A 72089-nucleotide genomic window follows, 5' to 3' on the forward strand; every position below is an offset into this window, starting at 1 on the left:
GTCGTTTCCAAATAACTAGCCATGTATGTTTTTCCCCCCTTTACAATTCTTAGCTATTATAGAAAGCTGCTATGAATATTTTGGTATATTTTGGTCCTTTACATCTTTGACCTTCTTTGGGTTGTACGCAAGAGTGGAATTTCTGCATCAAATGATATGAGCAATAAACTTCTGGCATAATTCCATTTGTTTTCAGAATAATTTTATAAACACAGAACTATCAATAGTGCATTAGTGTTTCTGAATTACTACAATTCTTCCAAAAGCAATTATTTTTGTCTTTTGTCATCTTTGCCAGTTTGATGTGAAATGAAATCTTATAATTCTAGCATATATTTTTCTTATTATTATTGATTTGGAGCATTTCTATGTGATTGTTGATAATCTGTACTTCTTTTTTATTCATTAGATCACTTTTCTCTTAAGAAATGACTTCTACTCATGTATTTGCATCAATTCTCTTAATAATTTAGATGTAAGTTAATTAAGATTAATCAATGCTATTTTATCTGTGATAATTAGTGAGATAGTTATTTTATAATAATAATTTTCCTATTATACTTTCTTATCTTATTCTAGTTGCATTAGTTTTATGTAAAAGTTCTTAAATTGATGAAGGTTGTTGATTTTGTCCTTTTTTATTACCTTTATCCCTTGTTTACTGAAAATATCTCCCCAAACTAGAAAAAAAAAGCTAGAAAATATAATTCTTTCTTTTAAACTCATTTTTAAAAAAATATTTTTTGAAGTCAGTTATCCATTTGGTGGTTCTGGTCCAAGTTGACTTTCTGCCAAACAGCTTTTCTCTTTTCCCATATATTATTAAATTGAGAGTTCCATCATTAATAGTTTAGGTTCTAGGGTTGAAAAACATATTTTTTGCCTCTGGTCTTATCTGTCTTACTCTTGTGAAAAGATTGTGAGAATAAGAGAGAAGATAAGACTTGATTTGAAAAGGAAGAAAGAAATTGTGAAACTGATTTGGGAAAGGTTGTAGTTATGTAAAAGGCCAGAGACTGAATTGGAGGGTGGAGAATCTAGGAACATATTTGGAAAAGATCAAGGAAAACAATATGAACTAAAGAATGAAAAGGGCTCAATTTAAAGGCAGAAATGGCTCTAGTAAGGACCAGAGAATAAGAATTTAAGGAGAAATAACAAGTGTGTAGGATTTTTGGGACTAGCACCTTTGGTGTGAAGGTTTGCTTAGACCTTTTCAGTGTTGCTCATCCCTCTTTGCTGTCCACCTACCCCCCCCACCCCCATTCTTATCTGTGGCTGCAAGAAATGATAACATGTAGTGGTCATGCCTTAGTAAAACGCTGGCAGTTTGAGAGAAACCAACAGGCCTCAAAGCTGAGTGTTTAGAGGGATGTCTACTCCAAGCATTTGAAACCCATAGAATGGGTAGATGAGAACAATTTGTTCCAATAGCCATGAGGTTGCAGAAGAAGACACTTAGAGCTTGGCTAGACAAAAAAGACCCCAAGGCTATCTACTGCATCCAAGGCCATCACTGAATAAGTATCTTGCCCCTGGACTTTGATGATACTGAAGACAGAGCAAGGCTGACCATTTATATGCAACTCTGCCTTTACTTAAGTTCATCAAGACATCATCCTGTGATGTCACTTATATTCTGAAAATGAAGGATGAACAATAGTAAGTGAAGATGCAAAGCAGGGGAAGGAAATACAAATGAAACAACAGTAAATAAAGCATATTGGTAATTGTTAAGGGCAGGTCATTCTCTGAGAGCCTCCACAGCTGTGGATCATAAGATCTGAAGGAGTTGCAAGCAGCCTTTGCTTTGTTGTAGACTGGGAATGAGATAAATTGGAGGCAGAAGGAAGAGGAGAGAGGTCAGAGAATGCAACTGCCTCTCAATCTCCTTGTATCATCCTCTCACAAGAGGAGATTCATTCTGCAGGTCTGTGTTGGATCTCCAGCAGCCATTGTCGAGTGGTTCCCGTGTATTCCAGCAGCTCTTCTGTGTATTCTAACATATGGCGTCCAAACATGGGGTATAAGAAGCACAAGAATTTCAAGAAGAACCAGAGCTATTCGTGAGAAGGATCCTTCTAGAGTTAAGGAAGTAGAGCCCCCATTAAGACTTTTTTAGTCGGGATAATTAAATGGGCCAACACATCAAAGGGCCGAGTCAAGAGACTGATGAGAGACTTATATGCCTGTTTTGACTATAGTCCTCTTCTTTCTTTGAAAGTTTGCCTCCATGATAAGATCAACACCTGCTACAACCATGCAGAACTGATAGTGCTGCTTGCATTCTTCAATGTGCAGACCATGCTGTGGGGGGGGAAATAACAGCAAAAACAAAAAATGGGGAATTGTTAAGGGACAGGTCAATTCTTCAAGATCCTCCACAGCTGTGGATCACAGCATCTGAAGGAGTTGCAGGGCGGCGTTTCTGACACAGTTGTTGTGGACTGGGAATTAGATAAATTGGAGGCAGAAGGAAGAGGAGAGAGGTCAGACAATGTAACTGCCTTTCAGTCTCCTTGTATCATCCTCTCACAAGAGGAGATGCATTCTGCAGGTTTGGGTTGGATTTCCAACAACCACTGTCAAGTGGCTCCCATGTATTCCAACGACTCTCCCATGTATTCTAACAGGTAATCAACTAACTTCTAAAACAAGGAGTTGGAGAAGAAAAAGGAATTATATGTGGCTGCCAAATTGCTTATAAGTGCTTAAGAACCATTAGATTTTTAATGGGGTGTTTAGGAGGGAAGGCATAGCAAACAGTTTCAAAATCAAGACTGAGAATCTCAATCTTATGAAGATCAGGGAACTTTTGTAGTGTCATAAACTGAGTATTGTATTGTTTGTATTTATGCCATTGTCAAATTACTGCTTTCTATGTATCAAGATCAAGAAAATCTCTATTCTCATAAGAAGTTGAAAAGAATCAAGAAACATCTCTCCACATTAAAGGTCAATAAAAACAATAAAATGTTCCTAAAATAACTAGAAGAACTCCAATGGTAATAAAGCATTTTTAAAAGTATTTTAAGTCCTTAGAAAAAGGATCTGAAGTAACCAAAGTGAAACAATCCTTGTCAAAAAGTCAAAGTGGAGAAATTTCAGGTAGAACAAGAAAGGTAGGAAATGAGCAACTATATATTTGGGCATTAAACAAAAACAATAAATCTGAAGGGGAAGAATCTGTGTTTCTGAGAAAGAAGCTGCTACTTGTTCAAGGAATGAAATGGCAGAGCTATATAAACTATCAGATGTGCAATAATTTGCTAATAGTTAAAGAACAATGAGAAGATCATTAATAGTAGCCTTTTTTTCTCTGATAAAACCATAAAGAGTTCTATGACCTTCCTCTTGGTGCATGTATCCAAGACATAACAGGGAAGCTCCCAGAACTTGTTAAAACAGGTGACATCTGTCTACATCTAATAATTCACACACTTAGGCTACAGTGATACTACCAGAAGGAATCTATAAAATATTACTAATGATTCTTTCTCAATAAACTGGAGACCATAGAGGCCCACTTGGTGTTTTCCTTATACCTACCCTTTAAAATAAATGGATGAAAAATGAAAAATTGATTTAGCAAGTAAAAACTTGGAGAAAAATTATGACCTAAAGATGGAATTTGTATTTATGAACCACAACTTAAATTAAGATATGACAGATTCCTGGAGAGGGAAGGAACAAAGTATTTGCCTGGTCTCTCACAAATATAATCAAAAGCACTTTAAAATAAAATAAAAAGGAATGGAAGAAATGCTTCTGTACATACCCTATGCTAGATATCATACAACACAACTGCAACTCAGAAAGAAAAATTATAAGTGAGATATCTAGCAGTTTACAGGGACAGAATCTAAGAAAGGAGCCAGTAGCAAAATCCATGACCTCAGATGTTTATACACAAATGCCCAAAGACAAAGCAACATACAAGATAAACTAGATATCGGAACACAAATTGGCAATTTGATTTACAGGTTTTTAAACAAGACTTAGTGTTCATGATTAGAATATGGCTCTTGTTGAATCTATTCTACTTAAAAGAAAACAGATAAAATGGCGATAGAGGCTCAGATCATATTTTAAGAATGTATGCTAATGTGAGGAAATTCAGGAATTGGGTAGAGGAAGTGGTGATATATGTCAGAGTGCATTTAGTTGAGAATTGAGAAAGGGAGAAAAAAAGCAATTTTGTTATTGGCATAATACAAGCTCAAATAGGTATGAAGAAGACAGAGAAGTTCAGGAAATAAATTATACCAGGCATAGAGTTATAATATAGTACTGATGGGAGATTTCAATTATTCAGACATCTGTTAGAGCTCTCTCTATGTAGAGCAGCTAATATATTCTTGACTCTCCTTAATGATAATTTCATCATTTAAAATATGGAGGGACTAATAAGAGGAAATTCTATCCTGAATCTGATTCTCATTAACGGAGAAGAACCTGTTACCAAGATGGATATGATAAGAAATTTTAGAGTAAGTGGCTGTCTATAGGAGTGTATAAAAAAGAAGAAAGCTGGACATAGTCTGAAATACATCACAGATTTGGGGAGTACAGATGTACAAGTTGGTGAAAAAATCATCTGAACTAGTTTTGCCCTAACCTTTCATATAGCTTATGAAGCATATATACTAAGACAAACCAAACTGGATCAAGCATTATCTCAGCATGCCTTAATTTTTATGGTTTTAATTTAACTTCCAAATTCCTCATTCTGTGGCAGAGTTAGAATAAGACTTCATGGTTCCCTTTCTGGTAATCTCATAAACATTCTGTTGTTGACAATCTTCCTATTGATGCCATATCAACTCTTTAACCAACGGCTTTCTCGGAATCAATTTAAACCTTTAAATGCCTCCAGGTTTTAACTAGAGGTCATATTTCACTGTATATCTGAGCAACCAATTATGTGCTTCTTATGTGATCATGAAGCAAAGGGGGCCATGCACCCATACTGATCTCTGATGATCTGTATTCTTTTCATCTCTCTATAAGAAGTAATAAAGTTAAAGACTAGTTAACCACTATTCTTCTGTGGTACTATTATTATTCACCTGATCTATTTCTTCATGTTGTTTTACAAATTGATCCCAGGAGTGAGGTAAAGAGCACCATCACCAGAATGGTCTTTTAAAGAGAAAACTCTTACAAAGGGGATCCAAGATGCCTAGGCCAGATACCAGAAAGATTTAAATTCTAAGAATGTTCAGTGATTGAGGGTTTTTATCCCTCAAATCCCTTAGGATCTTAACAACCAATGTAATAGGGAATTGTTAGTCTGGACAGTTTTCTTTTCTGCATGGCCAGGGGGATCAGAAGGGAAAGGAGTAGCAGTATTTTGCAAATAGAAAAGAAACCCTAGAGAGTAAAGGATTGAGCTCATATAAGAAGTGACTTTAATGGTAGAAAGGCAGGAAGTAGTAGTGATCAATAGCAGGGTCTTCTTTCTGAAACTGTTTCATGGAAGGTCAGCTGGTTGTGACTCTTAGACCATAGATGCCATGAAGTAATATTGATGTGGTCCCCAACTTTATCCTTTGACAGAAATACAGGAATGCTAAAAGACTCCTGTGACAGCTCTGAAAAAAAAAAAAAAAAAAGACATGTTTCAAAAAGTAGTTTGGGTGATTAGGCAAGAAAAGTGGTGCAAGCTGAAAGATTAGCATGATGATGGTCCCAAACAAGGTGGCAGGTTATCTTTAAAAAAGACTGAAGGGGCACTCCCTGGATTAAAGAATCCAATGAGAATGAAGGATAGAGACTCCTTATCTTTATCTCCATCTATTCCTTCCAAAGTAGGAGAACTACTTAGATAACTCTCAGATAACTACCCTTTACTATACATCTCATTCCCTTAAAATCTGGCAAGAATAATTAGGAATGCAGAATGATTCTCAGGCTGACCTTTCCTCTGGAAATGTTTGATGTTTGATGTTTGGTAGAATTCACTTGTGAATCCATCTGGCCCTGGAGATTTTTTCTTAGGGAGTTCTTTAATGACTTTTTCAATTTCTTTCTCTAAAATGGGACAGTTTAAATATTTAATTTTCTCTTCTGTTAACCCAGGCAATTTATATTTTTGTAAACATTCATCCATTCCAGTTAGATTGTCAGACTTGCTGCCATTATAGTTGGACAAAATAGCTCCTAATTATTGCTTTAATTTCTTTTTCATTGGTTGTGAGTTCACCCCTTTCATTTTTGATGCTAGTGATTTGGTTTTTTTCTTTCCTTTTTCTGATGAAATCAACCAAAGATTTATCTATTTTGTTGTTTTCATAAAACCAGTTCTTATTTTTGTTTGTTTGTTAAATGGTTTTCTTAGCTTCTATTTTATTCATCTCTCCTCTGAGTTTCAAAATTGCTAATTGGTATTTAATTGTTTTTAATTTGTTCTTTTTCTAGCTTTTTTAATTGCATGCCTAATTCATTGATCTCTTTCTCTATTTTATTTATATAGCTATTTAGAGAGAAATAAAATTTCCCCTAAGAACTGCTTTGACTGCATCCTATAGGTTTTGGTATGTTGTCTCATTATTGTCGTTTTTTTGGATGAAATTATGAATTGTTTCTGTGATTTATTGTTTGACCCACTCATTCTTTAGAATTAGATGATTTAATTTCCAATTGATTTTTAGTCAATCCTGGCTCTTCATTGAATATTAATATTATTGCATTGCAGTCTGAAAAGGAAGCATTACTATTTCTGCCTTTTTACATTTGATTATGAGGTTTTTCTGCCTTAATACATGGTCAGTTTTTATGTAGGTGTTATGTACTGCCAAGAAAAAGGTATATTCCTTTCTATTTTCAGATTTCAATTTTCTCTAGAGGGCCATCATATCCAGATTTTCCAGGATCCTTCCTTTTTCATTTTGTGGTTAGATTTGTCTGATTCTGAAAGGGGAAGAGTAGTTTTGCTGTCTATTTCTTCCTGTAACTGGCTTAAAATCTTCTCTATGAATTTGCCTGCTCTACCACTTGGTGCATACACATTTATTATTGTTACTACTTCATTATTTATAGTACCCTTTTTCAAAATGTACTTTTCCTCCTTATGTTTATTAATAAAATCTATTTTTACTCTTGTTTTATCTGAGATTAGAATTACTACCCCTGATTTTTTTTTTTTTTTACTTTAGCAGAAGCATAATAAATTCTATTCCAGTCTTTTATATTTATTCTGTATGTCTCTCTATGTCAAATGTGTTTCTTGTAAATAACATATTGTAGGAGTCTGTTTTTTAATCCATTCTGCTATTCACTTCCATTTTATGGGAGAGTTCATCACATTCACATTCACAATTATGATTATCTCTGTATTTCCCTTCATTCTATTTTCTCCACTTTTTTTTTTCCTGAGACAATTGGGGTTAAGTGGCTTGCCCAGGGTCACACAGCTAGGATGTATATAGTGTCTCAGACCAGATTTGACCTCAAATCCTCCTGACTTCAGGGCTGGTGCTCTATCCACTATGCCACCTAGCTGCCTCTCTGCTGTATATACTTTTGTCCTTTCTTTCTATCCTGTCCTCAGTGGTGTTTTTTTTTTTTTACCCCAACCTATCTACTATCTTATCTCCTATCAATCCTCCCCCCTTTTCTTAGTAACGTTTTGTTAACCCATTCCACTTACTATCTAATTTTCCATCAATCCTTCTTCCCTTTTCTTACCTTTCCCCCTAATGTTTTTGCCCTCCCTTCTATTCTGTCCCTCCGTTTTCTTTCCCTATTTCTTTTCCTACTTCTTTATAGTTAAACTTCTATGCCCAATATATATATTTCCTCCTGTTTACCTTTTTATGATTCTCTTGCATGCTATGTTTGTAGATTAAATTTTCTGTTAGTTCTATTTATTTATTTATTTTTTGCTGAGGCAATTGGGGTTAAGTGACTTGCCCAGGGTCACACAGTTAGGAAGTGTTAAGTGTCTAAGACCAGATTTGAACTCAGGTCCTTCTGATTTCAGGGCTGGTGCTCTATCCACTATGCCATCTAGCTGTTCCAGTTCTGTTTTTTTCAGTAGAAATGATTGAAGTCTCTTACTTCATTAAAGCTCCATCTCCTTCCCTGAAAGGTGAAGCTGAGTCTCACTTGATAGTTAATTCTTGGTTGAAAACATATTTCCTTTGCCTTCCAGAATATGATATTCTAGGACCTCTGATCTTTTATTGTAGAAGCTGCCAGATCCTGGGTAATCCTGACTGTTGCTCCTTGATATTTTAATTGTTTTTGTCTGGCACCTTGCTGTCTTTTTTCCTTGAGATGATAATTTGGGAGTTTTGCAACAATGTTACTCAGGGTTTTTCCTTGTGGGATGTCTTTCCAGAGGTGATCAGTGGTTCCTTTCAAAGAGTATTTCCCCCTCTGTTTCTAGAATATTGGGGGCAGTTTTCCTTAATGACCTCATGTAGAATGCTAACCAGGCTCTTATTTTGGTTATGGCCTTCAGGTAGGCCAATAATTTTTAAATTGTCTCTTCTGGATCTATTTTCCAGATCAGCTATTTTGTCCATGAAGTATTTCACATTTTCTTCCATTTTTTTCATTTTTTAAAGTTGTTTGATTAATTCTTGCTGTCTCACAAAGTCATTAGTTTCCATTGCCCTGTTCTAGTTTTTAATGTGTGATTTTCTTCAGTTATCTTTGGTATAGCTTTTTCTATTTGATTTATTCTATTGTTTTCTTCAGACAATTTTTTCCTTCCTTTTCCAACCTGTTGACTCTCAGGCATACCTCTCATTTTTTTTCGTATTTTTTTCTACCTCTCTTATTTGCCTTTTAAAGGCTCTTATGAGCATTTCTAAGAATCCTCTTTGGGCTTGAGACCAATTTATATCACTCTTTGTGATTTCTTCTATGGACATGCTGTCCTTGTCTGAAGTTATGTGTATTGGGAACTAATGTATTCCACATTATTTCTTGACCAGTGTCAAATTGTATTGACAATTAACACTTTGTAATATAATTTGAAATTTGAGACTGAGGATCCAAAATGGCAGAATGGCATCAGAAACTACTCAATATTTCCCAGTTTCCCTTGAAAATCTCATAAAAATAAGGCTCTGAACAGATTCTGATGGAATGAAACCATCTATAGCTCAAGATATATTAGAAGGGCTTAAAAGGTTAATTTTTCTGGGGTAAAAAGTGTGTTCAACCCAGCTCAGAAGATATCTGGGAAAACTAGTGAGAAGGTCATTAATCATAGCAGATCAGCAACTGAAATCTTTGATCCTGGTTCAGGAGCAGAGGTCCTTCAGTCTCACCATAGAAGGCAAATTGCCAGCCCCAGGAAACCAGATTGTTGCTTGGAGAGAGCAGATATAGTACTGTGAGTAAGACATTAGGAGCCCCAGTGCTCAAAGCCAAGGTTCAGAGCTGTATAAGAACCTTGGGTTAGCACCTCCTAAATCTGAGTTGCAGAACCCAATCTTAAAAATCACAAAATAATAAAGAAGAAAGAAAAAAATGAACAAGAAACAGATTATAACCTTAACAATAGAAAGTTGCTATATTTACAAGGAAAACCAAAACACCCAACTCAGAAGAGGACAAAATGCCCACATGAGAAATCACAAAGGGTGACATGAATTGGTCTCAAGTTCAAAGAGACTTTTCATATGCTCATAAAGGATTTTAAAAGGCAGATAATAGAGATAGAAGAAAAATTGGGAAAAGAAAAAATATGAGAGAGTCAATAGCTGGGAAAAGGAAGAACAATAATTGACTGAAGAAAACAATTCATTAAAAAACAAAATTGTCCAAATGCAAAAAATAAAAATCCACTGAAGAATATAACACCTTGAAAAGTAAAACTAATCATGCTGAGTAAAATGAGCAGGACCAAAAATACATTGTACACAGTAATAGCAAGATTGTGGGATGATCAATTATGACAGACTTGGTTCTTTTCAGCAGTTCAATAATCCAAGGCAATACTAATAAACTTTGGATGGAAAATGCTATCTGCATACAGAAAAAGAACTATGAAAACTGGATGTAAATCAACAGAAACTGTGTTCACTTTTTTTTCCTTGTTTTTTTTTCTCCTCTTGTGCTTTTTCCCTTTTGTTCTGATTTTTCTCACCCAACATGATTCATAAGGAAATACGATTTTGAAAAAGTGAATGTACAAGTATAACCCCAAAATGCTGTAACATGTAACTGGAGAAAATAAAAATTTAATTAAAAAGAAAAGAAATCTAAGATTATAAGCTGCATTCCTTCACATTCTTTATTGAGTCTTTTGATATTCTTGATCTTTTGTTCTTCCAGCTAAATTTGGTATTTTTTTTCTTACACTATAAAACAATTCTTTGATAGTTTGATTAGTAAGACAATAAGTATATTAATTTATTTAAATTTGACATTTTTATTAAATCAGTTAAACCTGAGCAATTAATATTTCTCTAGTTGTTTAGATCTTTGTGTAAAGGGTGTTTTGTAATTTTGTTCATATAATCCCTGGGCTTTGTCTTTTCAGGTAAATGCTCAAATTTTTTATTGTCAACAGTTATTTTAAATGGAATTTTGCTTTTTAACTATTCCTACCGTGTTTTATTGGTAATATATAAAACTGTTGTTGATTTATGTGGATTTATTTTATATCCTTTGCTTAAGTTGTTGCTGAATCGTTTTTAGTTGATTGTTTTAAGGTTCTTTAAGTATACCATCATATTATTTGCAAAAAGTTATTTTCTTTCCCATTTTTATTCCTTCAATTTATTTTTTTCTTTTTTTATTGCTATAGCTAGCATTTCTAACACAATATTGGTGTTATCTACCACATATCTACCACAATAGTGATAATAATGGACATCCCGGCTTCACTCCGATCTTACTGAGAAGGCTTTAAGCTTATTCCTATTAGAGATAATGTTTGCTCTTGGTATAGATACTACATATCAGTTTAAGAAAGGCTCCACTATTCCTATGCTTTCTATTGTTTTTAATAGTAATGGGTTTTATAGTTTGTCAAAAAAAATTTCACATCTGTTATAATCATCATGATTTTTGTTGTTTTGTTATTGATAGGGCCAATTAAGCAGATAGTTTTCTTAATATTAAACCATCCCTTCATTCTTGGTATAAATTCCACTCGGTTATAGTGATATATAATACATATATATATATATATATATATATATAATAGATATAATCCATGATACATTCATATTGTCTCTTTTCTATTATTTTATTTAAAATTTTTTATTTTACATGTAATATATTCATTAAAAAAAGATCTATAGTTTTTGTTCTTCTGGTTTAATATCAAAACCATGTTTGTGTCACAAGAGAAATTTGGTAGAATATTTTAAAATAGTTATATAATATTGGAATTGTTCCTTAAATTTTTGGTAGAATTCATTTGTAAATCCATATGATCCTGGGTATTTTTTTTAAGACAGCTCATTGAACATTATTGTATTTCTTTTTCTAAGATGAAGTTATTTAATTATTCTATTTCCCTTTCTGTTAATTTGGGCAGTTTATATTTTTTCTAAATATTAATCATTCTAGCTGGAAACTGAATGGATGCCCATCAGTTGGGAAATGGCTGAATAAGTTATGGTATAAGAATGTTATAGAATATTATTCTGTAAGAAACAATAATGATTTCAGAAAGGCATGGAAAGACTTACATGAACTGATGCTAAATTAAGTGAGTAAAATCAAGTGAATATTGTACATAGCAACAAGAAGATTATGCAATGATCAATTATGATGGATGTGGCTCTTTTCAACAATGAAGAGATTCAGGGCAGTTCCAATAAACTTGTAATAGAGCTATAGCATCCAGAAAGAGGACTATGGGGACTGAATATAGATCACAACACAGTATTTTCACCTTTTTTATTGTTTACTTGCTTTTTGTTTTCTTTCTCATTTTTTTCATTTTTGATCTGATTTTTCTTGTGCATTCTAACTTCAGTGAATTTTTGTAGTTGGCCAATTCTGCTTTTCAAGACATTATTCTCCTTATTGGATTTTTGGGCCTCTTTTATCATTTGACCTAATCAATTTTTTAAGGTATAATTTTCTTATTTTTTATTGTGCCTTTTCCAAGCTGTTAACTCTTTTTTGATGATTTTCTTGCATCACTAATTTCTCTTCCCAATTTTTCCTTTACCTCTCTTGACTTTTAAAATCCTTTTTGAGCTCTTCCATGGCCCAAGACCAATTCATATTTTTCTTTGTGGCTTTGGATATAGCAGTTTTGACTTTGTTGTCTTTTTCTGAGTTTTTCTTTTGATATTCTCTGTCACCATAGCAGCTTTCTATAGTCAGGAACATCTTTTGCTATTTGCTTATTTTCCCAGGCTATTTCTTGACTTTTAACTCCATCATAAGGTAAGGGTCTGCTTTTAGAGTGGAAGGATCACTGTTTTAAGCTTCAGTTGTTGTTGTTTTGTAGTTGTTTCAAAGATAATTCTGGGAACCTGTAGTTTTTGATCTAAAGATAGGTATGTTTCCTACTCTCATGTACTATGATCTGGTCTGTTAGAAACCATAAGCACTCTTTTTGCCTTGGAATTTTGGCAAGGATCCCACATCCCCCGTGACCAATAGTTCTAATGTATTAGTGGTCTGCCTAACCTCAGGACTGTGGCCCAATACTGTTACCCAAATCCAAATATAGGCAATGCAACAGAGTTCTGCCCCAACTGTCCCAATGGAAACCCTATAAACTTATGACCAGTTGTCTGATCCTCTTAATGTTTGTGAGCTGAGAAATTTTGAAATTGCCAATGTTGCCACTAATTCAGTCCCCCCAAAGCTTACAGCAGGTTTGCTAAGGCGCATCCTGTGCTGAACTACACTTCACTCTTAACACCAATGCCACAGGCTTTTCCTGTTTTCCTAAGTTCTTTTACCCCATCATTTTGTGGGTTCTACTGTTTTAGAATTTGTTTTGAGGCATTATTTAAGATTTTTGGAGGAGTTTGGGGGAAAGCTAAGGCTAGTCTATGCCTTTTCATCTTGATTCCAACCCTTTCACAATACCACTATTCTTTCTATGGAGGTGAATAGCATTTTTCATCACAAATCCTTCAAAATTGTCATGGATTTTTATGATGCTGAGAATAGCTAAATCATTCACAATTGATCATCCTACAATATTGTTGATATCCCAAAATGAAAACTCCCTGTAATATTTTAGTCAAATTCCAGAGCTTTGTGGTTGAGAAAATATTACAAGCAGCCAAAGAGAAAACAAATTCAAATATCAAAGTCAGTCAAGTGGCATAAGCTTTGGTAGTTTCTTTATTAAATGATAGGAAGGCTTGTATTATGATATTCCAGAGGGCAAAGGAGCTAGAATTACAACCAAAAATCACCTACCAACCAAAATTAAGTATAATCTTTCAGGGGAAAAAAAATAGATATTTAGTAAAATAGAGAACTTTCAAGGATTCTTGATGTTAAGACCAGAGCTGAATAGAAAATTTGACTTTTAAAAGGTAATTTTTGTTGCATTATGGTCTTAAAGGAGTGCATTTGATATTTCTACTTTTTGGCATTTGATTGTGAGGTTTTTATGCCCTGCAAGATGGTTGATTTTTATGAAGGTGCCAAGTACAGTTGAGAAAAAGATATACTTTTTTCTATTCATTTTCCCCAGGGTTTATCATATCTAACTTTTCTAAAATTCTGTTCATCTCCTTGACTTTTTCCTTATTTATGGTTAGATTTATCTAGCTCTGGAAAGAGAAAGTTGAGGTCCCCACTAGTATAGTTTTACTATTTTCTCATGTAATTCATTTTAACTTTTCTTTTAAGAATTTGGATATTATACCATTTGGTGCATATGTGTTTAGTATTGATTTTTCATTTTCTGTGCTTCATTTTAGCAATATATAATTTTCTTGCTAGTCACTAGGTTTATTTTTTGCAAATGATATATTATTGTGTGGTGTTCTCTTCTTTAAAATATATGATGGTTTTCTGGGAGCAGGTTTCTTGGGGAGGTTTTCTGGAGGTGGCCTTAGTTTCAGTCCCAAGTAATAATCACTCCAAATACTGCCAGCTGATAAAATCCAAATGTTTATTTTCTCCTTCCTTGGGTCCGGGTAGCTTTCTTAGAGGCCTCAGCTTTCCTTGGTTCCGAGAGCTCTCGTTTCTAGTCTTTTGTCTCTAGCTCAACTCCGAATGTCTCCAGGCAGCACCAAGGTGAAAGTTGGAATGAATCTGTCTTGCCTCTGAAAAAGGGCTTCTGGTTCTCCCAGAGTGCCTCTGTGTGTGTCCCAGAGTGCCCTTTGGCCCTGAGAGCTTCTTGCTTATATGAGCTCTCTAAAGGTGTGAACACAAGCATTGTTTCTATCAGTTCCACTTAGATAATTATTGTCTCTATCAACTCTAATGAGTTTACACTTTGTAAGGATTCCAACATTATTGGATTTTAATTTCTATATCATACTGCTAACTGTGGTGTTCTTTTCTTTTTCTAAAATATATGATGGTTCTCTGGGAGCAGGTTTCTTGGGGAGGTTTTCTGGAGGCAGCCTTCATTTCAGTTCCAAGTAATAATCACCTCAAAGGCAGCCAGGGATTTAAGTACAGTCTTTTATTGTCTCTTCCAAAATAGCCTGGTTAGTTTTCTTAGAGGCTTATCTCCTTCCTTGGTTCCAAGAGTTCTTGCAGCTTGTCCTTTGTTGCCTCCAGCTCCCTCTGAATCTTGGTTCTACTCCTCTGAATCCTTTGTTCTGCCTGACTGCAATCTCTAATTTGTCAATCTCCCGAACTGAACTCTGTGTCAGTCTTCCGAACTGACTCCACTTACTCAGCTCCTTTTTATGCTCTTTTAGAGTTGTAAACTCAAAAGTTGACTCCTCCTCCGAGAGTGGGATTATGGGAGATGTGAATCTCAAATTGAATTCTGACTTGTGAATCTCCCAAACTCGTGAACTAATGTGTGTGAGCTAATGTGTGAACTCTCAAAGGTGCAAATCCAAGCACACAAGCATTGCTTCCATCAATTCCAGTGAGTCAACACCTTGTTTCAAGTTCTAGTCCATAACAGCTAACCACTTCCATTTTATAGGTAAGCTCTTCTTATTCCCAATCACCGTTATGATTACCATGCATTTCTTTCCATTCTATTTTCTTGTTTATCTTTTTTTATCATATCTTTCCTCTAAAGTCTTTTTTTCCTTCTGAGCACTGTCTTCTATTATCTGATATTTGACTGGTTTCTTTATGGCTATTTAAAGTATTTTTGTTTTGACATAGAAGTTGTGAATTTGGTTGTAATATTTCTGTTAAGCTTTCATTTTGGGATCGCTTTCAGGTGATGATTGGTATTCTTTTAATTTCTATTTTATCCTCTGTTTTTTAGAATGAAAGGGCACTTTTTCCTTGATATCTTGAATGTCTTTAGTCTCTGATTATGGCTTTCAGAAAATTCAATACTTCTAATTATTTCTATTCAAATCTATTTTCCAATTCAGTTGTTTTCGTAATGATTTCACAGTTTCTTCTATTTTTTCATACTTTGAATTTTGTTTTTGTTGTTTTGTGATATGTCATGGAGTCATTAGATATCAGTTGCCTGATTATAATTTGTAAGTAATTGCTTTCTTTAAGTAAACCTTTGTACTTCTTTCCCAATTTGGCCAATTCTATTTTTATGGTGTTTTCAATGTTTTTTGTGCCTCTTTCATCATGCTGTTGGTGAGTGACAAAAATTATCTTTTCGTTTTTTTAACCACTTTTCTCTACCACTCAATTTTGAAAATCAATTTTTATCTCTTCAGCAATTTTTATTGGATTTGAGTCCAATTCAGTGTTTTGAGGTTTTGCTCTTTGCTGTTTTGATTTTCTCTTCTGAATTTGTTCCTTTAGCTTTCCTATTATTATCATTGAACTATTTGTAGTCAGGTTACTTTTTTGTATTTACTTATTTTCTACCCTATTAGATTTTGAACTTTATGTTAATATGGTACTGTCCCTAATATAGTGAGAGGGACAGTCTCAAGATGTAGGCTTTTTCACATTGTTTTCAGAATTAGTTCTAGAGACTTGAAAATTTTTGGTGCTTCCAGGGTTATATGATACAGGGAAAAGAGTGGTTATTTGTTCTCTTGGTCTGCACTTTGGTCCTTATCAAGGAAAAGCCCTTGGCCTCTTGAATTGCAATCAGTATTTCTTCTTAGAGTCCTGATTCCTTAACACCAAAACCAAAATTATCTCTCCAGGCTTCTGCTCCCTTTTAACCAAAAGTATTCTTTTCTTCCCTTATGTGTCAGAGGAGGATATAATTGAGTTGCCAAATTGCATCTGATTCTATATCTAATATTAACATAGACATCCTCAATCCCTTGTAATCTTTTTCTGACCAGTTTCTAGATTGCCATCTCTGGTTTGAAAGCTTCTGATACTTATACTGCTTCTCTTGCCACCACTGGTGGGAAGTGGAAATACCACTGGTGTTTTATTCACATGGGCTCTGGACCATTCTCCATCTCCGTGTTACAAATTTCTCTTAAGTTGTCTTGTCTTCTAAGTTGTCTTGAGCTAGAAGAATGTCTCATTCATACCTTTTGTTGATTCTGTTGTTACAGAATTTGATTTGGGTCATTATTTTAAAGTAGTTTAGGCAGAAAATGTTGGAAGAATTCAGCTAAGTTTTTACTGTTCTATCATGGCTCTGCTTCAAAAATCCCTAGTCAGATCATTATTTAAAAAAAAAAAAAAAAAATATATATATATATATATATATATATATATATATATATATATATATGAGAAATCCTCAATATCCTTGATTTCTGGTACTATTCATAATTAAACACATAATATAGATCACAAAAGGTAAAAGTAAATTTGACTTGTGTGAAATTAAAAAAGACTTTACATACATATTGTGAAGTTGGTCTCTCGAACAGAGCTCAGGAAATAATTATAATAAGGGGAATATGATGAAAGGCATTTAAAGATATATCTATGTCCAGGATCCATTTTACTTATTGTTTTACTTCTTTAAATTGCAGAGGAAGCCTGAATACTGACATCTATGGAGGAACAGCATGAAGACTCCATAAGGATAGGAAAAATATGGAAGCTGTTCAGTACCAGAGGCATGAATTTCCTTGGGCATGTGCTTTCTACACATTCTACACTCACTTCCATTGTACTTGGTGCCCATTTTTTCCCATAAACATTAATCCAAAGGGCATCTCAGATTTGTGAGGGATATATATATTTTAGCAATAGTTTTTTTGCTATGCCATCTCTGTAAATGTCTTTGCTTTGGGCTAATTGTGTTTATTAGCTAACTATAATGGAAAGCCCATAGAGAAAGCTCATGGATTGTTTTGCCTTTTGTTCTTGTATTTTCAGCACTAAGTAGTGTATCTGGAGCATAGCATGTACTTAGTTTTTGGAGTAAGGACTTATAGACTATCTTAGAATTTTCAAGTAGCAATTGACCTCTGGAAACCCAACCCAACTTATGAACATAATTGCAAATCAAAGAGGAAGCTAGAGAATATGCTGTTAAAAAAAAATAAAAAGGCAAGAAGAGCTAAACTATTTTAATCAAATGGGGAAATATTTCCTTAAAATATCTCTGTTAAAAATATAATTTCTAAGATATTGGAATTATGAGATTTTTGTTTGTTTGTTTGTTTGTTTTTTAGCACAAAGGGATATTCCAGAATGGAATGGAACTGACATAAATATACAAGATTAAGATTCAATAACCAGTAGTGTTCAAAGGACACAGTTTGATAATTATATAAATAGAAGTCATTATCATTGTAGCTGACTTTTCTATAACACTTTTAAAGTTTTGAATACTTTTCTGTGTAATCTACTTGATCCGCATAACAGTCCCAAAGGGTTTATATACCGCTTAATGGGAATCACTACTTTATAGGAATAGGAAGAGAACAGAATTAATTTTTATGAAATGAAAGGTAAGAGTATACATAGAAATAATTGGAATTTAAGCGGACCTAGAATTATCAAATTCTAAATTATGTCAAAACAATAATTATTGAAATGATTTTATGTTCATTGTTCAGTCATTTCAGTCATGTTCAATTTTTAGTTGACGCTATTTGAAGTTTTCTTGACAAAGATACTGTAGTGGTTTATGATTTCCTTGTCCAGCTCACTTACAGTTGAAGAACTGAGGCAAACAGGGGTAAATGACTTGCCCGGAAGCACACATCTAATAAATGTCTGAGGCTAAACTTCCTGAGGTTGAACTCAGGAAGATGAGTTTTTCTGACTCCAAGTCCAGCACTATATCCAGTGTGCTACCTAGCTGACTATAAACATAAGAGTTTTTTTTTTTTAATTGAAAAATCTGGAATGTATAAATGAAATTTGGAGGACTCAAAATTTAAAAGTTTTCTGTGAAAACTAAAATAGTTTGAAAGAAAAGTTTACAACCACATTCTATAATTCACATCACATTAAGTTCTGAATGACTAAGTGAGTATTATATAAAAGATAATGTTTTTTAATTGAAAGACAAATGGAACCTTAAGAGCAATGGTTGTGGGATAAATTATAACCACACCAAGAAGAAAGAAGTTATCAGAAGATAAACTAGATAATCTTGATTATGTAAAATTGACAAGCATTGGCATAAACAAAAACAATGTTAACTGCAAGAAGAGAAACCATAAAATGGAAAAAAAGCTCTTTCAATGAAATATAAAGGTCTAATAATCAATACATATATGGAATTGACACAAATTTTTAAGAATAAGAACCATTCTTTAATACTTCATGCTCAAAGTATAGCTCTGTTTTTTAAAAGAAATGTAACTCATCAATGACTATGGAAAAAAAGTTTTCAAATAAATAGGAACAATGCAAATGAAAACTGTGATGAATAATTATGTCGCTATGGTTTTTTTCTAACATCTTCCCCAATCCCTATCTTTAGAATGAATTCACTGAGTATTAAAGAACATATTTATTTTGATGGGGGAACCCTGATACTATTCTGACTTTGGGGGGAACTCTTGAGAAATTCTACTTGAACTCTTGCCTCAGTGATAGACCCACTCCAGGACTACTCCTACTTAGCTAGAACTTAAGTGGTCTCATTTAGCTGGAGACCTACATTTTTACTGATCTAGATCTAGATCTCTATTGAGCTGAAAATTAGCTCAGAACCACTCCCAATAAACTATCCCATTCTACTGGAAATCTAGGTCTGGAGGCAATAATTTCATTCAATTGAAACTTCTATTTCAATGAAAAGACATTTTCTTTTCAGCGTTAACCCCTCTTTATCTCTCTCACCTACTGTCAGGACCTGGCAGAAGGTCCAAAGCAGATTGCTTTGCTTCCAGGACCCTGCCTGCTAAGAAGGCATTCTCTTCTCAATGTCAGTCTCCATTTCCCTAACAGTACCTTGAAGAGGGACAAAAGCAGGAATCAGGCCAGGCCAAGGGACCTCTCCTTGGCAGCTGAGAAGAGACTCCCTCTTCTCAGTGTTACCACCCCTCTTTATCTCTCTGCCAGAATTTCTCTACACCCCTTGTTTATCTCTCTCTGCCAAGATTCTCTGCTAGGAACTTTCTCTCTGTTGGGACCTTGCCACTGAGGAAGTCAGTCTTCCTAGCAAAGGCTGACTTCTCAGGGCCAACAATAAACTTTTTGCTAGTCTAACTTTTTGGGTTGGTGAATTCCTTCATGAAGAACTTCTGCACTGACAGGAAGAGGTTCCCACAACTTTCTGCCCTGCGCCAAACCTCATTGATTTAATTTATAGAATTTTTTTACATCCACATTTCCAGTAACAGATACTGGAACGTAAGCTTCGATTGTTTTCAAGGTGATCATTCTGCAAATGTTTGCTGTGAGCAGTATAATACAAGATGACCAAATGTTCTGCCATTCTCAGGGAGCTAGAACAGTGCTTAAGAGAGTTAACACATGGTCCAGCATGGGGTGCCCAGGAACAGGAAATTTTTGAGGAACACTCTCATTCTTATTCTGTGCTTCAAAAAGACAGTGTGCTGACATTGGACTTAGGTGTTTGGATCTTCAAAAGAATAGACTTGTGGGTTTTGAGAGCCACAAAAGCCTTAACCGAGCTCCAGGCCAAATCTGCAGAAAATGAAACTGATACCCAGAGAAGGGACATGGCTACTTCAGAGTTTCACAGCTCATTCCATGAAAGAACTTCAGACTCCTCTCCCTTTTGCCGTTGCTTTTGCTGTGGCTTCCCAGGACAAGTCATCCCTGTACTTGGTCGGGCCCCTGCTGCTGAGAATAGGCTTGATTGGGCTTTCTCCTGAAAGTTCTATGTTGCCCACTTCTCCTAATTTGGGCAGAAATGTAGTTTCAGTCTCCCACATCCCTATGGCATTTCTCATGGTCCTCACATGGGTATATCATGCAACCCTGACAAATTTGCCTTTCTTTGAATTGCCTCTAGAAGAGATCAGGGCTAAGGAGAAATTCTGCTTCATAAAAAATTAGGATTGGGGCAAATCTAGGAATGAGTTTTCTGGATTTTATTTGAGGCTGGGAAGAAATCTCTTTTCAAGAAACCCTTAAAAAGAGAGAAAATGCAACTATACAGCATTGTTCCCTACATTTTAAGACTGATTTCACATCCTGAGACTCCTGGGAGCTCAGTAGCCATGAGGGTTTGCAATGATGTAACAGTTATGTGATTTCTGGGGTAGCTTATAGTGTTAGGGAAGGGAGGAAACCAGGGACCAGGACTGTTGTGTAAGAGGCTCAATGCTACTCTGCCTGGCTGAGCTTCTAATGCCTTTAATCCTTTCAATACTGTGACACCATAGGATTATTACAACTACATCTGCCCATTAAAGGATCCAGGAGACACAAGGCTGCTTGGATGTGACTCCCAACAGAACTAAAACATGGCAGATGCCGTAGACCCTACTATGGGTTGTCAACAAGCAGTTCAATGCTGTGCTCTCTGTGGAATTAGATGTTAATGTAGTGCTGGCCCTGGAAGCCCTAAGGATTGTATTCAAATCTTGCCTCAGGCAATGTCTATGGGATCCTAGGCAAATCAATTTGTCAGCCTCAGTTTTCTCCTCTATAAAATAGGAATAAAAATATCACTTACCTCAAAGGATTGTTGTAAGTATCAAAGAAGATAATACTTTAAAATGCTATATAAACATTGTTATTATTCTTCTGAGAGGGTCTAAAGAGCTGTTAGTTTATCTTCTTTGACTTCCTCACAAACTTCCACAGCAAGCTAGGCACTGATTTGCTTATCTGTGATGATGATCCTGTTCAAGGGGCAGATCCAATGGTAGTTTTCCCCTTTTTGCTCCTTTAGATAAACCCTAGTTGGCTGAAATTCAGCTTAGTTTCCTATTTCACTGCCATTCTTATCATGGACCTGACATGGGTATAATAAGCAATCCTGATCTATTTGTCCTCTTGGATTGACTCTTGTTCCTAGAGGAGAAAAGAGGATCTCAATTACAAATCAAAGGAGAACATATGATAGATTAAAACTTGACATCTAAACTATTTAAGGAATTATTTAAAAAGCTATGTTGGTCATTCATAGTCCACAATAAATGGTCAAATAATTTGAATAGGTTTTTAAAAAATATTATTGATGATTACTTGAAAAATGCTCAACCTCCCTAATAATCAAAAGAATAAAAATCAAAATAAATCTGAGGTATCACCTTAAACTCACCAAATGTACAAAAATAAGTAACAACAAAACTTACTAATGGCAGTATAATGGAGGAATCTGTACACTAATTCACTGTGGGTAGAATTGCAAATTTGAATGTTTTGAGAGAGCAATGTGGCAAAACACAGTAAAAGATAAGAAAATTACTATACCTTTTGACTGAATACTTTTGTTTCATGGAATATATCTTGAAAATGTTAGTCTGAAAACACACATATACATACATATACACACACACACACATACACCATACTTACATATTTATAGAATTACATGTAATCACAAAACAAATAGGAAAACAGGAAACAACCTGACTTTTTAACTTCTGGTACCTTACTGCAGTGAAGGGACAGTTAGGTGGTGTAGTGCACAGAGTGCTGGATATGGAGTATCTTTGCCAAGAAAATCCCAAATGGGTTCACAGAGGGTTAGACATGACTGAAATAATTCAGCAATAGCAATAACAAGAAGAAAGACTCATATTAATATTCTGTATGGTGATGATCTGGAATTGGGTGCAGTCTTTTATATTTCTGAGGCCTTGTAGGAGAAAAAAGCCAAAGCACAATTAGCCTATTCCTTCTTCATTCAAACTTGTCTCACATTCTAATCACTTGTGACAGCAGGATCTAGAGCAAAGCTTCTTTAACTGACTGTGGGGATCATGAAAAACTTGGCAACAGTAAAGGTTTCTAAACACAATCACCAAAAATTAATTCAAAATCAAACACATAATGAATCTGAGGTGTTTCTGGCAGCTTGCTCAAGATGTATGGTGCAACTTCATTTCAGCCTTTGTTCTGAATACACATCACGTGCACTATGTAAGCACAAACGCTGCCAGAAACACCACAGCTCAGACACAAGTGGGGGTCTCAGGCAAGAAGGGACCACAAGTGGAAAAAGCTCAGGAAGCACTGATCTAAGGTAGACATCAAAGTGGCTGAAAAAGTGGAAAAGGTTGTGTAGTGTGAGAAAGTTGTGGATTTGAGAGATTCAAGTCTTTGAAACAGCACAAATATGAATATTGAAGGATCCCATTATACGAGCAAAAGTTAGCAAGGACTCAAGTGAGCTGTGTGCTGAACTCTTTGAGAGTGGATAGTGCTAATGGAAAGGTAATGGGAAACAAGCAATCCTTCAACTTCCCCTCTCCCTCCATGACCAGGGTGATAAGGAACTTATGAGAGATGATACAGAATGGTCAGGGAACTGATGACATTTGATAAGAGTCAGAAAGAACTAGGTGAGGAAGAGGTCCCAAATGAAGAGGAGTTCGTTAGTTATGAAATAGGAATTCTACAGGACAAAGCGGGAGAGGTGGGCAGGGAATAGAATGGAATGTGAGGGTAGTGGGACTTAGAAAGATGTGAATGCATCAGAGAAAATGGGAACTTGAGTTTGGGAAGGGATTTGTTATGCCCATAGGCAGTAAAGCAATTATCATGGAGAGGAAGAGACTAATAGGTAATAGGAGTTTGCTAGATGTTGGGGGGGAAATTAAAATTTTCCCACCTTCAATAAGAGAGATTGAGGCAGAGGTCTGAGCCAGTGGCACTTTATTAAAAGACCCATAGTCTCCTCTAATGTAGTGGACTTCAGATCTTCCTTAGGATCTAAAACACCACCTCCTTCCAGGGCCCTGTTTTTATAGGGCTAGAAGTCCAATCATGCCAGAACAGCTATACCAAATATAGAACAATTCCAGTGAATAAGCAATATGTCAGCAGAGTCACAAGTTGGGTGAAATAAGGAGTATCTGCACATAAGATGGACAGGCTTCTCCTTAATTTGGACAGGAGGAAATGGTACAAGTTATCACAGTCAGTGACCTAAATGGTCATAGCATGGTCGTCTACTCCTATTGGACAAAGGATTGGTCTGGAGCTATAAAGATATTTTGGGGAACTTCCCATGTATTTGTTACCTCTGCCAAGTTGGGCTTGGTCACCATCCCAAGGCAAAACAAGGGTGGATGGCTTTTAGTTAACCTTTTATAATTAGGCAAGTGAATATAGGATTTGCAGCTCACAACTGGGGTCTTATCTATACAGAACTTTGATATGATTCTCTCAAACTGATTAATATTGATTGGAATAGAATTGGAATCCAAAATGAATTGGTTCTCTCAATAGGTATTAGCAGTGATTATTTAGGGACAAGTTGGCAGATGATTAAAATATAATCTTAACAATGGCTCTACCAAGATGATTTAGGTCAAAATGCAGCTCCATTCTCTTTTACTGACAGACTACCAATGACCCTGACTTTGAGCACTGCTCTATCTCTCATGAAGATATATTTAATTTTCATCTATTCTCTTAAGCTGAGTTAGTTTGGAGCTGGGAGTTGACTTAGCATGTTATTTATAAAATTAGGGGAGGTTCAGGTTCTATCTCATACAGATTTAAGAAAGAGACAAGGCTGATGTTGGAGACTTATAATGCTCATGGTCCAAAATGGTGTAAGGTTCTCTGTTCCTAAGGCCCTGAAAAAAAAAAATTGAAAGTCCAGATTGCTTATTTCTTTTGTATTCTTGAGACTAATTTTCTATCCTAAAAGTTCTTCCTTTCAAACCTGAGATCTGATCCAACCTGGCTTGTCTGCTGAGGCTTCCCTACCTCTTGTCCTTTCAAAATCGCAGTGCCATGGGTTGATTATAATGACTTTATTGCATGTGGCTAAGAGACTATGATGGTTGTTAAAAACTCAAGGTTATCCAGCCATGAATCCAAGTCAACACTCTCATCTTTTCCCTCACTTTTTTTCATCTCCATGCTTATAAAACTTGAGCACTTGACTTATATGTATTTATTTCACTCTGTGTTATATATATTCCAGGAAGACCCCCAGAATGAGGAATACAACATAGCAGGCAGCAGACCAGGCTGAGAAAGCTACTGTTTCATATGAACAGGTCAGCCATGACTCAGCTTCTTTTTCTCCTTGAAATGAGAGGGCCAAAGACAAGGGTTTGGGATCCTCCTAGGTAATGCTCTTACTAAGATGTGCATTGATATGCAGGGTTATATGAAGACACTTGCTAGAAAGAGATCTGAAAATACTTTCTCTTATACATCCTTAATGTAAATCTGTTTTGCTTAGAATCTAGACTCTGCCTTCAGGTTCAATCCAATAAGCATTTTATTAAACATCTTTTATGTGGAAATACTAGAGACACTGCAATATAATGAAAAAGTCTACTGTACATTCTATTGGGAAGATTCAACGTGTAAACAGAAGTGGTTAAGGACATGATTGAAAACAATAAAGGCAGTGATAATTAGGGACCTCAGGAAAGGCATTCTGAAGGACACAGCATGTAAGCTGAGTCCTAAAAGAAAGCAGGGATTTCCATTTCCCTGCTACAGCTTTCACTAGCCTGACAAGTGTAGTATGTAACCATGACACATTTATCTTTCATTATATCAGTTTTCGTGCTGGACAACACAAGGAGAGCAATAGAGCAAGCCATAGCTACTCTTCTTCAACTCACTCTTTTCTTCCTCTTTTCTTCCTTTTTCTTTTTTCCCCTTTTTTCTTTCTTTTTTCTTCTTTTCTTTTCCTTTCCTTTTCTTTTGTCTACTTTCCCTTTCTTTCTTCCTTTCCTTTCTCCTTTTTCTCCTTTCTTCTTCCTTTTCTCACTTTCTTCCCATTCCTTTTCAAAAATTTCTGAGCCTCCCAGTTTTCTTAAGGATAGCAGCCTTCGTTTTTGTCTTTTCTCCCAGGTTCCATTAAATCCCGGAAATTATAATTACCAAACTTTATCAACCTCTACATAGCTCTTGCTTTTCCCATAATTTTTTAAATTGAGGCTCTTTGTTTTTACATCATATTCATTTCTGAGTAAATGTGTAACATTGACTAGCCTGTCCCTCACTGATAATGTTCCCTTTGATTGTAGGGAGTATTGCCCGGACCCAAGTTCCATTTAGCCACTAACAGTCAGATTAGCTTTTGCAAAGGAATATTTATTTCAAAAGGTATAATCACAGCAGCCTAGATATATTAGCTGAAGTCACTGGAGTGAAAGTAAAGTCAAAGCAAGTCAAGGAAAATAGTATAGGGAGAGACCAAGAAAAGAATCTCAGGAAACAACCATTTTAAAGGGCCAGATAAAGAATGTGGAATCTGGAGAGATAAAAAGGGGGTAATTTGTGAGATGAGAAGAAAGCCAGGAAAGTGTAATATTTCTGGAGATAGAAGGCAGGATATTTCTTGGGGTATCAGTTGGGTTAACAATGTCAAATTCTATAAAAATTATCAAGGAAACTGAAAAATATGAAATATTTTTGGATTTGGTAATTCATAAGTAATTTGTAATTTTGAAGAGCAATTTCACTCATTGAAAAAGTGGTAAATAAATCAGATTGCAAGATAACTGAAGAGAAATGAAGTCAAGGCATAAGATATAGACAATTTTTTAATTAGTATTTTCATTTCAGCAACAAATCATTAAATATTAAGTGCCTCAATAGTGAATGATAATAGTAATCTAGTGTTTGAAAAACACAAAGATTCCAGCTTCTGGGATAAGAACTCATTATTTTACAAAAATTGCTGTGAAAACTGGGCAATAGTACAACAAAAACTAGGCACTGACCAACACCTAACATTTTATTCCAAGATAAGGTCGAAATGGGTTCATAATGTATACATAAAGGGCAATACTATAAGCAAATTAGAAGACCAGAGAATGGTCTACCTCTCAGATCTGTGGAGAAGCAAGGAATTTATGGCCAAAGAAGAATTGGAGAACATTATAAAATGCAAAGTGAATAATTTTGTTTATAGTAAATTAAAATGCAGCCAAAGTTAGAAGGGAAGCAGAAAACTAGGGGGGAAATTTATATCCAATGTTTCTAAAAAAGGCCTCATTTCTAAAATGTAGACAATTGACTCAAATTTATAAGAATACAAGTCATTCCCCAAATGATAAATATCAAAGGATATGAATAATTTTAAGATGAAGAAATTAAAGCCATTTCTAATCATATGAAAACATGCTCTAAATCATTACTGATAAAAGGCAAATTAAGGCAACCCTGAGGTACCACTTCATAGTTCTCAGATTGGCTCAGATATAAGGAAAAGATAACGATAAATGTTGGGAGAGGATGTGAGAAAGCTGGAACACCAATACATTGTTGGTAGAGTTGTGAACTGATCCAATCATTCTGGAGAACAATTTGAAACTATTCCCAAAGGGCTATAAAACTGTGCATGCTCTTTGATTCATCAGTGTCTCCAAAGGGTCTGTATATCCCAAATAAATAATTTTTTAAAAAAGAACCCACATCTGCAGCCCTTTCTGTAGTGACAAGGAACTACAAACTGAGTGGATGCCCATCGTGAATGTAATGGAGTATTAAATATTCTTTAAGAAATGATGAGCAGGCTGATTTCAGAAAAACTATACAGACTTACATGAACTGATGTTAAGCATAAGAGGGAAGAACCAAGAGAACCAAGATTATGTAACAAGCAACTGTTATTTACTTGTCTATTTTCAACAATGAGGTGATTCAAGGAATTTCCAGTAGACTTGGGGTGAAAAGAACAATTCAAATCCAGAGAGAGAACTATGGAGATTAAATGTGTTTTGAAGCATACGATTTTCACTTTTTTTGTTGGCTTGCTTTGTTTTCTCATAGTTTTTTTTTTCCCCCTTTGGTCTGATTTTTCTTATGCAGCATAATTAATGTGGAAATATGTTTAGAAAAATTGCACAAATTTAATCTATTTTGGATTACTTGCTATCTAAGGAAAGGTTGGAGGAAAAAGAGGAGAAAATTTTAAAACACAAGGTTTTGTAAGGGTGAGTGTGAAAACTATCTTTGTATATAATTTGAAAAATAAAAAGCTATTATTTAAAAAAAAAAGGGGGGAAAGGAACCAAAAATATTAAGTGCCTGTTATGTGTGAAGTATTAAGATATACAGACAAAAAGAAAATAATTTTTATTGTCCTTCAGGATTTTAGACATAAATACAGATAACTATAGCACAAGGCAAGGAATGTTATCAGTCCAAACAACGGATAAGACAAAGAGCTAGAATGATGTTTAAGAGGGAAAGAGTAGTCATAACTGGAAATCAATCAGGAAGGAGCTATTATATGAAATCTTAATTGAAACTTAATTGCTTAATAATTTTTTTTCTTAATTCATTTGTACATTTGAGTACCCTCTCTCTGATGATTGTTTCCAATTCATCCTGCATGTAGCCTTTTTGTTGATGGGTTGTTGGTTGAATGTTATCCCTCATTCTTGAAGAGGACCAAAATGACATCACTATGTTGAGTCAATTTTACATTGTGTCTGACTGTAGCTGATTAGACCAATGAGAGCTCAGAATGCTTTGCCACGGGTTGAACACAAATAGTTCATGTGAACATATGGGGTGGGTTCTCAAAATCTGCGCATTTCACATTTCTTTTGAGCTACTTCAATTCTGTTTTTGCTCATAAGAGCACAGCACTGTTTTGATGTGAGTGTATCATGTTGGATGGTCTTTTGCCTTTCTTTAATTATTTGCATTTTGTCTCCTCCATTAAGATAGCACCTTGAAAGCAAAGTCTCTTTTATCTTAGCACAGTGCCTGGCATATAGTGGTGTTTAATAAATGTTTATTGATTAGCTGATATTCTGAGGAGTATAATCACTCAGGATTTAGGGAATGGCTTGTGCAAATGCATACACTTGAATCATTATACTGAATGTGGGGAATAGCTAGTAGTCTAGAGAGGATGTGTGCCTGCAATCCAGGGTGCATGCAATTAGACTAGATAAATAGCTTTGGGAGTTAACTGTATACAGAGAATTGCTGTTCTCTGGAATTGATAGATGATAGATGGCAATTGATTGAAAGATGACCAAGATAGATGTTAGAGAGACAAGAGAGCCTGTAACACAGGGTCTTGAGGGACAAGGTATTTGATTGAAATCCATTGTTGTTTGTCTTTGTTTTCAAAGAAGACTGTGATATAAGGAAGGTGATATCCTGTCTTGCAAATGATTTAGATTTTAGTGAGGGAGGGCTGGGCAAGGGCACCTGCCTCCCTTTTCCTCCACAACCATTTGGGTCTGGCGGCCAGATAGAGATCAGGACAATTGGAGATGGCCCAAGATGAAATGGGAGACTTCAACCTTTTTTAATAGATAAAAAAACAACAAAGAAGGCTGAGATCAGTCAGACAGGAAAAACCCAGGGAAGAGAAAATACGCCTGAGGACAGTGTGGTTCGCCACATTAGGAATTGCAAAAAGCTCAGAAATAATAATACTTACATAGCACTTATTGTGTACTAGGCACTCCACTAAGTGCTTCACAATTGTTATCTTATTTCATCTTCACAATAACCATGGGAGGTGATGCTATTATTATCTCCATTTTACAGATGAGGAAGCTGAGGGGAGCAGTTTAAGTGATCTGTCAGTGTCATAGACTTCATTTGAACTCGAGTCTCCCTGACTCCAGGCCCAAGGCTCTATCCACTGTATCTAATTGGAAGGATGAAGTCTCAATAAAAGCTTTGAAATGAGGAATAAAGAGACTGTCAGTAACCTTAAAGTAGTTCTAGCAAAATAATGGGATTAAAAGCCAGATTGAGCAGGACCAAATGATTGGGAGAAATGTAGTTTCTTAAATGTCAGATGATATTGGTATAGCAATGTAAGTTTATAGGTGAATTGAAATAATAAATGTTTATTTTAATGGGGAGCAAATCCAACTTCCTGCTACTGGCTATGATTTCCACAGCTCTGAGCTTTCAGATTTATAGAAACATGGACACAATTTTTTTCTGAGCTGGGCTTTGACTTGCTTGTCTCAAAGTCTATTATTGTTGCTGGACTGATGGACAAATTTCCCAGTTCTGAGTGATGACTTTCAGCCCTGATATGGGTTCTAAGGTTCTTTTTTTTTTCTTTTTTCCTGCTCATGGTTCATTTTTAGTATCTTCTTTACAAAACATCTAATAGCAGGGGCCCACCTTAGTTTAAGGATATTCCATGAGGGCCTCCAGGCTGAGAATGCATTGCCTCAGGATACTATCCAAATTGTAGATGTAATTGTCTATTGTGATGAGTTAGTCAACAATCACCATCCTAGTTCCCTTCTCCTTTGGTCTCCCATTTTACAACCATACCCTTCCACTGTTTTGAGTGTAATTTGCTCACTTAACCATTTGTTTTCTCAAGAATTAATTTTTTTGACTGGAAAAGACATATGGCTTTTTGGACACCAAATAGAAATTAAGGAGGAAGTGCCGGGCATGAGTAGAAGAAGGGGAGTGTTGATGACTGAGGATTTGAGTGCTAGTGATTCAAGTCAAAGTGGATTCTTTCTGTTCCCAGGACCCTTGAAGAACCAATAAAAATGACATCACTATTTTTTTCTCCTTTTTCTCTCCTTCCTTCTAGAGAGAAAAGGCAAAACAAGAGCAAGTTAGACGAGAAAGCTAAATTTCTGTTATTCTCAGTCCAGTCCAGCTACCCTAGTTTCCTAGTACTGAATAAAGAAGTCCCAAAATAAAGAAAGGAAAAGCCTTCACCCCTTTCATACATAGTAGTTTTTTTAATGCTATATTTTGAGAGATTATATTGTGGCTGATCAGAATGTTTGATGTAAGGAAATAAGGTGATTAAAATAGAATTACTACTTAGAGACAGAATATGTGGAACTTACACAATTTGTCTCAGTTCTCTCTTTTTTTTTGGCCTACAGCACAAAAACTGAAAACCAATTGTTTGCTTCCTATAGAATAAATAATGATAGAACAATTACAATGAGGCATCTTTAGGGACATGAAAATTACTTTGTTAAGCAGCACTCTGAATGGTATTTTACTTTTCTCAGTGGAGAGTGATAAGCAAAACAATATTCAGGAGGAAAAATGTTAGCCTCTTGAAAAGTGAATAACTTTATCAGTAATATTTGTATTCAAAATAAGGAACCATGTTAATAATGTATTGACAATTCTTTGTTTACTAAAGGCCTCCCCAGATGTTCTTTTGAAAACAGTCACATTTTTACTTATTCTCTTTTCTAGATGTTCATTTAACTGAGAGTTCATAGGATTTAGAGGATGAAAATAATCTAGTCACAAAATCCTTGATTTAGAGGAACCCTCAAAAGTCATCTCCTCTAACATATAAAGAAAGAAGCTCTTCTAAAATAGTCTCCCCACATGATCATACAGTCACTGTCTAAAGACTACCAGTGAAGGGAAAACTACTACCTCTGGCAGCATCCCTATTCGCCCTTTAAATAGACTTAAATAGCCTAATTGGTCTTCCTTAGACCAAACCAAAATCTCTTTGCAATCTGACCTTTTGCTGAAATGAACTTGAAAAAGGCAGCCGATAAACCATAGAGATAATAATTATCCTAATTTTCATGAGATACACTCAGTTTAGGATACCAAAAATTCCTTAGGCAGGTTAGGTTGGATTCTTTTCTCTTTCCTTAAGTTGCCTATACCTAGGAAACCCAATTAGAACCTTTCTACAAGGTAGAAAGTCCAGGAAAAGGAAGGAAAGCATATTTCCTATATTAAATACTAGAGATGGATAGTAGTTAAAGTGTGAATAGCTTAGGGTAGCCCTTCCCCACTATCCATCTTTCTGGATAAGAAATTTTATATTGTTTGTATTAGTGAGCACTCAATAATATTCGATGGATGAACCAATCAGTCTACAATAAATCCAAGTCCCTTCATTGAGGGTTGGAAAGATTGAATGATCAGCTAAGGCTCATGTGAGTAGTAAATATCAAAACTATGGCTTGAATCCATACCCCTTATACCAAAACCAATGATTCTCTCTCCAACAGGATCAATGATGAAGTCTGACTATAGGACCACTTTGAAGCCAGAGATCGAAATTCCAGGGAATCGGAAAGGGAGTCTTAGGAACAGAAGAATACAAATGAAGTTACAGGTAGGAAGAATGGAAAAATGATTTTTAAAAAAGTGAGGAAAGGGAAAGATGAGAAGGAAAGAAGAATTTAAGAAGAGAGAAAGTGGTTATTAAAAAGTTTGGATAGAAAGTTTGGGAAAGAAGGGAGATTGCTGAAAAGATAAAAGTAATTATCTGGTAGGAGTCTGGGAAAACAGACTAAAAAGGCAGAGGGAAGAGTTGCCGAATTTTGAAGCTATGCCATATGACTTGGTTGAATATCTTGAGAGGGAAAAAGATCTAGATGTAAGTTTCTCTGCAACCTTTTAAAAATAATGGCTGGCCAAAGATGATGGTATATGACTGTAACCCCAACACATAATAGGAGTTTTGGAATTCTTCACTGCAGTGGGCTAAGCTCAGTGAGTGTCAGCATCAAGTATTAGAGAGTCCAATCTTTAAAAAGAATTAAAGAAAAGAATGGTAGGATGGAAAGAAGTACCAGGACAGAAAAGGCATAGAACTGGGATGAGGAGGGGCCCTGAAACCTACCAAATATAAACTTTGCTTCTTTTACCTTTCTGCTAGCTCTGTCCTCTGTAAATCAGGGTGATAGTTGCTCAGAAATACCGTTTGTTTTGTATGCTACTAATGTTTATTTAAAAGTTATTTTGGATTGTATCCTAGAATATTTTAGCATTCTCAAGTCATCTTATCCACACACAGATACTCTTTGGTTTATTTGACTTCTTGACTTTCAATCTTAGCTTCTGGATACCATTTCTCCCAAAGATGATCACCTTTATTTTGTGTCTTCTGTAAGATCCTTTGTCCCAGAACTTTCCAAGTTCACAATTACCAGCTCCTATCACTGAGTATCTGTCAATCCATCTCTCTTTTAGAGCCATAATATTTTTATTTTGAATTTCCATCACCTGTGACGTAAAATGGTCCCAGCAAACACCAGGATTCAGATCTCCAGCTAGGTGACAGTTGATGGGCATCTCAGAATTCTAACTTTTTGAAATAATGATTCCCAACCCTTCCTCAGCTCATTCCAGATTCAGACCTGTATCTCGTCCCTTGGTGCCAAGGTCCCAGTCTTCAGACAACACTTAGGATCCCCAGATCCACTGATTTATTTGCTAAGCAGAACATATCTATACCAGCAATCAGTAATGAAGATATTAGGGGGAAAGAGACTAGGCAATGGACAGCAGCAACAAAGGAAAGTAATTCCTGCCAATTTTCTCTTGTGCTATGGCATCATCTGTTTCCCCCGAACCATGGCTCCTTTTTTCTTCCCTTATTTTTACTCTTCTCAAATTTATACATCTTTTCTCCCATTCAAAGGCCAGCTACTTCTCTCTTTCATTATCTCAGTCCTACCTCTTCCACTACTCTGTCCCACCATGTAGAGCAGTTAGTAATGTAGAATAATGAAGAATGGAGGCAAGTTAATGATCTAGGCCAATCTTATTCCATTTATAATTGAGGAGAACTAGGCCCAGAAAATTAACTTACCCAAAGTCCCACAGGCCAAGGCCCAATAAAGGCCAAAACCAGAAACCCAGGTCTCGTAACTTGCTATCCCATTGAAAGTTTTTGCAATTTTTGAAACCTAAATCCAACATATATCTTAGGTATTCTTATCATGATTTATAATAATTTTTTTTTTTTAGCTCTTAATTGAACAATGTTAAAATTTGAGTTCTGGATGTTTGAAATTCAATTCTATGATGAAGCACATACTATCTATAAAGAAAAAAAGTACTTTGACCTCTAATGGAAGGAAAGAAAATACAAAATGCATATACATAAGTAAATAATATAGAAGAGAAAGGATACATATTTACAGATATCTGAAAAGGTTTCATGGAGGAGATGGCATCTGAACTGTTTTAAGATCAAAATTCTAAGAGGAGGATAAGGTGGGATTATACTCTAGAGTAGGGGGGATGTTTTATGCAAGATGGGATATCAAGTTTGAAGAATGACTACACTTGATTTTCTCAGTAAAGTATGTCATCCATTGAGGAAGAGGGAAGTTGAAGTGCTATAGAGTACTTGAAGACAGAGAAGATTTGAAATAGTACCTGAGATGGAGGGTGGGGAAAGTGCAGTAGTCAATCAGAAGAAAAGTTGATCACCAGATATCAGTGAGGAGAGACAGTTGAGGTGGGCTAAGATGTAACTTCAAAAAGACTCAGCTTGGGTAAATGACTTAAAAATGGAGAAGTCAGATAGTAGGAGTGCCCAGGTTAAGGATTGGTAAAACATGGGTAATGGTGAAGGGCATTGAAGATTTGCAATTAGCTATGAGGTTATGACTAAAAGAGGAAAATTAGACATGAGAAAGACATTTTGAAAACAGATTGATGGACGGAATGGTAGGTAGTGTAATGATAAAGAATATACTTAGGAAGTAGATTTAGAGTTTGATGAGAAAAGAGAATTTCAGAGGTTAGTGTCATAGCACAGTCATGGAAGATGAAATCTAAGTGATGCATCATTCTGGATGACTGAGAGTGGAATGTTTTCAAGCTACAAGTCATCCAAAAATATACTTCTTAAATTTACTTGGATGCAGTTCACCCTCCCTCTGCTATTTATATTTTGAATAAACTATTGCCGAACTGTGATCCACAGAGAATGTTCCTTCCAGACTTTCACTAGAAGGCCTTGAAATAAACCTGTTACCTCTCTGTACGCTCTAGGTGACATTTAATCCTTCTGATGTAAGGATAAAGCTAAGAGAAAAGTCCCTACAATGTTTCTAGAGCCCTTTCTCAGTTATAATTTACTCACAACTTTTTCACTGGTTGATAATTTTACTCCAAGAATCAGTTCATCAGTGAGATTTCAGGAACAGTCACAACTTGGACAGCTAGAGTAACTGACCTCAGTAGGAACCAAAAATGTTCTTTGAGGGTCCTGGGTTCAGCAACAACCCAGTCTGAATCTCTTAGGTCAAGGAAATAGGAAGTTCATATCTAGAAGAAGCTCCTTACCTGGAATCATTTTGAATCTTATTCCCGCTTAACTTCTTTATTATTTGAAATAGGCTGTTCAGCAATTTAATTTACTTTAAACATTAAGCAGATGTATAGGGATGTAACAAGTGAGACTGGATAGATTAAACCCAAAATTCACATAAAATATAATCCTTGTGTTAAAGTTACATTTTAGTGTAATTAGACTTATACTAACAGAAAAGTGCATAAGAAAATTTTAAAAAAATATAAACAGTACAGGGAAAGCCTCAAACAGTGCATGTCAATTGAAAGAGGTATCAAAGGAAAGGTAGGAATTTAAGGGATAAAGAGGGGAAGGGAAGAAAGATATCCCAGGCATAGTGAACAGCATGACCAAAAGGACAGGCAAGCTAAATAACACAGGGCATTTTGAGAGGACAGAGTTTTCTTGACTGGGACATCAAGAAGGAAGTAATAATTATGCTTTGAAAAGTAAGGCAGTTTCAGATTGGGGGTTTTAAAAGTTACAAAAAAGTATTTAACTTAATAGGCAATAAAGAGCCACTGAAAAATTGTGAGCAGAGGAAAGGCATGACTAGGCTTTGCATAAGGAAGATTCATCAAATTGTGCTATGAAGAATGAATTGGAAAAGGAATAGGGTGGATACCAGAATATTTCTATTAGAAGACAATTGTGACACTCCAGGAAGGTAGAAATAAAGCTTGTCCTGGGTGACAGTAGGGGAAATAAAGAAGAGGAACAGATGAAAGATGTATTACACAAGAGAAATTAAGAGGAATTAAGGTTAAGAGTAGAGAAAAAGCCAAGAAAACCAAACCCAGTTTTGTAGATTACATAAATGACCATGTCATTCATAAAGTGGTGAACAGGAGCCAGGTTTAGTTGACCACTTGTCATCGATGCTGTTGATTGGATTCATCTTTTGATTTGGAATTAAACTCTTCCTGTAGGAGCTATTACTTTATGTCATCAAAGTCTAGAGGTATCCCTGCTGATCAAACCATCCCCCAGATGTAGATGGAAGTGGTTTGGAGCACTTAGGAATTTCCATTCCAACAGGCACCGTTACTTAGATCCCTAGGCTAGATATATACATACCTATGCAACTGAGTGGTATAAGGGACAGAGCACTGGACCTGGAGATAAGAAGGTCTGGTTTCTAATCTGGTCTCAGTTACTTACTAGCTGTGTGTTCCAGAGCAAATCATTTTTACTTCTGCTTCAGTTTCCTCATCTGTAAAATGAGCATAATAGCAGTCCCTACCTCCCAGGGTAGTTGTGATCAATCAATGAGAATATATTTGTAAAGCACTTTGCAAACCTTAAAGCGCCATATGAATGCTAGCTATTATTACAGCCCCTTATTTAAATTGCCCCCCAACAATCATTTACTCAAAATGTATTTGAGTGTCTACTATGCAGTAGGCCCTCTTTACATTTTTCCTTAGTATAACATATGTCCCCAATCTACATAATGTCCATCCCTCAAGATCTTCTTCCCTAAACTTGAAATACTCTTTCCTGGAAAAATCTGCACCCACCCCTCCTTTCTGGGCAGCTTCTTAAAACAGGAAGGTCACCTGCCTTCTTCTTGTTCTGTTTTTCCCAAGGAAGCCAACTTTTCATCCCTTATCTATCTCTTGAAGAATTCTCTGGCCAGATGCAGCCCAGAGGTATCAATAGTCCCAATTAGTGCCAGTCACCATCCAGCTCCACAGTGTAGCCTTCCTCCTCTAAATGGGATGTCTGACTCTTCTTTGAACCTCTGGGCTTTGCAGAGTATTTTTGCTGTGAGGGACTGTTGCCTTATCTTTTTGGATCTTCCTCTTCCATGTAATACACCAAATCCATTTTCATTACTGTCACCAATGTCCAGTAGGTGATGCCCTTCAGATGGTCCACCTTGGAAACATCTTCGCATGGAAGAGGGTCATAATTCTGGCATCTACAGGCCTTGCCTGAGATCTCTTGTTATGATAATTCTCTTTTGACCTGCCCCTGCTCTCTGAACTCCAAACAACCTAATGGAGTTCATCTTTAATTTCCATTGATATTCCTGCCAACCACACTACCTCCCACATTTATCTCTCTAGGGATTAATTATTCTTCTTTGTCATAGCAATGCTGTGTTCTCCTAAACCATAGTCCCGATGGTCACTTGGTGAGACCCCAAGTAGACAAAGAATTAGCCTCTTTATTTAAAATTATGTACCAAATTGGAATTAGCCTTTATTTTGAAAATAGTCTAGTTTGGTTTTAGCTGTCTCTGTCAAGATCAGTTGGGCCCCAGGGGTCTCTCCCTACACTACTTGTACTATTTTGGTTCAGTGACACAAATAGTAAGAATTAGGTCAACCCACCTGATTTATTTGTGAGAACTGATAGTTCTTTGACAGAACATTATTGCTGGGGGAGTGATGTGTGATACTAGGAAAATTGCCAGTTGAATGTGGATTATGAGGGTATGACCTGTTAAATGGACTTGCAGTAGGATAAGAGAACTTAACCTCAGTGAGTGCTATTTTGGAGTCTTATTCCCGATTCTCCCCAAGCTCATCTTTTCTTTCTTTCTGTCATTGCTTTATATCAAGTATGAAATCTGTTGAGCCTGTAAGTACAATTTGCCATTAGCAAACAGAGAAGGAGGGGAGAAAGAAATGGAACAGTGGAAGAAAAGGGAAATTTAAAAAGAGAGTAAATGGGGATCATTGGTAGAAAGATGCTGCCAGAAACTTACTGAGGAGTCACCCACTGTCTTAGTGCCATGGACTGTCACCTCAAACTCAGAAATGCTTTCCAGATTACTTTGTTATTCTCTGAAAAAACCTATAGGAATATCCAGAAGCTTAGAGAGTCTTCTTTAGAAGCCTTTTTTTCCTGCTGTGGAACTAATGCTTTAAGAATCCCCGTGGCCTTCGTGATCAGCTTCCCATCCACTTCCTAACTGGCACAGCTAATAACTGCTTAGATCCCAGCTTTAGAGGAAGGAGCAGGCTGACTTTCTATCACACGAGATGGTGAGGTTCTCCTTCATGATTTTAGTGCTGCTTCCACTACATAAGAGCTTTCTGTGCACCTGGGGAAGTTCCCAGATCCTTGGGGCATCCTTGATGCTGTCTCCCAAATGTGGCTCTTTGGGTACAACCGCCTCTTCCAAAGTAGAAGGCTTGTCATGTCCCTTCACCCTCATTTCATTGTATCATAGATTTAGAGCTGGAAGGTTCTTTAGATACCATTTAGTCCAACCCCCTCATTTTACAGATGAGGAAATGAGGCCAGGAGAAATTAAATGACTTGCCAAGGATCACATGGTTCCTAAGTATCTGAAGCAGGACTTGAACCTTGATCTTTTTGACTACTCTTGAGTCTAGGGATCTATCCACCCCCTCCATTTTGCTCCTCATACTTCCTCACAAGGCACACAGACTCACATCATGGTCTGCATGATGCTATTAACCAAGAGTGATATTTCAACTGTTCTTCACTTTATTGTGTCCAGATTGCATCTGAACACCTTGTTGAACTTCCAGAAGTTGCTGAGATATCCAAAAATGTCTGAGAGGTGACTAAGGGACAAAGGGTCACCCACTGCATCTTTATAGTACTGCCAGAAGTACTCTCGAGTTTCATTGCATTTAAATAAGCCGTTTTCCTACTGCACTACCAAGCTCACTTTTATTCTTGATGTTAGATGCCTCTCTTCCCTATTTTTGTTTCCTCTTATTTTATTGTAGCTCCTGTCATGTGGCTTTATCGTTTTTGCAAAGAAATCTTGTCAACCATCATTTGCACATTCAGATGGGTCTACACAAGTCCTCCAGAATCACTGAGAATTCTCCTCTTGCTATAATGGTAGATTTGAAAGATAATATAAAGAAGCATTGGGCATACTCCCTACCCTTAAGAAATTTAACATCCAGTAGGGGAAATAATGGCATTCAAATGAAAAAAATAAATGACAACATCTTAGGACAGTTGTCAAGGATTAGACAAAAAGTACAAGATTAAAAAGATCATTTATTGTTGGGTAGGGTGGCCGGGAAAATCTTCTTGGAGATGAAAGAGCATCACGAATTGGGCTTTGAAAAATGAGTAGAATTTATACAATGGAGGAAACATATTCAGCCTAAGAAACAGATTGTGAGCAAAGGCAAGAAGATGGTAATACAAATGATAAGCAATGAAGACTTTGGAAAGCATTGTTTCATTTTAAGAAGGGGCAATGTTTTTGTGAAGATTTTTCTGGCATTAGCATATGGAACAGAGAACAGACTAGGAGAAGACAGAAAAGTTAGGAAAATATTGCAGGTTGTCCTGTAATATAAGTAATAAAAACAATATGATTTAAGAGAAATCCTTAATGAAATACAACTCATATTAAAAAAAAAAAAAAAACTTGTAAAAAGACTAAACATGGAAGGGATCTTTGTGATCAAAAGTACATATATGTTTAACATGTATATATGTATATATGCATATACATGTATAATTTATGAATTAGAATATTTATGAAGTACTGGCAGCTTTCACAACAAGTATAGGAATAAAGCAAGAATGTTTCCTTCCCCATTTTTATTTGGCATGGTTTGAGAAATGCTAACTATAGCAATAAGAAGATAGAATTAAAGGTATATTGATCAAGGGGAAACAAAAATTATCTCCATGAGAAGACAAAGTTTAGTTAGAAAAACTTCAAAAAACTGGCAAAGCTAATTGATAGCTTGGCTTCAATAAAGTAACAATATACAAAGTAAACCCATAAAAATTATAAAACATCTCTAATATAATGCTAACCAAAACTGGTCAGAAATATGACAAGGAGGTAGGATTTTTAAGCAAATAGTAAAAGCATTCAGGTAAAAAAAATCATCAGATTATAGATTCAGAGGTGGAAAGAGACTTAAGAGTTATCTCATCAAATCACCTTGTTTTATCACATGGAAACTGAAGCTTGGAGGATTTGAGTGACTTGCCAAGGGTCACAGGAGAGTGGCAGAGTCAGAATTCAAATCTAGGTTCTCTGACTCCAAAGTAATGTACTTTCTACAGAATCATGTTACCAAATAGATGATCTTGGTTACATAAAATTAAAACATTTTTGCATGAACAAAATCAATGCAAATAGAATTTTACATGAAATATTTCTGGTGAAAATCAGATATCCAAGTTGTGTAAAGAATTGGCCAAAAAAAAAAGTTAGACCCAGGCACTTAAGAATGTAAGTAGACAGAAAACAGCATCAGTCTTCAAAGGAAAAATTAGAAACTTTGAACCAGTGATTGAAATTAATTTCAAAATTTGTTTTTTTTTAAAAAAATGAACAATATCTCAACAAGAGAAATACAGAATAAAATAATAGGATTGATGTCATATCTTTCATTTGATTATGATAAAAGATAAGAAATAGCAAATATTGAAGCAGCCATGGGAAGTCAGGCACATTAATACTCTATTGATAGAGGTATAAATTAATCCAAATGTTTAGGGAAATAATTTGAGGAAAGTTAGTTTTCTGCAGTTTCCTTATACTTGGAAAATATACCAGCAAGGTCAAAGACAGAAATGTCCCAATCATTCTAGTGGTTGGAAGCCTTTTGAAAGTAAAAGGAATGGTACTAGGTAATCTGTCTTGTTTTCCTTCAGACTCTTTCATCCTCCTCAAATCCATGCCTTCAATTAAGAAACACATTGTAATGGATATTATTATACCTTAACAGATTACCAGATTAGGAATTTTTAAAAATGGGAAGATGGAAAGTGAAATAAGCCAAACCAGAAAAACCATATGAACAATGATTGAAAGAATATAAATGAAGACAAAAGATAGTCACATATAATAATTACAATAACTGATGATTTTTTTTTCCTCCTGGTAGATTGATGAACTATGATAGAGAAATACTGCCTACTTTGTCAAATATCTATCCTTATCTGGTCCTAATGTGGGATCCAAAAATCTTGAGAGATCCCCTTTAGGTATCCCTAATATCATCAGGAGATAGAGCACATGGCCAACTTCCTTTATTATATGTCTGAGAAAGTTCATAGAGAAGATAAATATTTTTTAAAAATACACACTACACAGCTTATCAAAAAGAGGTATTTTGATTTCACAAAATGGTGACTAGACCGGGAATCATAAGAACGGGGTTCTGGTTGAAACTCAATCAATAAGTATTTATTAAGCACCAACTGTGTGCCAGGCATAGTGGTAGACCCTAGTGATACAGAGACAGAAACAAAACAGTCCTATACTTTCTGGTCTTGTGACCTTTGACAAGTCACTAAATGAGTTTTCCTTAGGCAAGGCAAATAATAAACCTAACTGGTCTGTTTCACACGTATATAGATGGGAGCAAATGGAATGTTTAAAATACTTGAAAATAGCAAAATACCTTTCAAATACATTAAGAATTATATTTGTTAATAACGGTTCTGGCTTGAGGTGATTAAAACCTGGATTGGGTAGAATATTTGGAGAGAAATGGAACTGAAAGGAATTATATTCAAAGAATCAAAGATTTGGTTACTGGAAATGAAAGACTGGGGAGAGGGAGAAGACAAATGTTTTCATAGAAATGTGTTCAATCACCCAAGGGAAAAGATTATATAACTGATGGGAGGACAGGTTTTTGTAGCAGGGAGAAGAATGAAGTAACACCTGTGTATCCTTAAAGGGTGTCATTGAGTGTTATATGGCATCCTGCGAAGCTCAGGAGAACAGGACATGGCAGACCACTTCCCTGACGAGCCACACCAAGTAGTAAAAAAACCAATTCCATCAGATACTAACATCATAGCATTTGAGTTACTGTACTTTTATGGAGTGGGAGAAGGAAATCGTGGCAATGACAAAAACAGACAAGGGAGAAACTTTTGGCCATTTTTTGGCAAATTGTCAATAAATTATTTTGTGGAAGAGATGTGAGCAATCTTTTTTTTTTTAACCAGACCTGATTTCAACATGTATAAGGAGTTCATGGTGAAGTATTCCCTCTACCCATACATTCAACTTTAGTTGTTCTGTGATTTATGGTCTTAGATAGTTATCTGAGGCATTTAGAGTCAAGATATTTTCCACACAACCAGTATGTGTCAGAGGTGGGACTGGAACCCAGGAGTCCTGGACCCCATGGCCAGATCCTTATCTGCTATATCTTGTTGTCTTTTAAGGAAATGTGGCACATATATATACATACATGTTACATATATATAATGTTGTGTATATAGTATACATGTTATAAATGTTACATATAAATGTTATATGCTTCATAATGCTTTATTTACATGTGTAGGTGTTGTTACATTTATATGTATACATGTGTGTATATAATATAATGTGTATATATGTTATATAGAACATATATTTGTATGAATATGTATAATTAAATGTTCTTTGCCTTAGACACATGTTATCTCAGAAATCCACATTAAAAAATGTTCAAAATTTACTTCTTTAATGTCTCCTCAACTCTGCTCTCCTATCTATTTCTCACCTCTCTGGGCAAAATAAGACTTCTTGGGAAGGTATTACTATTAGCCAAAGACAATATTGGGGTAATTTATTACATCCATATTTTTCTGCCCTCAATCACTGGATTCTTCCTCCCCACATCCCCATATCCACAGCTGAGCAGAGATCCAAGGCCTTGTCTACAGACATGGAGGCCATTGTACATCTTTAGGACAGTGTACTAATTACAGGGAATATGTCTGCACGGGTGGGACAGACTTCTCTGATTATAATCATCATTTGTGTCAAGTGCAATGGGACTGGTGGCTCTCTCTGTGTTGTGTAATTAATCTAGGTCTGGTCTTGTCCATGCTTTATGCTACTCAGTATTTTTTTCCTGGATCATTTGAAAGGCTTATTTCTTACTGCAGAAGAACTGGCTAATACTACCTGAGGTGGCTAGATTTCCTTTGGACCCTCCTAGTCACTTTCTGGATAAAAGTTCATCTTTTGATGCATAATGAATATTCACAAAGTGGGCTACAGCCCAGACCAAAGGAAAAACATGATATGATTTTTGTTTTTCTCAGTTTAAATATACTCCTCTCTGTGGAGGAATTCACCTCTACTTCTGGGCCAGCTTTTTAGAGCTGAAGCATTCCTTTCCTGTAGAAGACAAGATGGGATTCATTGTCTCTCATCCTCTCTTCTGTTCTCTTGTTGCTAGTAACACTTTTAAACCAGGTAGTAGGTATCTGAAGAAGATGGAAGGTGTGAGCTGGATGGGTTAGCTCTTGACTTAGAAGTGAAATAAGTGAATGAATAAAGCATTTATTAAGTGCTTACTATGTGCAAAGCACTGTGGTTAAGCACTGGGAAAACAAATAGAAAAGATTGTCTCTGTACTCAAGGAGCTCACATTCTAATGGGGGAGACAACACATAGAAAGTTTCAACTACAAGTCGGATGGCAAGGTCCCATAAGTCCTTAGGGTGCAGCAGCAAACCAGAAGGTGGTCTATTGTTTGTCATTTCCACTGATAAAATCATATGATTTCTGATTGACACTGAATATTTTAACAATTGGTTCTGTTCTGTTTCTCTCTTGTTCTCTCTCTATCTCTCCTCTTTCTCTTCCTTACCCCACTCCCATTTTTTTCTGAAATGCATTCTTTCCTTTGCCTATATTAAATCATACAGGTTGTATTCCCCTATGGTAGAGTAGAAGTTTTTTGAAGACAAGAATTTTGCTGGTTTTACCATCATAGACAGTTATTAATTATTATAATTATTATTGAGTTGAATTGAACATATATGAACATACCCTTATGTAGTCTTGTTAGGTCATATTTCACTGGTATATTTCAACCCTAACTCAGAAGTTCAAAAGATGTATTATGTAACACCAAATCAAATCCCATGGAAATCTTTTAAATAGCTTCTATGACCACAAGGAATCTGTTCCATTGTTCCCTTAGTCCCTCAGTTAGCATCAAGGATTATTAAGAGACATAACCCAAAGGATTCTTTTTTTAATCATTAAAAAAACCTTTTCTTCTGGATTTGTAGGGGAAAGAATGTCATTGTGAACTTGAAGTGTGAAATTATTCATGACAGGTCTTTAGGGGATTCATAATTTATAGGTAAATAATTAGCAGGTGTTAGGGGACATTCATAATGGTGAACTGAAAGTGTGATATGAACTTTTAAATTTACCAATAGATTAAACCAAGCCAGGGCTCTCTCTTAGTCCTTTTTAGGGGTTATCTAAGGCTTTGAGGCCATGTGAATGTACTCAAAGAAGCTAGTTAAACTAGGATGTGTTTGTGAAGTGTGAGAACCATCTAAATGTGTACACAAGGTGGATATATTCCATATCATTATTTTTTTTGATTGCTCCCCTCTCTTATGACTTTTTGTCCCTAATAAGTGTACCTTATTTATACCAGACCAAAGTGTAATTTATATGCTAAATATTCTAAAGCTGGTCAAAACGTGTTGTTACCTATGAGAATAAGAAAATATAACTCTTAGAATGCAAGACTTTCCTAATACTGGGTTTGTCTTTGTGAGGTTTACCAAGGCCATTTGTGATAAGAAAACCAATTAGAATTTGGTCCATTAAAACCATGTATCTTTTTTCTAAAAAGTCATACAACCATCTGGACCTTTTGTAAAGTTGGACAGTCTATAGTTTAATATAATGTAATTATCAATTAAAACTAATATTTTTTGAATGGGAGATCCTCCTGTCTTGTTTTTTCTTTTTCCTCTCTGTGTTGCATAAAACAAATTTTGTGATCTAAAGACTCGACTCCCTGTATAGAAAAGCAAATAATGACATCATACCCAGTCTTTTAACACGTCTTTCCCTGATATACCAATCCTTTGCTTCTTTTCCTCACATAAAGCAAGCCCAAATAATTACTCATAGGAATCAAGTCTCTCTTCCATGGATTTATATCTACAAACCATATTTTTTTTTCTATAAAACATATCTATAAACCATATATTTTTCTTATATTCATTTCAAATTTCCTTAGAATGAGGCCCAGTCTAAGAAGAGGGAAAAAAAAATTCACACCTTCAGCAAGGTTACTGAAGAACTCTCAGAAGAGACAAAGGGAAGAGCTGTTCCAACCAACTTCACCACACTGTTTTCTGCAAAATTAACCCTATTTCATTTCCCACTAAGTTGTGTTGCTTAGATAAGAATCACACATATGTGCCAACTCAAGATTTTCTCTAGTGTCAGTGGGAAAGGTCAAAATGAAGCATGGAAGAAATGGCAAAAAAAAGGAGCTAAGGGAAGAACTGGAAAATTAGATGTGTACCCTGAAGTCTGTTGACATTTAGAATAGCCTGTTGGGGCTATTTTTCTATTGCAAAGTCTACTTTTTCCCCCTACACTTTTTCCTTCCTTTTCCACATTTCAGTGTTCTACAATTTGTATAACATTGCTGACCTTATTGAAACAATCTGGAAAGATATGGTAGAATTTCTCTTTCTCAAAAAATGATATCAATTGGAATAGCTCTGCCATAGAATTAAGGGTTTAAGATCTGAACCTTCACTATTCTTCTACTATTAATACAAGCCTTTGACAAGGACATAAAATAGCTTCACTTATTTGACTGGATTTTACCTGCATCTATGAAAATGATTTAATAGCAGGTCAGTTAACATTACTAGATTTATGGGCTTTTCAACACAAGAAGTTGAACCTATATCAGATTGCTTGCTCTCTTAGGGGGGTGGATATAAAGGAGGGAGGAAGAAAAGAAAATCTGGAAGTAAAAATCTTATAAAAATGAATGTTGAAAGTTGTCTTTATATGTCATTGAAAAAATAAAATACTATTAAACACAAGAAGTTGGACTAATCCAGTATTAGCATGAGCTATTGTAATGGGCTGAGGTTTGAGTTGATGCACTGAGGTCCCAAGTACGTGAGGCTAAATAGTAATTGGGCTATACTCTATTAATATACATGATTGGATAAAGAATGATCCCTGCCCACTCTCCGTGCAAGTCCTGATGTGTTGTATAGGAAATGACGATTTTGGTGGGTGGAGGCAGAGAGAGACAGGAAGAGAAGCTGGGAGAGATTGGGCCTGGGTTCGATACTTCTACCTGCTGGTCGTGTGGCTGCTGGTCTAGCTAGCTTCTTGACTCAGCTGCACGCATTGCTATCGCCGATTCTCTTCCACCTGTGATCCTTCTTCACTGAGAATAAAGACTGACGATTTTCCCCTAACCTGAATTCCTGACTCCTGCTGATTTAAAAATACGCGATCATCACAAGCTATGAAGGATTTTCCAAAATTTCCTTATAGAAACATTCCTTTTCTTTCTTCCTATGCCATTTTTTCCTGTGAAAGTATGTCCTAGGGGACATACTTGAAAGTAAGAAAGCTTTGCTGGGTTATTTTTATACGTTTTCTTCATTCATTTCCACAAAGCTCCATTCAACTTCTTTCCACCAAAGCAATAGAATCATGGCTAAACAAAAATTTTAACCCATTGCCCTTTTGGGGAGCTGGCCCATTCTGTAGGTCAGCAGATCTTATCTTCATTTTCCTGATTGCTTCTCATCTCTAGTAATCACGTCATAAATCAGCAGCAGATGAATTTGCTGGCTTGTTTCACAATATACAAGAGCTTTTGTGGTGAGAAACCTAGGAACACAATCCCCGTGAACATTAACCATCTTTTGTTGGCATGAATAAGTTGGGGGTGATCATCACTTCTGACTTCTTCCTCCAGGAAGAGTTTGAATGTTTCCTTCCTCCACTTTGTGCACCTCATAGGAATCCTCTTCCTTTTAGGAGTGCTTGGAGGAGTAGCATTTCCTCATTGCCCCTGTTTTGAGGAGTCAGGTATTCCTAAACTGGCTCATTTTCCCCTGACATCTCATGTGTCTCAGATCTGTGGCTTCATCCAGTTGGGTTAGAATTTAGCTTTAACTTCACAGATATCACTGTCTTGACAAGGGATGCTTAGTATACTTGACTCGTTTGTCCTCTGCTGAGTTGACATTCTGATTGAATGAGAAACAGGGTTCCCAGTGCACAAAATAAGGAGAAACTGAGGAGGAAATCGCCTTTGTCTCATGCAAGAATGTTTTTAAAAACTTAAACATTGGCAGCTCTAGGAAGTGAGGATCTAGAATTTGAGAGACACTGAAAAAACAGTGAAAATTCTGTCAGCTTATTTTTTCCTCACCAGCTACTCACTTTCCTCATATCTAAAGTTTTTAGAGCCAGGTCAAAAAAGATTATGAAGAATAAATAAGTAGCTGAGTTTGCTAGGAGATATTTTGGTGGGTGGACCAAAGTCCTATTCCTAAGCTACTCAGCAATGAACTGGGTCCATCCCTACCCCAGGCTCACCTATTAAATTAATAATGAAAGTTTTGAAGCCAGAAAGGGAGAAAAGGAGGGAGAGAAGTATCAAACAACCCTTGACTCTTTTATATTTGCAGCTCTTTTGTGTTACTTTGAAAGTAGTATTGGGGCTGATTGGTATCTTTGCATTGTAATGACAGTTAAAAGGTAATTACTATTTAGTAGTAAGATAAAGAACCTGCCAAGCCTGAAGATTCTTTATCCTTCCCTAACTACACTTCCACCTATGAAATCAGAGAAACCATTCATTGTAATGCAGTATTACTGTGGGCCATATATAATTTGACCAAAGACTGGATTTTACCTGTATCGATGAAAATGGGAATTTCTAAGCAGGTCAATTAATACTAGTAGATTTATGGGCTTTTAAATACAAGAAGTTGGACTACTCCAATATTGGCATGAACTCTGAAGGATCTTCCAAATTTTTCTTATAGAAATATTCCTTTTCTTACTTCCTATGCCAATTGTCCTGTAAAAAATGTTTCCTAGAAGACATATTGAAAGTAAAAGCTGAGAAAAACATTGTTTTTGTAAGTTTTTTTCATTCTTCAAAACAAAGATCCATTCATTTAAAAAAAAGAATTGATTGTGGGGCTTTAGAAATTATATGGGCCAAGTTCTTCGTTTAACATCAGGACTTTGAGGGCCAAGGACATTCTGTGAGTTGCAGAATCATAGGGTTAGAAGGGACCTCAGTGTCATCTCATACCCAACAAGCAGTTATTTAGACTTTGCTGGATCTCCAATGAGGAGATATTCTTACCCCTCAGAGCAGTCCATTCTCTTTGAGAGAACTTTTTTTAGGAAGATTCTCCTTGCATCAAACCTAAATATGCCTCTTTTCAATTTCTTCCCAAATCCTTGGTCTTTCCTGTGGGGTCAAACCTTCAGGATAATAGCCATCCATATACTTGAAAACAGCATTAGATTAGAACTCTTGTCTTATAGACTGAAAATCTTATCCTATATCAGGGGATATACTATGGAAGACTGCCTCTTATCTAAAAACCTAAAAGCAGATAAGGAAGGTAGAGGGAAAGAGATCAGGATCCAGGAAGGAAAGAAAAGGAAAGGGGAGGGAAAGACATTTTAAAAAACACAAGAAGATAAATGTAAAGTTTGAAGCAGTAGTAAAAATGCTATCAAGCAGTCAGTATAGAATCACTCCCCTCCCCTCCCCATTTTTATTGTAATACTAGTACATAATTCTTTTTCTCTTTTGGTCTCAAATTAAATGAACTCATCCCCTGTTCACCTGTGATCTCTGGGAGAGGTTTGTTGAGCAGAGATGGGTAGGATCTCTTTTAGATTCTTTACATTGCACCCTCTTTTTAAATACCCCACTTGGAGAATGAGACTATGTGGAACTGAATGAAGACACTCTCATAGGAATATAGCCTGAAATTATAGCCTTAATTGTGACTTGAGATTTTATAATGGAGCTACAGCTAAATGCAGATATTTGTCCCCTCCTGTTTCTTACCACCTCTTATTAATTAGCATTTAAGCACCTCTTTTAAAGGCAGCAATTCTTTCATTTCTGGGTTAGATTTCCACAATTAGGATGTAAGCACAGACTCCCCCAAACAATAGAGGAAAAGGCCAGGCAGGGATGGGAGCGTCTGCATTCAGGATATTTAGTCTTGTGTTTTGCAGTTTATGCTTTGCGCTCCATTTGCTGACAAACACTTTATCAGATGGGAGATGCCTTTTCTCGCGAGATTGTAGTAAACCCTTTTTTGCTTTTTCTTACTCTTAAGAGTCTCTGATTGTTTTTGTGGTCGATACTGTACCACCCAGTTTGGGGGCTCGTTCTAGGATATTTCCTGTTCATGAGGGGTCTCTCCTATACAGAATCCTTGGGCTGGCATGCTCCAGAGAGCTCTCCAGTGGTCCTTGGACTTGGCTCAGGAACTCCTACTCCGATCAGGTAAACTCCCAAAGAGCGAAAGCAAAAACGGAAGTGGGTTAGCAAAGACAGATGATTAATTCAGCCCAGGAGATAAGCCAGCTGAGAAAAGTTTGCAATCAGTCCCACAGCCCAGAAAGCAAGAATTGGTGAGGGAAGAGAGACTCTGCCAAGTAACTGGTGAGCTATCTGGATGACTGGGATTGGCTTTGGGATAATTTAGGCAGTCAGAGCCTGTAAAAAGCTCCCCTTTCTCTTTGATATTGAGGAAATCTTAGATGGTTCAGTCTATAAGGATTTTCTTAATTTCCTTTGGTAAGATCAGGTGAGTCCTCCATTAAAGAGGACAAGAAAACTATGGATCATGGGAAAGGAACAATCTAAAGTAGCTGGCTCTGAGAACCTGTTTAGTATTCCCAAAATATAGCCCTTTAGATAAATAGGCTTAAGAATTGGGATAAAGTACCAAAATGTACAGGGAAGGACAAAAAGAAAATGATTAAATACCGTTCCTTTGTTTGGGCAGACACCCCACTCAGAGGAGGTCTTCTGGCCAAGGTACAGATCTTCCAGGTCTAAATGTGCCAAAAATGGAATCAATATGTAAATTCAAAGGAGCCTGTTAATTCTGAGGAGAGTGAATATGCAGCCTTGTCGTTGCTGCCTGTGGGACAATCTGTTTTGAGGGAGGAGGAAGAGGACCTTGAGGGACCCCCTTTTGGCACTGCCTCTTCCCTGTGCCCCCCAGTCAGCTACCCTCCTAAAGCTTCAGCTCCTGAACTTCCCAGGGAGGAGCCGAAGGAAGCTCAAATGATTTAAAACCATTAACTATCTCCTCTTCTCCTGGACCTCTTCCGAGGTAGCTTAAGCAAATATATTAAAGGATCAAAAAAACTTTCCATTCCACAAAGACTAGCTTGTTCCACTTAGAGAGATCCCACTCACGGATGAACTGAGTTGGTAAATCCTCCCCTGAGTAGCATGGAGGTAAGAAACCTGAAAAAAGAGATAAAAGCCCTTTTAGAAGATGCATCGGGTTAGCAGAATGGTTTGATTAATTCCTAGGGTCTTAATAGCTACATCTGGCTGGAATTGATGTCAATCTTAGGGATCCTCTTCACTGGAGAAGAACAGGGGCAGATTAGAAGAGTTAGTATAATGCCCAGGGAGGATCCAGGGGAGAACAAAAACTCCCCCATCAAGGTCCTAATTAGGATCATAACAACATAGCTCATAAAGAAAGTATGAGGGATTTGTCAGATGATTGTTCAGGGTATTGGAAATTCAGTCCCTGGAAGTTAAAATACAAATAAAGCAACAGAAATTAAAAGAAACCCCCTCAGCCTTTTAAAATAGACTCAAGGGGAATGTATGTGGAAGTATTCAGGGTTAATGATGCTCTGGCCAAAGTCTGCTTTGGGTATACTTTGTTACCAATTCATGGCCAGATATAAACAAAAAGCTCCAGAAGCAAGAGGGGTGGCAGACCAACCCTTGGACGAATTATTAGAAATGCCCTAAAAGGTCTAGGTAGCTAGAGGGACTGAAGAAAAAAGAAATTGTTAGTCATTCAAACAACGGGAAGATCAGACTAAAGTTACGCTCCAGATGGTACAAACAATTGCTAAGTCTCTAATGAAAAATCAAGGGCAACCTGGTAGGGGAAGGAGGGCTTTTTGCCTAAATCCCAGCCAACAAGAGATTCAGAAAGAGGAAAGGGAATAATAGACTGCGCAGTACAGACTCCCCTAATGTGTTTCAATTTTGGACTAGGATATATGTAGAAGGATTGCCTATGAGGGAACAAAAGATCTACTCCTTCATAGAAAAGAAGTGTCAGGGGCTCGTCAAAAGAACCCAACAAACAGCCCTTGATAAGTTTGAGTAGGACCAGACAAAGAGGAATTGGTTTCCTTGATAGATACTGAGGCTACTAGATCCTCTGTAATTTATTGCCCCAGGAGTCCAGATTATCCAAAAAACTCTTTTAATTCCAGGGGTAAAAGAAGAAAATGTTATTGTATCTCTTATTGAAGTTTTAGAATTAGAATGTGCTATGGTGCTGACTTTGAGGAAATGACTGCTAGTCCCAGAGGTGTAAATCTGTTAGGAAGAGATTTAGTTACCAAATTGTCTATTCAATTGATACCAAAGGGTCTCAGATTATACCAGTCAGACAAATGTTATTGAGAAAAGAGGAAGGAAATAGAATTCATTCTGAGGTTTGGGCGTGACCCCATTACAGAGGCCAAGTAAATATAGTGGATCAAACAATAATAACCCATTCTTTTGGAGAGAAAAAGAGGGTTGTTAACAGATTACTAGAAACCGGCATATCTCCCTTTGATATACCAATACAACCAGCTAAGAAGGGAGACAGATCCTACAGGTTGGTGCAGGATTTGATGGAAATTAATAAAATAGTCCTTCTTTCTCATCCAGTAGTACCAGATCCATATACAATAATGGGAAAGATTTTCCCATTAGTAAGTAATAAGTGGTTTAGTATTATAGACTTAAAATATGCTCTCTGGGCTTGTCTACTAGATCCTGAAAGCAGGGATATTTTTGCCTTTGAATGGGAAGACCCAGATACTGGAAGAAAACAGCAGTATAGGTGGTGCATTCTACCCCAGGGATATACAGAATCCCCTAATCTGTTTGGGCAAGTACTAGAAATTATTTTGGGGAAATTTTAAGAGTTCCCCCAGGTACCTAGATCTTGCAATATGTTGATTTATTGATCACTGGAGAAAAAGAGGTGGTCAGTGAGATCTCTACTGAATTGCTAAACTACCTAGGGAAGGAAGAGTTCACAGTCTCAAAAAGAAAGCTACAATTTGTGGAAAGGGAAGTAAGATACTTGGGGCACCTAATTAGTGAGGAGAGTAAGAAGCTAGATCCTGAACATGTGTCTGGAATCCCCAGACCCTATTGACAAAAAATAAAAACTCCAGAAATTTCTAGAATTAACAGGGTATTGTAGAAATTGGATTGATTCATATGCTACTTTGACAAAATCCCTATACCAACATCTATTGGAAGAGGAGCTTGACAAAGTTAAATGGGAAATGGTAGGAGGAAGGAGTTTCCAACAATTAAAGGAGGCTTTAATATCTCCTCCTGTGCTGGCCCCCCCCTCCCTAGAAAGACCCTTTCATTTATTAATGTGGATCAGGGAACAGCTTTAGGGTTATTGGCACAAAAAAGAGGCAAAAGAGACCTGTGGCCTTTCTCCTCAGACTATTGGACCTGGTAGCAAGGCAATGGCCTATTTATATTTCAGCTGTCGCTGCTACAGCTATATTAATGGAGGAAAGCAGAAAACTCCACTTTTGGAGGTAGTCTCATAGTCAGTGTCCCCCACCAAGTAAGGTCCATACTAAATCAAAGGGCCGGGAGACGGCTCACCAGCTTTAGTATTCTTAAATATGACGCCATCCTCCTGGAAAAAGATGATTTGATATTAGCCCAGGATCATCACTCAGACCCTACCTCTTTTCTAACCGCTGTTGTTGGTCAGGAAGGGCCAGGACAAGAACATTGTTTAGAAATGATTGATTTTCACCCAAAAACATGGGAAGATCTACAAGAAGCCCCAATCCCAGGGGTTAGTAATTTATTCATAGATGGATCTTCCTGAGTGGTAAAAGGGAAAAGGAGAAATGGATGTGCTGTAAATTGTTGGAGACAATGCAATAGTTGAGGCTGGGGGATTGTCTAAAATGTGGTTTGCTCAGACCTGTGAACTTTATGCGCTCCAAACCCTGAAGTTATTAGAAAAGAAGGGAATATTTATACTGATTCTAATAATGCCTGGGGTGGTGGAGCATGTGTTTGGAAACATTTGGGAAGAAAAGGGTATGGTCAGCAGTAAGGGTAAGGAATTAGCCCACACTATATTGTTTGTATTACAAGTCTTGAAAAACCTTTTACAGCCCGAGACTATAGCCATTGTACATGTGAATGGGCATCAGACTGGTCAGCCCTTTGAAGCTGAAGGATCCTCTTGCAGATGAGGAAGCGAGAAGGGCAGGGAACCTCGAAGCGCTTGACCCCCAGTTGGGCTTGATCCCCTCCTTTCTCCCAGTCTAGCCGCTCCACCTTTCAGAGAAACGAGGAGCCCGAGAGTAGGGAGCCAGGAGGACTGTAATGGTAAATGGTGCCTCCCTGATGGTCAGGAAGTGCTGAACAAGGAGAGTATGAGGCAGATTTTACCAAGAGGCAGCCCCTGGGACGTCCAAAATCTGTGTGATGCAGTCGTGACCTGCTGTATCTCCTGGCCTGGGGATGGTTGCCTTATTTGTCAAAGGCCCAGGCCCAGCAGGAGGGAAGCCCGGGGAATCAGACCGTTTCAGAGCATACAGGAGGACTTTACTGAGCTGCCTTTGGGGGGGGTCACCTCAGATACCTGCTTGTCATAACAAACCATCTGACTTCATGGGCAGAGTCTTTCTCAGTGACCCAAACTATGGCTCGGGCTCTTAATCAGATCTTATTGGAACAAATTATTCCCAAATATGGGATGGTGGAGAGGACAAACTTGGGCCAGGACTTGGACTCATTTTACCTCTTAAGATTCTCCAGTCCTTGGCAAAGGCCTTGGATATTACTTGGGAGTTTCATACTCCTTGGCACTCTCCTTTCTTGGGTGTGGAAAGGATGAACCAGGAGATCAAGAGGCAGTCACTAAATAAGCCTAAGAAAAACAATTGCCATGGATTAAATGCCTCCCCCTGGCTTTCCTCAAAATTAGGACTATACCCCAGAGGGATCTATTGGATTATCCTCCTATGAACTCTTTGGACATCCTTATCCCAGAAGAGGAGACTGGGACCTTATATTTGACAGAGACAAATTCCTCAGAAATTAAATGTGCTCTCTGGCAAAACATTTGACTGTGTTGCCGAATAAAGGGCTGATTGCTTAGACTCCACCCCTAGGATTTCCTGTATACAAATTTCAGCTTGGGGATTAGGTTCATGGAAAGAAGAAAAACGCCATCCCTCCTGGGAGGGATCTTTCCAAGTCTTGCTGACCTCAGACACCATTGTGAGGTCCAAGGAGAAAGGCTGGAATCACTACACTTGGACTAAGCACCAGTTACCGTTCCACAAAGTGGACTATGGATTCAAACCATCCTGGTGACCTTCTCACTGGGTAGATATATGAGCCTTGAGAATATGGATAGGAAGTTTGTGATCTGACTGTTTGCTTTAGCATTTCTGTTGTTGCTGATCTTAATGATAAGATGGTTTTATTTATGAAAAAGTTACCGACTCTAATTAAAAAACCCTAATTAAAAACCCCAGTTTTTGTATGCTGAATAATTTCATTAGACTCCAGAACATGATCTCTCAGACCACAATAGCACTGAATTCATTAGCAGACCAAATCATTCAGACTATACTACTCCCTGTCTGCCTCCCCTTTGTGATATTTTATCACAAAGAGTACAAACATAGTTACTGGTCAGGATAATAAAAATTGAGTAATCTGGAGATTGGAGGTCTAGTTAGACAAGGATGGACCCCAGCAGAGAAAAAGGACAAGCCAGGCCAGAGGGATTCGAGCCTGATAAGGAGCTGGTTGAGGAAATGTATCAAGAATTGTGTGAGATCTTCAAAGGATAATAAAAGCAGAAAGATTTTGTGGAATTAAATGAGTAAAGACACTCATAGGAATATAGCCTTAAATTATAGCCTTAATTGTGACTTGAGACTTTATAATAACAAATAGAGTTAAAGCTAAAAGTATGTTTTGTTTCCTACCACCTCTTTGTTAATTAGCACTTAAGTACCTCTTTTAAAGGCAATTTATTCTATTGTTTCTGGATTATATCTTGATTAGAATGTAAACTGAATTCCCCAAACTATGGGAGAAAAGGCCAGGTGAGGGTGTGGGCTTCTGCATTCAGGGTATTTAATCTTGTTTTTTGAAGTTTGTTTTGTGCTCCTTTTGCTAAAAAACATCTTATCAGATGAGAGATGCCCTTTCTCATGAGATTACAATAAACCTTTTTTTGCTTTTTCTTACTCTTGAGAGTCTCTGATTGTTTTTTTAGTGTACACTGCCCCACATAAGGTCTTCAAAAAGTTTCTAGAGCCTTTTCCCCAACTTTTAATTTGATGTCAGCCCTTCACTAGACAGAATCATTTTTCCCTCTAGCTCTCTCAGGAATAAATAGTTTAGTAGTTCTGTAATGCTGGAGAAACTGAGGCAGGATAGAGATTAGAGAACAATTTAATATTTTATTTGAAAGGGAGAGCTTTACTGATACCAAATGGATCCATGGTTTGATCCCAGGGCTGAATGAGATTATCGTCTCCAAGAATCTAGCAGTGAATGTCAGATATGAGATTCTCTTATAGGGTAACAAGAACAGTGACATAATGAGGGAGGTACCTAGGATGAGGATGACAGGTCAGAGAGACTGCCAGTCCCAAGACAGGTGTCTGATTTCTGGTTGTTTCTAAAAAATAATCCCCAAAACTGAGTCTGACAGGGCAATTCCATCAGAATAAGGGATTTCAAAGTTAAATCATAATCCAGTAAATTTAACAAGGAGTAAAAAATGAAAAAGACTGTTTAAAAGGACTTCCAGTTAAATCTGAACTAGTAAGATAGAGGGTGGGACAGAAGTGACTAAATATACCAATTTCCCCAATTCCCTATCTCTTCCTTTTTTTTTCCCCCTCATGGAAAGGAATCATCAAATAACCATACCACATATAAATCCCAAGGGTGAATCAAAATTCCTATAATAAATGTATATATAACAGATTAAAAATCCCTCAAACATAACAGCAATAGTTACACAAGTTTAACAATTTCCATCACAAGTCTTAAACACAGTAATACAATTAAAATTTTAACAATAATTCAACCACTTTTCCACTCCCCCATATCGGTTCAAATTATATCAGGAGCAGGAGAAGACAATAGTCTTGTCAAAAACTGCTTCTTCCTGAAAGATAGGCAGAGATGCTCAGTCCAGGGAGGGGGGATGGGGGTAGTGTGGCGTGCTGACAATCAAAGCTTGATCTAGGTTCCAGAAGCAAATCAATATATCTGTAATTTGACCAAATGTAGAAACAAAAACACACAAATCTAACAAAAGTTAGAACATCTGAGATGGAAAGACTGGTCTACAAGGACTGCTACAAGATGTGGCCTCTAATTAGTTAGAAACCTTAAAAAAAAAAACCTTGAATATCCAGACACAATATCTAGTAACCAATAGATGACCAGACTAAATACTTATTTGATCAAGTATTTAGGATATAATGATTACAAATAACCAGGTATAACATATATAACCAGATTGGAAACAGCAATGTATGACATAATTGAATTGCATTAACAGTTTCTTATTGACCATTGCTCTGATTACAGAAATCAGTTACAGGAGGAAAAAATGCAGGGACATATTAACTATAAGCCCAAGAAATTTTACCTCCAATAACAGATCCCATTAACCAAAGTTTCGTACAAATCCTAAACAGATATTTACCATAATCTTATGTTTATACAAATCAGTTTGTTCCTTTTAGCCACGGGTCCCTCAAATTTTTTTAAATAGGGGGCCAGTTTGCTGTCCCCTCAGACTGTTGGAGGGCCAGACTATAGTAAGAACAAAAACTATGAACAAATTCCTATGCTGCATATATCTTATTTTGAAGTGAAGAAACAAAACGGGAACAAATACAATATTTAAAATGAAGTAAAGTTAAATCAACAAACTTACCAGTATTTCAATGGGAACTATGGGCTTGCTTTTGGCTAATGAGATGGTCAATGTCTGGTTCCATATTTGTCACTGCTAGTCCTAACAAGTGATGCAAGTGTGCATCCATTAGTCTTGATCTGGTTAGAGATTTCAAATGTTTCATTCTAGAAAAAGTCTGTTCACAGACATAAGTGCTGCCAAAGATGGTTGCCATTTTTGAGTGCATGGTTCCTGAAATGAGGATATATATCTCAGAGGGGAGAGATGCATAGAAATTATGAAGGCTGCTTGACTTGAATGTGTCTTTCAGAGAGTCACAATTCTGCAGTTCAGCCAGTTCCATTTGGTAAATTGTATCCACATTTTCATTGTCAATAGAAAATGGGTTACAGAAAAGCTGTATGTCCTGTTCATGGAGATGAAGCTCTTTAAATCTAAATTGGAACTCCTTTTGCAATTTTTCCAGTGAATCCACACATGTTTTGTTTGGGAATGCAATCAGCGGTTTTTATGCTAACAGATTTTGAGTTCTGGGGAGATGGCAGTTTTCCTCCTTCCCTTGTTTGATGAGGAGGCCTTATTTTACTTCAGATGCTTTGACATGTGATTGCATATCACAGATGAGCTTCCCCTTTTCTTGAAGTTGATATTGAAATTGTTGAGTAGCTCTGTTACATCTGTCAGAAAGGCAAGGTGCCATTTCCATTCTGCATCATGGCTCTGGTACTTCTTTGTTTTTTGAAAGCAGAAAAGTTGTAATTTGTGGAACTAAGTCATACAAATGTTTCAAAACTCTCCCTTGACGCAGGCAATGGACTTCTTTGTGATATAGAACATCTTCATACTCAACATTTAGCTCAGACAGAAATTCCTGAAATTGTCTGTGATTTAGTGCATTAGCTCTAATGAAGTTAACACAAGATACCACAATTTTCACAACAGAGTCCAACTTCAGTGATTTACTACACAGCGCTTGTTGGTAGATGAGGTAGTGTATGGCTACTGGATGAGAATGGTTGTTTGTCCATCTCTTGGGTAATGCAAGCAATTACTCCTTTCTTAGACCCCACCGTGCTAGGAGCACCATCAGTTGTCACGCTGGCTAGTTTAGCCCAGTCCAGCTCCAAACCATTCATAGTTTGGCAAACCTTTTCATAGATATCCTCTCCTGTAGTTATTCCTTTGATGCTTTGCAGTGCAGCAAGCTCTTCTATGACTTCAAAATAATCATTTGTCCCACAAATAAAAATTAGAAGTTGTGCAGAATCACAAACATTGTTGCTTTTGTCAAGTGCCAAGGAAAAATATGAAATTTTTTTAATGGAGTTTTGCAAATGCTGATGCAGTTTGTCTCCCATTTCTTCAATCCTCCATGTAATTGTAGGTCCTGAAAGACTCACTGTACTAAATAAATCGGCCTTCTCTGGACACATCTTTTTGGCAACAGAAAGAAGGCATTCTTTAACAAATTCTCCCTCCACAAATGGTCTGCCAGTATGGGCTATTAGCTTGGCAACTTGAAAACTTGCTCACAGTGATGAAATATTTAGCTGCTTCTGCTTCACAAAAGTATTTTGCTGAGTTGTCAATGTATTTTTCAGTTTTAATATTTTATCTTTTCTCATTTCTCCAACCAAACAATCATATTTATTTTTATGTTGAGTTTCATAGTGTCGATGTAAATTATATTCTTTGAACACAGACACTATATTCTGGCATATCAGACATACAGCTCTTTCCTTGTACTACATGAAAAAGTAATCATAAGTCCACTGTTCTTTGAATACTCCAAGCCAATTTTTCTTTTTCTTGACATCATTGTTTCTTAGGGTTCCAAATTGCTATTAGTAAAATACCAATATATGTATATATAGCGCTACAAAAACAATATACCAGCAAACTTTGCCCACACAGAGACATACACACTACAATGCCCAACTTCCTCCAAGCTGCCTCTGCACTGTGATGCCTCCATTTCCCACACTCTCTCTCCTGCTCTTCACGTTCCCGCTTCCGACCTTCACTGCTGCAATGAATTCCCCCTGCAACGGCCGTGACATGCGCAGCATGCATTGTACATCCCCCACGCCTGTCTGTTGTGGTGGCTGCCATTACTTTACAAGGCTGTGGGCCATCAGTTCTCCATCTTCTGCATCTCTTTCCCTTCCCCACACCACACGCCCTGGCCTGGGAACTTACCTCACCTCGGTGTCGCCTCACACTCTGTCTCTGCCGCCTCAGCCCAGTACTGGAAGTGTTTGTTGCTAATGTGAATTTAGGTCAAACATCACTTCCGGTCTGATTTTGCCATAACCTAGCAGGCCGCATAAACATCCTCAGTGGGCCACATGTGGCCCACAAGCCGTAATTTGAGGACCCCTGCTTTTAGCCAAGAACCAGGTGGCTACCACTTCATAAAAAAACAAAAACAAAACAAAAACAAAAAACAAACAAACAAACAAAAAACGGCTGGAACACACTTTAGAGGGAGGGGAAAAGAGAGGATTCCATGTGGCTGCTCTTCCCCTCACTCCACCTCCAAAGAGGAAGGAGGGAAGGGAAGATGAACTAACCTGCACCCCAGGCTAACTAGATGCTCCCTACCTGAAGTAGCAGAGAGCACTAGGGAGGAGGGAGGAGAGGAAGATTCCATAAAATCCACATGTACAGCAGAGCAGGATTTAAAGCATAATTTACAATGTTATAGGTAACAAACTCTGAACCAAACTAAATACAGCTTTAAATTCCCAATAATATAAAACTGCTTTTCCTATCATATTTCAAATAATGAATTTCACTGTGATGACCGTGCTAGCACCCAGGACACCCCAGAATCAGCCGGAGTCAGAATAAGCAAAAGTCCTTAGTCTTTATTCTTGGTCTTTAGACGCAGGATTGAATAGGATGGAAGCAGAATCTCTGAGACTGCCTTCTCCCTTGTCTACCGCCAAAGTGACTCTGGCCAGTCTTACTCCACCCCCAAATCCCTCCTACAATCCTCTATATACACCAATCATTGAGCCAGCACAAGATAGTGGGAAGGACCATTTTTCAAGCATATGCTCATAGAGTATTGTCCAATCAGCCCTAAGTGCTTGAACTAACCTCAGTGCAACGACTCAAGAGTTTTAGCCCTCTACGTTTCACTAAACAGCATAGTTTTTCTTTCTCTCCCTCTGGCCCTACATAGCCATTATTCCCAATGGACTTCTAAATTCCAATTTTTGCCAGAGTTGAAGCCTTTAGAAAAATCAGACCTTTCTTTATCTAATTTCAGGCAAGTTAACAGAACTTCACTTTAACAAACTATTGTTCTTATTGATCTTATCCTTAAAGATAACTAAATCTAGCCTGCATAGGCTACAGTAAAATTATTTCCCACAATTTAAAAACTGCCCAAAAGAATACTCAGAACAAATCTGGCATGCAAAGGCAATAGTAAAATTATTTCCCACAATTTTGAAATCATCCTGAAATTCCTAATCAAATGTATTCTCCTGTCTGAGTTTCAGTCAGATAAGGTTTTATTACCCTTTACTCTAGCAGGCTCTGAAAACCTGCTCCAAGGGAAAAACGTTTGCCTTTTTGTTCCTTTTACTCAGATTAGTACAAGTTAAAAAGTTTAAAATCACAAGCAAATTTTTATACTACACACAGTTGCAACATTGAAATAACCAATCCCCAAATTTCTTAATCATTGTTTTTAAACTTAACAGCGCTCTTAAATTAACAAAACAGACAAGTCACACAGAACACAGAACACACAGACATAGACTGTGCAGTCAAAACATTTAACACAGAGACCAGGGGCCATCTGGAAACCTTAGAATAGCCCTGAGGAAAGTTGTCAGCTTGAGAGTCTTCCCTCCCAGAATCCAAATGGAGATTTTTTTTTTTTCAAGCCCCAGTTTGGTACATTTCTCTGCCTTCACAGAGAATGCCCAGATTAAAACCAGGATACCAAAAGGTACTCAGAACCAGATAATACCCAAAAGTTTGGTACCAGATAATTCCAAAAGGTACTCAGATACCCAAAGTACTCTGGTACTCTGAAATACCAAAGGGTATTTCAGAACCAGATAATGCCACATAGCATCCTACTGGCATTTTCCAGACTTGTATGGCTCATCAGCCCAACTTTTTCTGGGGACCAGATTTGCTAACAATCAGATCAGACAGAAAACTTACCCTGCAGGGATTTGAAACCAGATTCTCCCATGGCCAAAGGGAGGTGTCCCACCGTCAGGCATCAGGCACAGTTGTGGCTGAAAACTGCTCTTTCCCAGAGGCTCTGGAAAAAAATCCAGAGGGCCAGACTCTCTAAGCAAAGAACCCAGATCCCCAGCCACCCTGAGACCCAAGATGGATCCCCAAGTGTCTCTATTCTCTAATCCTGCTCTCATTTTTTAATATCTCAGTTGAAAGCCTCTAAAATGTAATGCCAGAGAAACTCATGCAGGATAGAGATTAGAGAACAATTTAATATTTTATTTGAAAGGGAGAGATTTACTGGGTCCAAATAGATCCATGGTTTGGTCACAGGACTGAATGAGACTATTGTCTCCAAGAATCCAGCAGTGAATGTAGGATACAAGATTCTTTTATAGGGTAATAAGAATGATGACAAAATGAGGGAAGTAACTGGATGGGGATGACCTAATGTGGGGAAGCATTTAGGATGACATAATGGAGGGAGGTACTGGAGAGTCTCCTGATATTCTAATGATGTCTAAGATACAAGACCTTTATCCTATCAAAACATTAAGAGGGAATGATTATAGCCTGAGGCAGAGTAACTGAGTAGGACAATTAGGGAAACTGGGTCAGGACATTAAAAAAGAACTGTGGCATAATTCAGTCATCTTTGTTGTCTCTATTTGGAGTTCTCTTGGCAAAGATACTGGAGTGATTTGCCATTTCCTTCTCAAGTTTATTTTACAGATGAAGAAATGAAGGGGAATGGGGCTAAGTAATTCACCCTGGATGACAAGCTAGTAAGTATCTGATACCAGATTTGAACTTTAGAAGATGAGTTTTCCTGACTCAAGCCCCAAGTTCTGTCCACCTTGCCACCTAACAATCCTAAGCTTAGTAAGATTTCCCAGAAATTAACAGATAAGGGAATTATATCATCAAGGCAATGGATAACTACAATATTTAAAGGCAAGGGATGGTGTGACGTTCAAATGAGATAATGGATATAAAATACTTGTCAATGCAATGATTTTTTTTTTTTATCATTAATGTTATCATTAGTATGCAGGGATTTGATATCTAGTCTGATGATGATTTATTCTCAGGTCTTCTATTTCAATCTTTCTGAGACCAAAGCAGTGTTATGTAATGACACACAGGTATGCTAGTAAATTTTTAACAACTGAGCATGAAAAAAAAAAGAAAAAAATAAACATTTACCCTTCTAAGTTTAATCTGCATTATTAATGCTGTCTTAAGACTAGATAGTCAACAAAATAATAAATCAAGCCTTGATTCGTAGTGCTTACTGATTTCTGGGATATAAAATGCTCAGACTGAAAATTTTAACAATGGACTCTCAGCAAGCCATAGTCTCTGTTAAAGTTAGTCTCCAGTCTAACTCTGCCTATCGCCAGCTTGAAGTTTTAAGATCATTGAGATTAGGAACATATTTTTTTTTTAATTAAGGTGTCTGAAATCTTAATTAGCACTAGTTTAAAAAAACTTACTACTTAGCAAACAGTAGGAGGCTAAATTAATTGAAATATGAATAATAGAACCTTGTAATATGAGTTTAAGGAATGATTATGATTAAGGAAGATCATGTAAAGGCCTTTGTATTACCACCATCATTTAAAACATGTTTGAAATAGCCTAGATAGGTCCTATACTTACATTTCAAGTCATTGAAAATTTTTTACCTTTCTCCTACTAGAACCTAGTATCTACCATAATTCATAGGACTAAAGAAGATGCCAACCTGGGAGCAGTGAATTAATCTAGGAACTAGGATTGATCCATGACAAAAGAAACCACAAAATAGCTAGTTGGAAAAATTTGGAATTAGACAAAGTTCTCATAGATTGTGGTTCAGCCCATTCAATAAACTGAATTTTCAGAGGCACTTTTGGCAAAATGGCTGAATAAGAGATTGTTTCAAGCCCATCTTACCTCTATCTCAAAAAAAGCAATAGGTTTACTGAATAGACTAAAGAAAAAATAACATAGCAAAAGTAATAGAGAACTGAGTATGAAAGGGCAGGAGGGGGAAAAGGGAAACAAAGAGGAAAATTGAGTAAACAAATGAGAAAAGATCCAAAAAAATGAATGTGTTGGCATGATGGAAATTGAATTGAAACTCCGTAAGGAGAAAAGTATTGTTTTATGAAATCCCCAGAAATACTCCTTTATACAGATAATAAAGAACTAGCAAACATGAAATCTCTGGATGAAAAATTAGATTCCTAGAAGAGGAGATAAGAAAAGTAAGAAAAAATACTTAGAAAGGTATGCTTTAAATGAATGTGAAGAAAAGAAAGAATTCTATTTTCTACTATCTGGACTATGAAAGAAAAAACAGTAAACTTAAAAGAGGAATACTACCTGGATCTTCCATATCTACTTCAGCAAAAACCTAAATTTTACCCCCAGATCAAATAACAATAAAATGAGAAATTATAGTAAATGGCCTCTTCCAAAACAAAACAATACCAAAACAGATTCAGAAGACCCAAAATAATAGGATGGAGCAGCACTGGCAGAACTAGTAGCCTCTAAAATGAGATGAGACATTTGATTTGAAGGATAGCATCAGGAGGCAAAAGATTGAAAAGTATAAGCTTTTTGAAATCAAACCACTGACCTAGAAAATGTCAAAGAATTAAGAATAGTTAAAATAAACTCCCTGAAAACTATGATTAAAAGAAAAAAGCCTAGATTGTATATTTCAATCATGAATGAAAGTTATATCTATTAGAACAGGAGAACACAGTAAATATACTATTCACCTCCCTAAAGAAACTTGGAAGAACACTTCTCAAGAATATCACAGCCGAAATCCTCCCACAAAAATCAAAATACCAAACTTAGAATCATATATCACACGGCAGGTACTTCTGCAAATAAGAGGATCTTGAAACATAATCTTTTTGGGTTTTTTTAAAATATTTTTTCCCAAATTTTCCATGCAAAAATAGCTTTCATTCACTTTTGCAAAACCTTGTTTCATATTTTTCTCACCCTCTCCTCTCCTTTCCCCTCTCTAAGACAATAAACAATTCAATATAGGTTAAACACATACAATTCTTCGAATCATCTTTCCATATTCATCATGCAGCAGAAGGAAAATCAAATCAAAAGGGGAAAAAACATGAGAAAAAAAAAAGGTGAAAATACTATATGCTTTGATCCACATTCAGTTTCCATAATTCTTTCCCTGGATGCAGATGGCCCTTTCCAACACGAGTCCCTTCAAAATGCCTTGAATTACCTCATTGTTGAAAGGAGCCAAGTTCATCATAGGTGATCATTACATAATCTTGTTACTATATACAATGTTCTCTTGGTGAAACATAATATTCTGAAAAGTAAAAGATTTAGAGCTTAAAACCAAGAAAATTTGTTCTGCAAAATGTGATCTCATAGAAAATAGATCTTTAACTGAAGACCTTTAAATTTCAAGCAAGGAAATAATTTCAGAGAACCTATGGTAGTATGAGCTAATAGAGTGAACAAAAACAAAAACAATAGTTTCAAAAAAAACCTTTGAAATACAAACAGGGCCCAGAAAAAGAAGGTAAGAATGGAGCCTGGCAATGGTTTGAGAAAGCAATCTATAGGTGGTAGGTGATTCAGGGGACTTGAAGATTTCATACTTTAACCACAATGCCTGAATAAAGTGGCAAGCAAAAAAGAAAATTTAAATGTCCCTTTGCTACATTGAAGATAAGAAAAAAGGAATGGAATTCAATGGAGGAAGGAAATATATACTAGATTACCTTAGTTATTAAAAGCAGCTTTCATAACATGAAAAATTAAATAATTCAATATTCTCCAAAAATTTTTCACTGAGACTTATGTGCCATTAAGAAATCAGAGGAGAGAGAATATGGAAAGAAGAGTAAACAGAAAATTCCCAGTTGTCTGACTGGACATAGTCTTGACACAGTGAAAGCTAAAGCTCACACACCATTGATATATTTGCATAAAGAATAGTTATATCAAGGGAGTAGAGTGTGTGACTGAAACTCTTCTCTGCAAAAATCAGAAATCAGTAGAACTTTATAAGAGCCATATTGTTTCTAAATGTTTCTATAATGACCACGCTAGCACCCAGGACACCCCAGAATAAGCTGGAGTCAGGATAAACAAAAGTCCTCAGTCTTTATTCTTGGTCCCCAGACACAGGATTGAACAGGATGGAAGCAGAATCTCCACAACTGCCTTCTCCCTCGTCTACCGCCAAGAATGTGACCCTGGCTAGTCTTACTTACTCCACCCCCTAGTCCCTCCTACAATCCTCTGTATACACCAATCATTGACCCAGTACGGATAGTGGAAAGGACCATTTTCCAAGTATATGCCCATAGAATATTGTCCAATCAGTAGTTAGCCTCAAGTGCTCAGCAGTCCTGACCTCAGTGCATCAACCCAATAGTTTCAGCCCTCTACATGTTTCACAGTAGCAAAGCACTTTACCCTTATCCTTCCAGATGCAACTTTGAGCCCATCTTAATAGAAGACATCATTTATCTCTTATTCAAGACTGGGAACATAGAGATCTTTCCAAGTATAAACCAATTACATGTGCCTATTATACGTAATATTTGCAAGAAAATTATGAATGGAAGAACAAGCTGAAGAACAAAAACAATGTACCCAAAATCCCAGATATAAATACCATTTTGTTATCCATTCAGAAATGATTGAATAACCTTCCCAAAGTACAATAAGTTGGTTTGATCCAAAATCAAAATCTTTAACTTGTGACTTGTTCATATACATTTGTATCTTTATATGCAAAGATAGAAAATGGATCCAAATACAATGAGAACCCTAAAGCAAAAGTATCAAAAAAAAAAAAGTATCAAAAAGCTGCTGTAACTTCCTAAGGGCCCTCAGAATGATAGAGTATCAGGAATCAGGTTGAAATGTAATTGGGAAATTTATAAAATAAAAATACAACATAATGTTAGTTTGTAATTTTTTGAGTCAATTACTAGGTTGAGTTTTGACACCATTATCCCAGGGTATTTGATGCCCTCAGGAAAAATCATTTCTTTTAAAACATGGCAACTTCCAACAATAACAATTCACACAAAATGGGGCACTTTTTTTTTTTTTTTAATGAGGAAACCAGTACATCATGAACTAATTATAAATCCATTATCTGCTCCTTTAAATAGAACTAAACATGAATTTAAAGTTAAAGAGGTAATTAATTCTTGCATATGGAGGTCATCAAGCTATCTTCTATAAAATATAGTAATCAGCTTCCTTGTTACATGGAATCCCTCCAATGATATAAACAGGACATGTGGACTTGATGAGTGAGACATTCTTAATGTACAGCACTTATAAAAAGGGTGATGGTGATATTTATATAACACTTAAAAGTTTGGTAAATCACTATAAATGAGTTTCATGGAGAGATCGACTAATGTTCTTGAGTTTGAATCTCGAGCTCCAGTTGAACAGGTGGATAAAGGTAATATCCACAAATATCATCCCATGCAAGATATATTGAATTTAAAGTTAAAATTTCAAGTTCCTTGAAAGCTCAAGGAAAAGACTTTGGCTGAATACATTCAAGAGACATATTGGCTTACTGAAATAAAAACTTAATGGAATGAATATGCTAAAGTAATAAACATCTATAGTCTACTAGTCTTTGAAATATTTCAGAATTGTAAGATAGACCAAATATAATAGATTTGGGGAAAACATCTTAATAAAAGCCTATACAATATTAACAACTCAGAGATCACTTTAAAGACAATTATAACAAGATTTTACATTTTCATGTTAAAAAAAAAAAAAGACAGTAAAGGTAAAAGCTAAAAGTTTATAAGAACATATGAAATATGGGTCAAAAACCTACAGAAATACTTTTAAAAATACGTAGACATCACTTCAAGAAATAAAGACTGATAATAGGAATGACACTGTATTTATCTAATGAAGAGGCTCCAACATAAGGCCCTCTGGCCACCTAAAACACTCCTGTGTGACCAGAACTAGATTTAAGTGTAATTGGGAAATATTCCAACAAAATAAAAATACAACAAGGCAGAGATATTACATTTAAACCTTAAGTATGGATTAGTGTTATCCAGTTTGTTTTGACACCAGTCTAATATAAGACTAATATAACTAATAAGCTACTCAAGTAGCTTACCTCTAGCTATAGCATATGAAACAACTTATGATCCAAGAATGGAAATCAAACTCTCCATGGGTGATAATTCAAGTGAAGGAAATATCAACCCAGAAACAGTGAACAAATGACTTAATCATGTGGATTTGACAGAAACAGGTTTTCCATGGTAACTAAGGGCCAAATTATTACCACCAGAAACTATAGAAGGATAATCATTAAGAGTCCATATTAACAATCAAAGATCATTCAAAGGAAGTTAGTAACACTTTTATATATCATTTCAGAGTGTAAAAACTTAGTATCTACCCAAGGCCTAGTAATACATGACTTGATGGTTTGAATTAGATATTAGGAGCTTTCTATTTTTAATGAAATAAAGTCAAATCCTCATGCTACAAATATAGAATTCAAAATGTCCTTGAAACCTTAATATCCTGAATGAGAAGTAGAGAATCACCACAAACCAAATTGTTTACAATCACCTCTACAGAACATTGGTATTTAAAACATTTTTAATAGATGTCTTCATAGATCTATATTATACCAAGGAAAGAAATGTATAATCCCTTCGGGGCATCCAACATTGTGGATATACAAAGGGACATATTTCCAGTGCATTAGAATATACTGCCCTATGTATAAGAATATACTGTCTTAATGAAAGAAAAGTGGTAAATGTAATATAAAATGTGAATGTACAGAGGAGGTCTGTTCCTCAGAATACAGAGTGCTTTCCAACATACCTGGCCACCTCTTTCATGAGTTAAATGAGGATAATGGTAAGAATATCTTTTCTTAGAAAACAAAAGTAAAAACAAAATGGGGTGAGAAGTGAGAATTTTGATTTTTCTTAAAGAATAGATATTTTATTTTTCACAATCACTGTAAGGAACATATGATTTAAAATGTGTGTGTGTGTGTGTGTGTGTGTGTGTGTGTGAGAGAGAGAGAGAGAGAGAGAGAGAGAGAATAGAACACAAGATTTCAGAATAGACCAAAAGGGGGAACGAATAAGAGACAATGAAATTGATACTTCTTTGCCTTTGAACGAGATACCACAAATATGCCAAGTTATGTTGACAAACATTTATTAAGCACTATGTGCCAGGCACTATGCTAATAACAAATGTGTGTTATTCAAAATAAGTAGATGGGGAGAATGGACAACAAGAAATATTCTGAACCATCTACTATCTGGGCAGAGAGAAGGAAAAGTAAGGAAAGATAATTTTAGAAACTCAAAAAGAAATTGATATAAAGTATAGAAAAGTGAATTAAAGAAAGGATTGAATGAAAGGGAGTGATCAATTTTGCACAAACTACACTGAATGGTCATATGCCCTGAGAGAATCATGGAAGACTTTTCACCTAGGATAGCTGGTTTCTTAAATTATGTGAAGAAGATAAGTTATAATTCTATGTCCTGGATCTTTCTCAAGGAGAGCACCATATGACCTGGGAAGCTCCAAGATAGGAAATTTATTTTTCTTGGCTTTTTCTTTTCTTTATTGTCTTTGAGTTACAGAAGTCCTCTGAGAGCTCCAAGTCAGACATTGATTAACAAACAAAGAGTAATCTCTGTTAAACTTTCTAAAACATTCTTGGGCACACTCCATTGGGTCACTGAGATGAGGATTGGACATGGTGTGAAGTAATATGCATCTGGAAAAGAACTTGGTAGGAACGGTATTATATTCAAATTGGGCTAAGAATGAAACCACTATCCTTTAAAAAGCCAAAATAGGATAAAGGAGAGCTTAGCCTAAACTTTTGAAGGGAAAAATTAGTGGATGTGTTAATTACCTTCAATACAAATGCTTCTTTGTAAAAGGTAATTGTTAAGTAATTAAATGAAACTGAGGCGCTAGTTAGTTATTGGCAGCTGACAGTGGTGGGAAACACCACCAGTAGATGTTTAATTACAGATGACTTTAGGGTACATTTAAAACCCTGAGAATGAGATATAGCTAACTGACTTCTCTCTAGGAGAGGGAGGCCAGAACACATTTGGTACATTTAAAATTATATTAAATATGAATGACTTATATTAATAAAATGAAAGAAAATTATGGAATGGATGAAATTGAAACTCAACAATTTGCTGCATACAATAAACACATTAAAAAAGAAAACATTCATATTGAAATGGTGCACTAAAGCAAAATTTACTGTGTGTTAACAGTTCCAAAAAGCAGAAGCTATAATCATGATTTCAGATTCAATGGTTACAAAAATCCTTTGTAGAAAGATAAAGTACATTATCCATAAAGTTACCATAAATAAGAAAATATTATTAAATGTGATGGCATAGAATCTAAATATATAAAAGAAAATCTAAGTAATTACAAAATAATTTTAGAGCATGTTCTAATTTCAGAGCTAGACAAGACTTTACAATAGAGATAAAATGGCAGGAAATCACAGAGTTGAATAAGACAGTCTAAGAATCAATTAGATTTATGACATCTCTCTAGGAATATTGTGTAGTATGTGTACACATGTATGTGTATGTGTATGTGTGTGTGTCTTCTGGCATACCTTTACAAAAACCGAATCACATACCAGGCACAAAAACATAAATGATAAAAGACATCCTATACAGACCACAATGTAATAATGGTACAAGCAGAAGAGAAAGACACAAATTGAGACTTAAGGAAAAAATTATAAAGACAGAAAATATAGGATATTCTAAAAGTCTTAGTGCAGTTTAAAGATCACTATATGTGTAAGAGAAAGATAACAATGAATGATATATCCAAATTGCAGATAAGGTGGACATTGGTCAAATCTTTGGACATTTTAAAAGAGGGAGAAGATAAAATTACAGATAAAATTTTAAAGAAATTAGGCTGTAGACTATGGCACAGTCAGAAAGTCCATGCACTTGGGAATCTGGGGATACTGCAGTTCAGTAGCACCTGCCATGAAAGGAGCTAGAAAATATTTTCTTCATTGCTTGAACAATAGTCTTTACAGTGGTAATATAGCCCTTGACATCCCCATGAGCATATCAAAAGCAATAGAAAAAGGGATATGCCTCCTCAGAATGAGTTCTTCATTCTGTGCAGACACTTGATACTTGCCAGAGTGTCATCTCTAAGAAAAGGATAGATCTAGGTGCTTGTCCAAATAAAAATGGGAACTGTATTCTTAGGCATCCTTGACTTTTGTATTTTACAACTGTATCTTTATAGGCTGTAAACCTACTTTTATATCACTTCCTTGTGTGGGGCCAGTCACTTATATAACTCCAATCTCTAGTTAAGAATAAGTGTTACCAGACTAATAATAATTCTTAGGAAAGATTTTAGATATGAAAATATATGGTAACAAAATAGAAATGAATTGTGTGTGTTTGAAAACTTAGGAAACCAGCAAATTAACCTCAAAAAAAGTCTAAAAAAGTATTGAGAATTTTAGGCACTCTAACAATGAAAGGCATATATATCATTCACACAAAAGAAGAAAATCACATGATTATATGCATTATAGATAATGAAATTTGATAGTAAATATGGTCAAAAATATAGTAAATATTTACAAAAATACTTAAAAGTAAAAGTAAATTGAATACAAGAAGACCTCAAACTTAAAATAATTGTGGAAGACCTGACTGTACCTCTTTCAGACCTAGAAAATACACCATAGAGTCATTAAAAAATTGTAGTTATAAACAAAATGTTGGGGGGGGAAAACTAGATGTAATTTTTGAAGTAAAAAGTCTGAGTTCAAATTTCAATTCTGTATATTTTAAAATTAATTAAAATTTTAAATTTTAATTTAATTGCTAGCTTTGTGACCATGGTCAAGACACCTTTTTTTTTTTTTTTTTTTTTTTTTGTGCCTTGGTTTGTTGTTTAGTCATTTCAGTTGTGTCTTGAGTCTTTATAATAACCCCATGTGGGCTTTCTTGGCAAAGATTTTAGAGTGATTTGCCATTTTCTTCTCCAGCTTATTTTACAGATGAGGAGACTGAGGCAAACAGGATGAAATTCCTTCCCCAGGATCATACAAATAAAAGTGTGTTAAGGTCAGATTTTAATTCACAAAGGGGAGTCTTTCTTGACTCCAAGCTTGGAACTCTATACACTGCACCACCTTGTTCATGCCCTGTTTTCATCATCCATAAAATAAGGCTAGTGATTGAATTACCAATGTTGTTGTCTTTGTCGTGAGGCTCCAGTAGGACATTATTACGTGAATTAGAAACTTTTTTAAAACGTGAAATCAGCCAGTTATCATCTACAAATGTAAGGGGTTTTTTTAATTGTATGTTATTTCATATAAAAGTTTTCTAGACTTAATTTGTGTTCTTTATTCTGGTACATTTTAGTTACATTAATAGTATTCCATTATATCGGCATGCCATAATTTATTTAGTTGTGTCTCTATAGCTAGTGATGGAATTTTAGGTTACTTCTCTTTTTTCTTTAATTAAATATAATGTCAGTGTTAATCTTGAAAACAGTTGCTGTTGCTGTTGGGTCCTTTCCCAATAAGAGGGAAATATCGGTAGGATTGTTTTTTATAATTTTTACTTTTTAATGGAAGATTGCTCTCTAGAAATTCTAATCTCACATTCAATGAACTGAGTGTACAAATTTCTTCAAAACTTTTCCAATAGTAATTTTAAATTAATTGTACAGGGGGCAGCTAAATGGTCCAGTCGATAAAGCAACAGCCCTGAAGTAAAGAGGATATGAGTTCACAGATTCAGCCTCACTTAACACTAGCTGTGTGACCTTGGACAAATCACTTAACCCCAAATGCCTTACCAAAAATTAATTAAATGTGCAAGTTTGATGAATATGAAAGTGATACATCTAAAATTTATTTTTAATATCATTGATTATTAGTGAGATTGGAAATTTTCAAGTTCTTAATAACTTGTGTGTTTCTTCTTTGAAAATTGTTCACCTCCTCTGTTTATCATCATTAATTGAAAATTTATGTTTATTTATTTTAGATATTAAACTTTATCTGGCATATTTGGCAAAAAATGTTATTTTTACTTTTGTGTATAGGTTTAAAATTAATATAATGAAAACAGTTTAATACTTTTTTTTTCAATAATTCTTTTTATTTGTATAATTACAAAAAAATTTACCCTTCTCCACAACTGATATTTTAAATGTCATTCTCTTTCTAACTCTTCATGAG

At 36.1% G+C, this 72089-nt stretch overlaps 1 long non-coding RNA gene across 2 annotated transcripts; it reads right to left on the reverse strand.

Moving 5' to 3' along the window:
- Window positions 1–5369: 5369 nt before the first annotated feature.
- LOC116421827 lies at window positions 5370–32617 on the reverse strand. 2 transcript variants are annotated; one of them, XR_004232374.1, is made up of 3 exons: window positions 32512–32617; window positions 21089–21429; window positions 5370–5594 (listed from the first exon to the last, which is right to left on the reverse strand). It is a non-coding gene; the product is annotated as an uncharacterized LOC116421827 (long non-coding RNA). The 2 variants fall into 2 exon arrangements; XR_004232375.1 differs by having other exon boundaries at window positions 32377–32613.
- Between the last annotated feature and the right edge of the window lie 39472 nt (window positions 32618–72089).

The sequence above is a fragment of the Sarcophilus harrisii genome, chromosome 2, assembly GCF_902635505.1.
Source record: "Sarcophilus harrisii chromosome 2, mSarHar1.11, whole genome shotgun sequence".
Lineage (NCBI taxonomy): Eukaryota > Metazoa > Chordata > Mammalia > Dasyuromorphia > Dasyuridae > Sarcophilus > Sarcophilus harrisii.